This window comes from Daphnia pulicaria, chromosome 1, assembly GCF_021234035.1.
Source record: "Daphnia pulicaria isolate SC F1-1A chromosome 1, SC_F0-13Bv2, whole genome shotgun sequence".
In the NCBI taxonomy this organism is placed as follows: domain Eukaryota; kingdom Metazoa; phylum Arthropoda; class Branchiopoda; order Diplostraca; family Daphniidae; genus Daphnia; species Daphnia pulicaria.
The window spans coordinates 37,793,589-37,864,074 of NC_060913.1; the positions used below are offsets into that span (position 1 = coordinate 37,793,589).

Below are 70,486 nucleotides of genomic sequence, written 5' to 3' on the forward strand. Positions count from 1 at the left end.
AGCGCGAACGCCACCGTATACGTCGTCGATGACGCGGAGATAGGTGCATCAATGGTCCTGGGGATGGATACCATAATTGCACTGCACGGTACCCTCTTCTTTGGGGGCGACGAACAGATGAATTCACTCTTCGACGCGCCAAACGGGAAAAGATTACCGCCCCCAAGACCGGTGTTAGCAACTGGCCTGTCCATTTCACTCGTCTCCCAAGCCTGGGCATCCGAGAATAAAGTGGCGATATTACAGGTAGGAACCCAGTACTATCGGGACCACATTACCAACACAACATTCCCGGTATATGGAATGGTGACCATACCGTCCGGAAACAACGCATGCAGAGCATTCGTCACCAACATTAAAGCTAGCATGACGCTGGGATTGAATTATTTAAAAACAGCAGACTTCAAATTAACGTTGGATGGGTGGACCATATCATGGCCACAAACTATGGTAGTCCACCCATACCGTCAGCCGGCACGATCAATAGCTGGCCCAACGTGTCCAAAGTGCGGCCTAAACGGCCATGTCAAATCCCAATGCACGGGGGTCCAAGACTAAAAAAAAGGGGGGGAGGAGAGAAGCAATCGTCACCATCAGGCACCACCCGCCGTTATAATGGCCATCTCTAGATCTTTCGTACCTTCGTTTTTCTTTCGTAATTTTCCCAAGTCTGTTCCTTTCCATGTCCCTACTACACAATCTTCAAGTGTTTCAATTTTCCATCTTGTTTTACATTTTATCAATTTACTGCCCATCCCCAAACAACCCTAGCCGTATTCCCCGTACTCCCCCCTCGGTTCTCTTCACACGTTTCCCTAGGTGTCTTCTATTTTCTTTCCCTTCAAACGGTTCCTAATGTTAGGTTTCCCTCTTTCCTCCTCACATAACTAAGCACATTTTCTTTTCCTTCTCGCAGTATATATTTTTTTATTATTATCTTAAACGCTTCCTTTACTAGCGCAGGATGTTTCCATCGTATATATGCATTTTCTCATTCATAATTCTGCTACGTTAAGTCGAATCCGGGAGTCGCCTTCAAAGAAGGCGGCTATGTAATGCCCCGCGGAGCCAACTAGCCTCGCGAGCCAACTTGCCCCTCAAGGGCAACACACCCTGCAGTGCCGGCTTGCCCCACGGAGCCTATTGGCCCCGCCCTTTCAGCGATGGCCACCACCCACCGTCCACGTCACAGCCGTGACGTCACCACCGACAGCACGTCACACCCCGTGACGTCCACGCTCCACGCTGACCCAGCGAAATCCCGGCCCAGCTCCACCGGCTAGCTGGTCCAGCTACACCAGCTCGCTGGTCCAGCCACACCAGCTCGCTGGTCCAGCTCCACCAGCCCGCCGGTCCAGCTCCACCAGGAACACGACCCATTGGAATCACTCTTGCCCTCATTAGCCCCACTATATATGCTGTACCCCCTTTCGCAACTCTCTCTCTCTGTACTCCCGCCCGATCGACCAGACCTGTAATACATCGGCTCTTCATCTTCGCGCTTGTCTACATTTATTCTCTGTAACTGCCAACCGGGCGTTACAGACATCTGATCAAATTTAGTTTAATAAACACCCAATTTTAGTTGGCCGAGTTGCTTCAGATGCGGATGGCACTGGCCGATAAACACAATGAAACCCTGATGTTCTTTCTAGATAAGAATCAACAACAACACCAGATATCTGCCGAAAATGTAATCGTCTTGAAAGAAAAGTAATAAAAATCTTATCTTTTTCAACTTTAAAATTCATTGACTTATTGCTTTATTTTTAGTGAATTCCTGATGCCAGGGATGATTGATACTCATATTCATGCCCCCCAGTATGTCAACGCCGGCTTTGGACTAGACCTTCCACTCCTTGGATGGCTAACCGGCCAGTCAATGTACATTGGCCCCTGCAAAAGTTGGGGAAGTTTCCACCCACCCACCCAACCTAGCAATCATGGGTCATTGGGTCATTGCAATCCTTTCCTTCTGACACAGCATTGCCACTTTCGAAACCCTTTCGAAAGTATAAGTTTTTTTGGATGTAACTCCGATACAGCTGCGTTAAATCACAAAATGAAGCATCCAACGGCTGATGGTGATATTTATTTTTTGCGAGATGTTCCACATCTCTTTAAATGTATCCGGAACCACATTTTTAACCACAAGGAAGTCCAGGTATGCGTTTCATGGAAGGTAGTAATTATAAATTTATAACCAAAATATTACTATTTCTGGCTTCTGGGAAAACAATAAGATACTCTGATCTTTTGAATTTATTTCAACACGACGTAAAAAGAGGAAGCACCGGATTAAGTGTAGTGCCAAAGTTAAGACCAGTGCATCTGTCCCCGAATAGTTTTCAAAAAATGAATGTCAAGCTGGCTGTACAGGTAGTCAATTTTGTTTATTTTTGCATCAATACTTACTAGAATCACGCTAGAATGATCATGTGTATATTACTCATTTGCCTATTCCATGTAATTGTAGGTTCTTTCCAAATCAGTAGCTGATGCTCTTCAGCTATACCGGACACATGAGAACGAGGAATTGTCTGCCCAATTTTCTGGTACAGAACCATTGAAGAATCTTTTTAGACAACTGGATGAATCTTTTGACGTTATGAATGCAAGGTGTCCCATTCATGGAATTACACCGAGAAATTGGAATGAAGAATGTGGACGACGAGCAGTATATATACAACACCTGATAACAAATTATTAGTTCTTTTCTTCATTAATTCTGATTTGCATTATTTCTAGGTACTATCAAATTTATTCAAGTGTCTCGAGGAAACGGAAGAAGCCGCTTTCGGAATATTATCAGAAAATTTATTGGAAGATGAAGTACTGCTGCAAGATACAACAAACGTTGGCCCTCAAGATATGAACATGGCGAAACCCGCTGAAGAAACTGTCATTGATTTAGAATGCTATACGTGGAGTTATGCAGTATGCAATGCGGATAGTGATCCTGTATTGAAGTCTACAGAAGAAAATTCTACGGAAGATGGGCCTATTATTTATGAGCCGTTTCTCTCCAAAGTAACTCTTGACAGTCTCAGGGTTACGATACTAAGCACCATTGACGTTGTTGAACTTCTGTTCCAAGAGAAGTACAAATACGTCCTGACAGGAAAATTTAATCAGGATTGTATTGAGGTACGGAATATGAACAAATTTTTTTTGTTCTTGACAGTCTATTATCAACTGTTGAGACACATAAATTTTACAAGTTCTAACGTTCTCAATTTTTCACTTTTTCTAGCGTTTCTTTGGCATCATTAGTAAGATTTTTGTCAACTCTTGCTTTGTTATGTTTATTCTTTAGGTAAAATTAACATTTCATTGATATTTTAAAGTAATACCTTATTTCTTATCTCTCACTCAGGAATCTTTAGTCTACAACCAACATGGACACAGTTATACTCTGGGTCATTGCAAGACGGTGAAGAGACGGACAGAAATTTAAAATGGTGAAGAAACAATAGCAGTGGAAGACCGTAAGATGTGTTGCTACTCAAGCCCTCATCAGTTAAACAGTCGCTTGCAGTTTTGGTCAAGATGGAATTTGAAAAGACCCTTTGTCAAGAAAAGCATCTGGTCGAGTCTATTGCACCGTCGGGCTGACGGTGCTCGAATGGGGTTTTGCGCTATTGCACCGTCAGGTTGCTAGGGGCGCTCTGACGGCTGACGGTTGGGGGTACCCCTCTCTAGTCTCTACATCTGACGGCTGGAGCTACCCTACCCCTTTCTGACGGCTGGGTGTAGTACGGAGCCTTTCCCCCCTTTCCTGAACCGTCAGGCCGCTAGAGGCGCTGTGACGACCGGGTGTGCCCTCACCCTTTCTGACGGCTAGGTGTACCCTCCCTCTTTCTGACGGCTGGGTGTACCCACCTTTCCAGAACCGTCAGGCCGCTAGAGGCGCTGTGACATTTAATCGGGAATACCTTATTCAAAATGTTTTGTTTTTTTAAATATTTGTATGTTCCAGTTACCTATCCAGAAGTACTTTGCTCAGCGTTAAGTTAATTAATTTTTAGAAATAAATAAAATGCAATTGAATATGTTTACACAATAAGTACTCTCAGCAACATATTTAAATAGCTAATATTTAAAGATTTGGCTGATAGCACATCATACTTTTCCATTTCGCAATCCCTCCTTGATAATTAATTTAAAATTTCTTTCTTTTCTCCAAATTATTACTTTACTTCAAAGTTCAAACACTATATTCTTCCCTTGACCTTACTGAAAGATTTTCATTTCTACACTTCAGCTTTAACTACATTCTGTGCAGACTTGTGCTGAAATTGTACAATACAAATTTAAAAAAAAAACACATTATGAATAAGGTAATAGATCATTAGATCCCCGATTATATGTCACAGCGCCTCTAGCGGCCTGACGGTTCTGGTACGTACACGGTACGGTACACCCAGCCGTCAGAAAAGGGAAGGGTTATTCCAGCCGTCAGAAAGAGGGAGGGTACACCCAGCCGTCAGAAAGGGTGAGGGCACACCCGGCCGTCACAGCGCCTCTAGCGGCCTGACGGTTCAGGAAAGGGGGAAAGGCCGAAAGGGCCCGTACTACACCCAGCCGTCAGAAAGGGGTAGGGTAGCTCCAGCCGTCAGAGCGCCCCTAGCGGCCTGACGGTGCAATAGCGCAAAACCCCATTCGAGCACCGTCAGCCTGACGGTGCAATAGAATTTTCGCTCACACACCTAGCAGTGTCTTCATCTTTTGTGTTGGAATTTACGACCAACTAACTAGGCAGTTGAACAAAAGGACTACTTAGTAGAATAATCAGACACAAGATTGATTGGCAAAATTGATCAAAAACAGGTGAACCCACATCAAGAATAGCAATTAAATAAAACCTGTTTTCGTTCATTTTGTTTTCACACTCCCATTTCCACGAATAAAACACAACTTAACAGTCATGACATATCACGAACAACGCAGGTATAAACATGAAAAAAATAAATAAAAATAAGCTAAATTCCTCACCTTTTATAGTTGATGGTCGGGTGCATTGAAGTCGTTGAGGGTTGATGTTATAGTTATAACCGCCATTAAAATTGGAGGCTGGCAGGGAAGAAACGCTCCACTGTTGGCCCCCCTTCTATACCTGATTTGATGTTGGAGATAAGATCAAATTAGTACTTGGGTAAACGGCTGACACTGGTAATTACAATGCCTTTACTCCACTATTCCGTTGTGGAGGTATGAATTAATGACAGGTTGCACGACATCAGAGTATCAGAGTAACATTTTGGTAATAAAAATCACCGAACGTGATGGAAACTCCCGGAAACTCGTCGAAATCGTCCACGTGACATTCTTTGGAATCGGGCTGACTCTGACATCCTGTGGCACTTGAGCAATGTACGTAACTGGAACTAAATAAGACTCGGTGCACCCCGGTTAAATCAGCTTGACTTTGACGTATGCAGTGCTGGCAACCTTTGCCGATGACTTCTCGAACCAAACTAGATTGAAATACCCCAAAGACTACTTCCAGAATTTATTTAAATTTTTGAAAGAAAGACTGCCAATGGAAGGGGAGAGACGGGGGAACAAACGATATTTTGGTGACCCTACCTCTTTATTGACAACACACAAAGAAGGGAGCGAAACACGAAATTTAAATGAGAAAACCATACCTTTCCCCCTGAAACACCTATAAATATAATAAAAGGATACCATTTTGAATTATCTTTACTTTCGCATTCGGAATCAGTTCTAAGAAAATGTTCCATGCGGTTGAACTCCAACGTGAACAATCGATCTATAGGCCAAGTCAACCAAATTTAATTAAATAAATCTTGGCAGCAATCAACTTTGGCACATAGTTCTAGTACAAATTACAAAATATAATATTTTACCTCCAATTTTCTCGTACTATAAGTTGAAATTGCCAAACCAAGTTTTCGTACAGCAGGGATAACTAATCATGAAAGTTGAGAAAACGGAAAAGATTTTTAAGGGAGAAATACACACCTAAAAAACAATTGGTCATTTTAGCTAACAAAGAGGGGGTTTACCGGATTTATCGAGTCGTCAAGTATTAAATCGGAAAGATGGACCTTGTGTATATTGGGATCAGTACGGACGACCTAATATAAGACGCGGTTATTATAGACACCACATTTACTGGGTGGCCTTGATAGGAATTGGATTTTTTTTTTAAATAAATTGGGCGCACCTCGGATTCCGAGTATAGCCCAGTGTATTGCACGCCGATGGAGATATACAGTATTTACAAGTGAATAAAAGCGAATAAAAACAGACAAAAAATAGCCGAGGGGAAACTGGGCCTACCGCCAGCTCTAGTGCGGGCCTCGAGGGGGGACCCTGTGTCGCCATTTGATGAGACCTGCCCGGCTTGGTTGAACCTGCTGGCCGCCAGCCGGCGACCGCCGGTGTAGCTACTGACAGACACAGGAGCCCTCTTGGCAGTTCCTAGAGTGCGGCCTATGTGACAAGTTGGTGGGAGGGGGGGGGGGCATGGGCGAAGAGAAAGAAAATAAAACGAAACGGAAAGAGAAAAAGCGTTTCCATGTGGGAAACGTAGATAGCGTTGGGGGCCAGCGGAGATCGTTTGCAGAGGTTGTGAGAAATAATGATTGACGCGACTGGGAGAAATTTGGACAGTCAAATAGAAAATGAGAGATGGATTCGAAAGAATGGCCGCACGCACAGGCAGGGGAGGCAGAGAAGCCGAAGCGATGCTGATGGGAGTTGAGAGCGCAGTGACCTGACAGTAGCTGAAACGTCACTGCATTGGAGCGATGGCGCAGGAGCAAGGCAGCGGAGGTGACTTCTGGGAAAAACAGTCGAGTAGTAGCGCCATTGGGAGAGGAGGTCCACTCCTTGTTCCATACTTCAGTCAGGAAGGCAGAAAAAGCCTTAGCAGCGAGGGATTTTGATGGTAACGCCTCAGCGTTGGGATCACCCCTAGTGGGTCGGTCTGCCCAAAGCCTAGCTAAGACGCAGCCAGGAGAGGACGAGTGGCATGCAAGAAGGAGCAGACAAGACTGACCGAGGGCCTGTATAGCAGAGAATACAAGTGCCTCAGCCTCAGACAGAGAAGACGTTGGCTGAAATAACGTTGGAGTGTCCTTGCCCTCTAAGCAGATTTCAAAATAATTAAAAGCATGCCGCCGATGGGAGATGATTTCCACGGCTTTGGAGAGTGCAAAGCATATTGCGAGTCTATAAGAGGTTAAGGTAGGCAACCAGGAGTTGCACACGTCTAAAACATTAAGAGAGTTGGAGGCAACCACACAGAAACTAGCGACAGTCCCCTTGCAAGATATATGGATAGTTAGTCTCAATACCCTACGATCAGTAGGAAGAAGCGGGACGACAACTCCTGGAATGGAAGATGTAAGGACACCCGGCCCACGGAGGCAGCTCCGGCGAGTATAAAGAGTTAACAGGTGGAATTCTCTGGGCGGAGATAAGTATCGGAACGCGCTCAGACAGAATCTTCAACGAGGAGGGAGAGAAACCACCAGTCAGGTTCATGGATAGGTATCTTAGGCTGGCAAGTTTGAGGAGATGCAGATCAAGCGGGAGCAGATTGGCCAAAACTAAAAGGGCATCAGTGGGAGCTGTTTTGAAGGACCGAGTGATAAGACGAGCGGCATAGCGCTGGAAGGACCGTAGTGTTTTCTTTCCAGCCTGAGTTTTGAGAATGGAGAGCCACACTGAGCACCCATAAGAGAGGATCGGCTCGACATTAGAGAGGTAAAGAGACCTGAGGCGCATACAATCAAAGCCAAAGAACTGTCGCAGACAGGAATTCACCATGAGAAGGGCCCTTTTGGCCAAAACGCATTTAGCATTTAGATGATCTTTCCATTTTAGATTTGCGTCAACAATGAGGCCAAGAAAGTGGACAGACAGAGAAGGGAAAATCACGATGTTGTTGATGCAGATATTTAGGTTGTTCAGTGCGATACGTTTGCGAGAGAATACGACAAAGACAGATTTGAGGGCATTCAGATATAGTTTCCGAGAACGGAGCCAACTGACCACCGTGTCACACGCAATCTGCAGATTACGAGTAGCAATTTCTGGGTCTTTGTGGGGTGTTACAATGGTAATGTCGTCTGCATAGGCAATGAATATTACTAGAAAATCAAACTCTAGTCTGAGCAGGTCGTCGACGAGTATATTCCACAAGAAGGGGGATAGCTCCCCTCCTTGCGGACATCCGAGAAAGACTGGTTTGGTGAAAGTAGAGTCATGGACCGAGATAGCAGCAACTCTGTTGGAGAGGAAGTTCTGAACAATTTTTAGGAGATAGCCGGGGCAAGAGCGTTTCACTAGGGAGGCAATGATTGCAGAGTGCCAAGCAGAGTCAAAAGCACTCTTGATGTCAAGAAACGCAGCAGCACACACCTTACGCTCTACAAAAGCAGACTCGATAACGGACGTGAGTGAGTGGGCGGCGGACTCAGTCGACCTGCCTTCACGGAAACCGTGCTGGTAGTCACTAAACCAATTCAGAGAGCGGCTGTACCAAATAAGGCAACCCAGAATAACTTTTTCAAGGAGTTTGGCAAGATTCGAGACTAGGCTGATAGGCCTGAAGCTGTTGAGAGTCGAGTAATCAGGCTTGTTTGGTTTCCCAATGACTACGACCTTAGAGAGTTTCCAGTTGTTGGGAAAGAAGGAGAGCAAAAGGCAAGCATTGATGATCTTGAAGAGAAGCGGCTTAATCACAGGAAGGCTAAAAAGAAGGAGGTCAGCAGAGATACCGTCATAGCCAGGAGCAGACTTTTTGTTAAGTGTTTTAGAAGCTGAATCGAATTCCCAGTCAGATACAGGAGGAACCGCCGAGTCAGAGAGATTTAGAGCAGAATTAGCAGAATCAAGAATAGCAGAGTGGTCAATGTCCGATGGTGGCTCGACAGGAAAGAAGTGTTCGGCGCACGCTTTGGTGATGATAGAGGGATCAGTTGTTGTGGCTCCATTGACAATAAGCTCAGAGAGTACTGGGATGGATTTTGATTTCCCAGAGAAAGAGGCAAGAACCTTGAACGTATCGCTGGACGACGCCCGTGCGCGAAAGTCAGCCCATGCTTTGCTTTTGGCTAGCCGCAGGGCACGTTGATAGTTAGCCTTGGAACGGCGGTACTGACTCTCATCACTAGATAGCTTCGATCGCGACCAAGCTTTGTAAAAGGACCGTGCTTTGGAACGGAGAGCACAAAGCTCATGAGACCACCAGGGAATGGTCTTAGAGGGAGGGACTGGAGGATTTTTTACTTTGGCACGTCTAGCACAGTTGACCATGGTCGAAGAGAGACGTTCAATTTGGCGGTCAATGGAGTCAGGTGACGACAGAGAGAGAGAATGAGGCTCCCATTTGTTGAGAGTTAGGGCAAGGCAGTTCAGATATGATCGTTGGTTAATGTGAAAGAGGGAAGGGGCCTTATTACGGGGCTGGACTTTTGAGCAAAGGAGTAATTCCACTAATCACAACCTCAAAATAGATATATGGGTGATCAGAAAGGGAGGGCATGGCTAGATAGGACCAGCGGTGGATATTGACACGATCACCAGCAAGAGTGACATCGATAAAAGAGGTCCCCCTAGGAACAAAATAAAGGTCAGCGCGAGGTTTGTTAACAATATTTAGATTATGATGAAGAATAAGCGCTTCCAGATCAGAGCCCCGGGAATCGGTACCATTGCTGTTCCACAATAAGTTTTTCGCGTTAGAGTCTACACAAATAATGGAAAGAGGAGAGGCGGATTTGTCGAGAATTTGGGAGGCACTTTGGCAAAAATTAGGGAGGGGTGGCCGTAGGTACGCAGAGCAGAAGCTTAGTGAACCCGAGCAAGTGGGAAAGGAGATGCAGGTGGAAATGTTGGGTGGCAGGGAGGGGGAGAGAGAGGCGTTTTTGGATAGAGAGTCTCGTAACAGGATGGCTGAGCCGTACGCGTGATCGGCAGAGAGTTGGTGGAACGGCGAGAAGCCGGGTGGAATATTAGCAAGAACCGGAGGGGACACAGAATATGGGTAAGGTTCCTGGACAAGAGCAACATCAATATTTAAGTCAAAAACAACTTGGGCTAGGGCAGAGGAGGCAGTTTTGGAGTGTCATAGGTTAATTTGGAGACATCTCAAGATGCTAGGGACGGCCGGACGCGTGGAAGAGAGGTCTCTAACCATGCTTGTCTAGGAAGGCTCTGTACCGGGCCACCGCTTTGACCTGTTCAGCACAATCTTTGTTACCGGCCTGGTGACAGCCAGAACAATTCACACATTTCCAGGCGTTAGGTTCGGCAACGCACTCCAGGGTGCGATGGTCACCTGAACATTTCCCACAAACGACAGGTTTGGAGCAAAGTTGCTGAGTATGACCGTATTGCTGGCACTTGAAACAACGTCTCACTTCGCGATCTAGATCCACAGGGACAACACGAAAGGCCCTACCCAAGATGGAAGCTTTCCCAAGGAAAAGAATGTCATCCCTAGCCTGTTTAGAGCGGAGGAAGAGTTTGACGTGTCCCTCCGTAGTGTTAGGTTTAGTGTAGACTACCTTGACCGAGTGAATTGAGCCCCTCAAACTTTTGTTACGGTGTTCAAGTTCATTCTTTAGGGACTCGGGATCAGACACATTGACAAAGAGAGCAACCACAGGGAACAGCACGTTTAGTTTCGAAGCGGGAGCAAATTGAGTTTGGAAGTCGGGTTTGCCATTTAGGATGGTGGCAGCTTTGGCAACATCAATGTCGCTGTCAAGCGTAACGTAAACCTTATTATTTTTATATCTGACGTGGGAAGGAATAAGACCGCTATTAGGAGTGTCTAAGAGCTTCTCGACAGCATGAATATCGAGGACGTTGGGTGTAGCACCAGGGACGCAATTAGCAACCAAAACTGAGTTAGTAGGCTGGCCACGAGCTACAGACGCATAGGAAGGCCCTGAACAGCGCGGAGGGGGGGGGAGAAGCGGAGAGATTGAGTTTTAAAATAGAGTCAGCAAAGGACACCTTGATTTTGACTATTTCCTCCTCAAGATCCAAAATACGGGTTTCTTTAGTGACCAAAGGGGCGGAGAAGGTCTGCACCTTGTCTTCGAGAGATTCAACAGAAGAAGTAGGGAAGTCGGTTAGGAAACCGACAGCTGTAAAGAGGCGAGTGGCAAGTTCCTCTTTGGTTAGATCGTCGATGGCACTAGCCGAGTTTTCCTCAATAAACAGTTGAAGGTCGGTTTTCCCTTTTTTGCTTAACGCGGGGACGTCACTGCCAGGTGATAAGGCGAGAGAACGTTTAGAACTACGAGACGGACCGGTGGATTGACTGAGTTTGGGTTTATTGGCATTACACGCAGCGGAGCAGCAGCGGTGGCTATTGTGTCTAGCAGCAAAACGTTTGTCGCAACTTAGACATTTCCGAAAGATATTATTCGGCTGGCCACCAGGGGCCTCGCCGTCGCTAACCATGCCCCACCCAGTAGGAGAGAGGTTGAGTAGAACCAGGACTCAAGTAGGGAGTGAAGAAAGAAAGAAATGCAGGATATCCTCTTCGATACTGGGAGGAATGCAAAGACGAACAAGGCGTCAGAAGGAAGCTACGACTACCCCCGGTTCCTTCCCCCCTCACACAGAGCATGAGAAGAGTGACCAGCGTCCAAGGCCCCCTAAGGTCTCCACCAAAAGGTTTCCAGCAGTCCCGCAGAAGCCCACGACACGAAGACGGACTGAACACTGGTCGAACCACTCGCTAAGGGAGGGCGAGAGAGATCACCAGGGACAAGCTCAGATGAGCAAGACACGAGGGGTACAAGCCTTTTTCGGTTGATGCTTATAACCAGACCGGACGGGGTGGGATCTATACCACACTCTTCCTGCGTTAAAAAATTTGAAAAAATACTCCGCAACTTACAGCTAACAGGGTATGGTCACTGTTTTATAACTAATCCAAACAATAGAAGTGAGTGAGAGAGCCTATATTTGGAATGAAACAAAAAAAAAATAAATAAATAAATGAATAAATAAATAAATAAATAAATAAATAAAAGAAAGAACAGAATAAGACACTATAGTATGACGCAAGAAGGGCAGCAGAAAGGAGCGAGAGATAAAGTAGTGAAAAATAGAGAGAAGTCAGACCATTGACAGCTCAGTTTGACAGATGATGGGGGAAGGGAAACAGGGTCCAGGTATAGGGTGAAAATGGCAAAGAGGAATGCAATATGAAAAATATATAATACATAGACAAAAATGTATTCTACAGAGCCCTGATATACTCGCAAAAGAGATTCATCAAGGACTTCCGAGGAAAACAAACCAAAAAATATAAAAATATCCAAATTAAGTGGGAGCACAAAAGCACAACAACGCTAGCTAAGCAGACGACGGTATGAATGATTGATGTTATGAATGAGATTATGAATGATTGGATGTAATATGAACGTTAAGAGCGTGACAGAAGAACGGCTCATGGGAACCCACAGACATGTCTATCTATGACTAAAACCGGTTTGCCCGTCTAGGTATTTGAAAGGCGAACGTGGGATTTCAAGCAAGTTCGACACTAGTGCGGGGGTTAAAACATTCATTCCTTTTACCAAGGGATTTATCGAATAAAGAACAAAAGAGTTTTCATTTTTCAAACTCAAACATTGAACTAATGTTGAACATTACGATTTCATCTCACCGTGTCAAATGAAGAAATGGTGTTACAGCACTGGGGACAGATGCAGTCATTGTTGGGAGGGCCAGACTAAATCGTGTGCGCATAGCCGTGTGCGTGTGCAGACTAAATCGTGTATTTTCACCGTGTATCTTCTATGCCCCGCCCCGAATGGGAGGGGCTTAGAACCGTGTGGGATACACCATTTGTGCTATTTCGTGTAGGAAATATTGTCTGTTGTCGTTATTAGTAATAAGGTTTATGTTAAGTTTGAATTAGTTATTTTTTCATGAATTGTATTACCAAAATTAATTGGTGAATAAAACATAATTCCCAAATCTTTCAGGTGTCAAATTTTTATGACAGTTATAACCATTATAACATAGCCCAATTTATGCCAGTTGTAGCCTACTCAACTTCAAACTGTTCCCAAATGTGAATGTTAAATTCCAATTCTGGAACGGTCTGGATTATGGTTTAGGCTAGGATATTTGTAGTTGGCCAATATCTTAAACCGTTCCCAACTGTTAGTGTTAAATTCCAATTCTGGAACGGTCCAGGTTCTGTTCTAGGCTATGGTACTAGTTGAAGTAAACTTAAACCGTTCCCAACTGTTAATATTAAATTATAATTCTGGAACGGTCCAGGTTTTGTTTTAGGCTATGGTTGTTGTATTAAACCCTAACCTATTCTTATATCTAATATCTTAAACCGTTCCCAACTGTTAGTGTAAAATTCCAATTCTGGAACGGTCCAGGTTATGTTCCAAAAATGAGGTATTGTAACTGGTCCTAGTTGTTGAATATTAGCTAAATTGAGACTCGCGTTTTGTTCACTGTGATTACGTTTCTCTGTATTTTAGTTTGTAGCACAAGTAAGTTCGTGATTCGAACGTATTCAAGTAGCAGACTGAGTTACACCCACAGAGAGAACACTCGATGAGAAAGAAGAGAGGGTAGGGAGGGAGTTGCAAGATTTACACAATTTAGGATTGACAACATAAATTCAACATCCCCACTCAAACCAAAATTGGGTGAACTGATATCTTCCTTCTTAAGTCCTGGAAAGCTGGACCAGCAAGCGCCTTCGTTAAGAGATCCGCAAGGCTGCATTTTCGTGTTGCACTCCAACATCTCGAATCGGCGAAGAATCCGATTGGTGTATTGCTCCTGAGAGAGATGACACGGCGGGTGCGATCCCTGTCAATTTTTAGGCCAATAAAGAAGTCTGCATCTCGTGCTGTGATGTCTAGATGTGTTGATAGTTGACTGATAAGTTCCAATAATTTGGTTTTGTCTGGTCCGCAGAGTAGTCCGTCATCCACCCCGATTGCTAAGATGACAATGCCATCCTCCTCACTTCGACGATAAACACACCGATCAGCCAAATCGTTCCTTATTTGGCGGCGACCTTCAGGTAGTAGTTGAAGCTGCTAAGTCTCGTTTAATCGTAGCGATTCCATCACCTCCTCCATCGCTGAAATCCATTTGGCAGATTCTGGGCATGAGATCGCCTCCTGGTACGTCTGTGGTTCAAAAATGTCATCAGGGGCAACGTTCATAACAGTGTGGCTCAGAAAGTTTGGATCTTCAATAAGCCGATTCGGCTTCTTCCGAATGCGAGACGGTCTTTGAGGTGAGTCCACACTGGGCTCGAGATGGTGATCTCCAAGAAGCGGCTTTTCTGGCTGTTCAAATCCATGGAAGGGTTCCACAATGATGTCAGAGTCACTTGCAGGTTGACCATACTGATCGTTGGACACGGTGGCACGTCCGTTGGATGCCTCGTAGGCATCCCCACCCACTCCAATTACAGAGACAGTTTCTAGGTCAGTGCGAGGGACAGCTACGGGAAGTAGTGAAGGTGCTTGAATACTTTCATTGAAGATGACATCTCTTGGGATTTTAATTTTTCCAGATGATGAACAGTTGGCGAAATGCATCACATAGAGCTTTTTCTGCATCCTTGAGCCAGTGGCGACTATTTTTCCGTTTTTTCTTAGCTCCATGCCGTTTTTGTCGAACGTAGCTGTGGCTCCACGCTCCGTTGTGGCTCCAATCGAGAACAGGTTGGCTCCTAGATCTGGGACAAACAAGACGTTACGTAACAAACCATCATGCCATTCGCCATTTACTTTGGTCTTGATGATGACATTTCCAACTCCAGTTGCGTATAATGCTTCGTTGTTCTTTTCCACGCTTTTAATTGCTCGGTCACCACGATTGATGGGAGTTTTTGACTGAAAGATGGATTTCTGATCACTCATATCCTCACTGGAACCCGAATCTGCATACCAGCATTCGTTGTTGAGTTGAAGATCTGCTGTGAAGGCATAATCATATTCAAAAACAGGTGCAGTTGTTTTCTCTTTTCTAGGTTGAGCCAGCATTGCTTCTTCACTTCCAGCATCTTGTCTTCCTTTGAGATAGGCCTCTTTTATCCAACAATCTTCTTCACGATGAGATGCTCTACGGTTAAGATTTCGGCAGTGACCACAGACAGGTTTAGGACGACCATGTGAAGAAAAATCTCTTGATTTTGACTCGGAAAAAACGACTTTATTCTTCTTTTCGCCAGCAAGGAATGCTCCATCTGAAGAGTCGATACTCATATCAGTTAGCTTAAGCATATTTTCTTCAACTTGAAGTCTGGACGTTAGTAGAGAAAGTGTTTTGATGGCATCATCAGTACTGTTCCATGCAGACATGAAGGACCTATAGTTGCGATTGCCAGTTAGTGGAAGAGTAGATGTGATCTTGGCCATGATTTGATCGTTTGAGATTGGTGAATTCACATCACTTAGTTGTAATGCAAGAGATTCAACTGCTGAAACATGAGACATTATGTCGTGGGTAGGGTCATATTGATATGCCATAAACTTGCCCATTAGTAGATGTTTGTTTTCAACAGAAGCCAGCTCATATTGATTTAACAGACGAATCCACATCGAATTTGAAGTCTTACAATTCATAATGGTTCTCATTACCTTCTCTTCCAGAGTAGCAACAATGTAGTTTTGTGCAGCAGTGTCTTTCTTGTCCCATTCATTAATCTGAGTATTTCTGGCGATGACTGCAGCGTTGTTTGAATTATCAGCAAGGAGAACAATGGCCGCGGGTTTTTGTTCATCACCTTCAACAATCTTGAGTAGGGCATGATTCTTCAGTACAAGTTTAAGTTGAAACTTGTAGAAGCTAAATTGGTCTCCCTTGAATTTCGTAATGTGCGACACATCTTTTGCTGAGAAAGTTCCAGCGGCCATCTTGGCTCTGTTTTAGAAACAACGTGAGTACTTTTTGCCTATTTTGCAGTTATTACAGTAAGTAGGTAGCAATTGCGAACCTGGGCCCATAACCTGTTGAATATTAGCTAAATTGAGACTCGCGTTTTGTTCACTGTGATTACGTTTCTCTGTATTTTAGTTTGTAGCACAAGTAAGTTCGTGATTCGAACGTATTCAAGTAGCAGACTGAGTTACACCCACAGAGAGAACACTCGATGAGAAAGAAGAGAGGGTAGGGAGGGAGTTGCCAGATTTACACAATTTAGGATTGACAACATAAATTCAACACTAGTTTGCATAGCCCAACATGAAACCATTCTAGAACAGAGTTTTGAGAACCAACAAGCTTAAATATCATTTGAAAATTGTTTAAGTTGGATTCCTAGTTGAATGTCTAGTTTGTGAACAGAAGTATTGTATTATAAATTTAAATAAATTTGTTTGATAACAGAAATAGGGTGTTGTTTCTAATTCGGGACACTTTTTGGCTATTGCCGTTTTGCATGCTTTAGTATAGGCCGAACACCTTCCTAAGTCGGGACACCGATATAAAGTATGGGACAAAGAAACCAAATGCGGGACAGTCGCCAGCGCCATCTAGCTTTGGTTTTGTAGTAACAATCACATTTTGACAGTAATGAAAATAGGAATCAACACACACAATTGGTCTAATGGATAGCATGTTGAGCTACCATATCATTGTGCACCAAGATCCGGGTTCGAGTCCCTTCATATCAATTCTTAACATTATGTATAGGGATAATCGTTATCCAAAAATTTTAACAGTTAGCATCCCTCCTATTCCAAATTGCACCACTATTGTAAATACTATTATACATAACTCATAAGAGTTCATTTTCGACAGTGTCTCATGGCTCAGTGGATTGAGTGGCAGATAACAAAAATTGAGTGGCAGATAACAAAATAGATTATTGGCAGATAACAAAATAGATTATCGTTTTTTGATCATGTTTCAAATCCCAGGAACGGCATTTTGAAAATTATTTAGAAAATTGCCTAAGGGCTGTCCCGAATTTATAACACAGTAAGGATACCCGTAAAATTAATTCGACGCCAGATTTAGTTCCAGGCGTCATGTTTTTGGGAGGGTTGCCAGGCTTGTGTGTTTTTCCGTTTTGGCACTATATTTTTCCGTTTCGGCACTATGTTTTTCCGTTTCGGCACTATTGTATATATTGTATTTATTATTAGATTTATTTATTGGATTGGCTAAAAATAAAATTTTGTCAAAATTTTAACACCACATTTTGAAACTCTTTTCCTTTTCCTATTCTGCGTATAGTCTAGTACTACGGGTACGGCACGCAAAAAATTTAAAACTTTTCTGGATTCGAACTCTGGACCCCAAATTGGAGTGCTGATGCTTCATACCACTCAACTAACTAGACATTTCAATCTGATCAAGTTGGTTAGACTAGGGATGACTTGGGATGTTAGTTTTCGGATTCCGTTCCAGTTTTACTTTCCGTTTCGGCATCGTCGCAAAATTTGTATTCCACCAGGTGTCGTGTAAATTATCTTGAGTTTCTCTAATTTTTCGCACTTTGTTCTTGTACGTCGTGCTCGTGCTCTTGTGTCACAGTCGATTTTGACAAAGTGCAAAGTGCAATGGAAAGACCAGCCAGAGTTAGAAAGCAGCCAAGTCGGCTTGCCGATTTTGAGCTTGGCGAGGATTCAGGGAAGTTAGTACGTGAGGGAAATTGACATGTAGGAAAACAATAAGGCCGCAGCGCCTCTGTCGGGGGTAGTCGACCAGCCATCAGGAACGAGTTGGGTTGCTCCAGCCGCCAGGAAGAGGGAGGGTACCCCAGCCGTCATCCGTCAGAGCGCCCCTAGCGGCCTGACGGTGCAACAGCGCGGATAGCAAATTGACATGAATAAATCGAGTGATTTAATCACATGATTATTGTCCAAAAACTTCCATACGGGTGGCACAGAATTGGTGCCAAAACGGTGAAATTTGGTGCTGAAACAAACAATAGTTTTTCATGTTCGAGGACGTGTGGTTTGCATGGGGTACCGAAACGGTTGAAGTTGGTGCCGAAACGATCGAAATTGGTGCCGAAACGGTCAAATTGGTGCCGAAATGGACAATATTTTTTCATAATCGAGGAAGTGTGGTTTGCATGGGGTGCCGAAAACGACGAAATCAAAGTGCCGAAAAAAAGTGCCGAAACTGGTGGACACCCCTAGCTGGTTGCCGAATCCTAGGCAGTGAATTCGCTTTTGTTTGCTTAACCTTCCAACTGTCAGTGCAGTGAGTGCTCAGCAGTGTAAAAAAAAAGAAAAAAAGTTTGAATCTTCCCTAACAAGACAAGTTTTGATGATATGATATTGATATTTTGATGATATTTGATTTGATTTTTATTGTTCTTGTTCGATTTCGTCTTTATTGTTCTTACTAGAGACCTGAACCCGTTCAAATCCGGGGAATTTTTGTCTAGCGTAAAGTCGGACTCTTTTGCTATTCGCTTTTCGGTAGCTTAATCATATGCCCGTAATAGATTTTATCGTGGAAAATCTGCCCAGTACCTTACTTGAAGATTTCGTCATCAAGGCGATGCTATAGACATCTGGTGGTGATGCTGGTTGTTGCGTCATCACGGCGACGACATCTGGTGTTGGGCATGTTTGGGCATGTTCCATTTTGGGGGAGGAGCCTGTGTTGACACATTGTTGACACATGAATAAGCCCCTCCCCAAAAAGCTTGTTCTTTTATTATATATGGATTATATGGTGGTGATTTGCGACTGACCAATCACAGCGATCGCATTGCGACATGATTAAGCTCCTCCCCCAAATGTCCGTGACAGACACAGGCTCCTCCCCCAAAATGTTCGTGATAGACACAGGCTCCTCCCCCAAAAGCTTTTGGGGGAAGAGCCTGTGTTGACACATTGTTGACACAGACACAGGCTCCTCCCCCAAAAGCTTGTTCTTTTATTATATATAGACGAGTTACCTGAGCCCCGTTCAAATCCGGGGAACTTTTGTCTAGCGTAAATTCGAACTTTTTTGCTATTCGCTTTCCTAGCTGTAGCATGATCTGCCCGTAATAGATTTTATCGTGGGAAATCTGCCCAGTACTTGAAGATTTCGTAATAACGGCGATGCTATAGACATCTGGTGGTGATGCTAATTGTTGCGTCATCAAAAATTGCGTCATCACGGCGACGACATCTGGTGGTGATTTGTTTGGGCATATTTGGGCATGTTCCATTTTGGGGGAGGAGCCTGTGTTGACACATTGTTGACACAGACACAGGCTCCTCCCCCAAAAATGTCCGTGACATGAATAAGCTCCTCCCCCAAAAGCTTGCTGTTTTATTATATATAGATTATTGCCTCTTTTTGTTTACTGTTTTTAATAAATGATGATCTTGATTTTAATAAATTTTTTTATCAAGTAAAATTTCTATTCCCCTTTTTTTTAACAGTTAGTCATCAACCAAGAAGTTGAGGAACATTTTAAAAATGTTTGATCATACTCATTTTGAAGCTCTGGGTCATCTCTCTCTTCTTCCCTTGTCCTCTCCACAGTCATCAAGATCTTTTGGCGGTCGTGAAGAGTTACCACCGATCTTCCACTTCCATTTACCTCCGAAAGTCTTTTAAGTGTAATTTTTCAAAAGTTACAAATCTTAATTTCCTCAATTACTTCATTGAGATTCGAACCTCGAACCACATGAGTGGCAGCCCGGGTTGCTAACTATTAGACCGACATTTACATAAGGTCTAAGGGAAAGCGTGGTCCGGTTGGTGTGTACACCAAACAATGTAACGAAAGACGAAGTAAAGCTATGGTAATATCGCTAGCGACGCTACCATCGGTATCGATTTCGGAACCGGTCGTAAAACACTTAGGTTATATGCCTGAATTAAGATTTTTTCAGCGGTGGTTTAATCTAACTGCTATAAGAGCACATCCATTTCTTTATAGTTTATATGTAACTAATAATTTTTCCAATTCCATGTTACTATAGTAATAAATGTTGCTATAACTTAATCTAAACATGAAGTGCGACGTGGGGTGGCGGGGCGAAGCCTCCGCCACACCTAAGTCGCACCACTCATAATATTAACAGATTATTAGTCAATTAGTTATAAGAATCAATTATGAAAGAGAATAAAAGGAAACATAATTTTCCAAACGTTATAGTATGTATTAATCTACCATAACCTTTATTTTCTGTCTCTTTAACGTTTAAAAAAATTACCGAAGGATATTACCGAAGGAATCTTGTTTCCTAAAAAAGAAAATATATAGTAAAATAAACGAAAAGAACTATGTTAAGAAACTTACCAACGATGCAACAAGTCTCTACTCGATATTTGTCTACTGCAAAGGCCTGATGGGCTAGTTGCGCCAATTCAGGCTGGTTAATTTGATCGTTAAGGACGTTAGTAAACATCCATGGCGTCAAGGCAATAAGGGTCTTCCTCCCGAATTTCACTGAATTTTGTAGCAGCTTGAATTCCATTTAGGAATGAAAAATATGAAAAATCAGAACAATTGATAAGTATGACTTAAATGTTTTGCTTGTTTCACAACCTCTTAAACTGTAGTAAATTTTAGCAATTTGACTTTAGATGTATCGACTATGTTCAAAATCCGTGTACCAGAGCAGCGGATCCTTGTGTCGGCTGCGGGGGATCTCGACAAAATCGACAAGGACCTCAAATCCGCCCCGCTTTTCCAGGAAGAGCTTCAGGGCTGCGATCCAGTTATAATCGCTGGCCGTCGAGTCGTGGGCCAGCAGAACTGTTTTGCGTTGGGTCGGCTCTTTCTTCATCCCTTTACAACCGGAAATGTAAAACGCGTGAGATTGCTGCTGGGCAGAACAGTAAATCCATTATTTTTAACTGTCGTATTTACCCGATAGTATCAGCTGGATTTTCTTGCGGTATCCCATGCTCACGCACAAGGCCACAATTACCAAAACGCCAAGGACTGGCAGAAAGAAAATGTAATTCCCATGGAAATCTGCCAACGAAAACCAGCAAAAGAAAAAGATGCGGGGAATTATAAAAACTTTGGGCAAACCAAAAAGTTCAATGACAACATTATAACTGACATTGAATGATGAAAAAGGACGATAAGGCTTGGTAACACGACTTGGACAGGATGTAGCAATTAGGATCTTCGATTTTAATGGTGAAATTACCAGAGATTGACAGTTTGCCCAGAGAAACTGTCAACAAGTCCTTGAACCTGGAATTTCAGCAATTGGAAAAGTTAGTAGGCTACAGGTGATGGTCTGTTGATTGGATACCTGCTGATAAACGTTAAAGAGTTGCTCAGATCCACCAGATGTTGTAATGTAATGTGGCAATTGTTTTGGTGCCACTTGCAGACAACAATTAGATAGTATTGTTCGTTTGGAGCCCAGATGTCTCCTGGAAGGTGATGACAATATTCGGGCTGTGATGCAGGTGAACATACAAAAAGCCATGCCCATTCCAGACATCTTTCTCTGTATGGGAAACAAAAGAATATGTTAAAAAATAAGCTGAAGACTAGGAAAAGATTTAAGTTTTCCCAGTAGGGAGTTGGAATAAATACAGTCCATATTTGGGACCGTCGAGGAATTCCAGCTGAAATGGTTGACATTCAAGTTGTCGACTGTGAAACACACAGTCGTACCACAAAGAATCAAAGGGTTGAGCTGTGTTGGAACTCATTGTAAAATTGATGCAGAAAGCAAAGTTGTTGATGGAAGTCTCGTGGAACCTTATCTTGACTTTGCTGGACAAAACATTGGACAAGGTGAGGATGAGAGCTGTGCGGTACAATAGCAAGGAGGGATAAGGGATGTGCCTGTAGATTTCCAGGTGAACACCACACCCGTTTTGCTGTCAGATATCTTCACGATTCCACTTCTGCCCACCACAGAGGAGAGGATGAGTGTTGTTGGCCGCTTCCACTGTGCATACTTGAGAGTTCTGGTCCGCTGAGCTGCTGCTCAGTTGATGGAGGCAAGATTGTGACGGAATACGAGAGCAGAGATTCGATGAATTTGTTCTAGCAAATAGCTCACTTTCGACGCGAATTTCACTGATTTTTTTCTACCTTGTAGAGTTGACGTAAACATTGTGTTTGGAAGAGCACAATGAATAATGCAGGCCGGCGCGTGCTACTTTTTCTGACATGGTAACTATGGTAGTTTACCGCACAGCAAGGGAAAGAACTACCACCAATTTTATATCAAACCCGAGCTGTACAAATGTCTGACTATAAACAGTAAAGAACTACCTGAAATTCAAGCCGCGAATAGAATTAATTAAACGTGATGAAGTGAAAGGAGAATAAAGGGAGCAAAACTCATTTTATTGAGATTTAAGAACACAAATGAAGTTATTACAATTTCTCATAAAATACAGCGAAAATGGGGAAAGGAAATTGGTAGATTCCAGAACAAGAGGGGGGGATACAAATTTGCGTCCAATGGTCAGCCGGAATAGGCTCCAAAGGGAACGTCTTCAAAATCTGGCCTAGTGACGGTTGGCACCGTCTCCACCACCGACTCCGGCACCGCCTCCGCCAACGCCTCCGCCAATGCCTTCGCCTCCGCCAACGCCTCCAATGGCTCCTCCATTCGGCGCAGGGTTTGCAGCATCGTGGTCTGCAACCCCAAACGACTGCCACGGAGCGACTTTCACGGGGCGACTTTCCCTGTTGAGGACCAGGGGTTCCGTCTGAAATGAAAATTAAATTATAAATAAAAAAATAAACAATAAATAAATAATAAATAAAAAATTACATTAAGTACCATGCGGACAGCTTCCAGTTCCTCTTGAACTTGCTTTATTTGTTGGTTTTTACGGCCAGTATCTCCTCAAATTCCGCCGTCAGTTCGCGGATCAATTCCGCATCTTCGTTGGTAAGATTCGACAACTCCACTCCATTCGTTCTCTTGGGACTTGGTTCCATTACTTGCAAGTGGAATCGCGACGTTGCCGGGAACGGGAAGATAACGATGGGGTTTCTTGAGTCTTGACTTCTTCAATGGCGGGGGCAGGCAATCTTGTGAGAGCGGCTTTAACTGTTTGCGCCTTGACTCCAGTTAACTTAAGAGCGATCTCGATCTGCTGGGTACGTTCGAGAGAATGAGGATGACAAGATGGGGTACTGCTTTTATACGCCGCAGCGTCCAAGGGTTAGGGAAGCTCCTCCTCTCTGAGAGGGCCAGGATTGGCTACCAGAAATTGGCTACCAGAATTGGTAGCCAATTCTGGTAGCCAATTCCGGCAGCCAAATCTGGTAGCCAATTCCAGTAGTCAATTCTGGCCCTCTCAGAGAGGAGGAGCTTCCCTATTGCTTCTGGTAGCCAATCCAGAAATACGGATAGACGGGCCGGCCGTAGAAGAGGGGGGAGATGCCGGAATTGGCTACCAGATTTGGCTGCCGGAATTGGCTACCAGAATTGGCTACCAATTCTGGTAGCCAATTTCTGGTAGCCAATCCTGGCCCTCTCAGAGAGGAGGAGCTTCCCTAACCCTTGGACGCTGCGGCGTATAAAAGCAGTACCCCATCTTGTCATCCTCATTCTCTCGAACGTACCCAGCAGATCGAGATCGCTCTTAAGTTAACTGGAGTCAAGGCGCAAACAGTTAAAGCCGCTCTCACAAGATTGCCTGCCCCGGCCATTGAAGAAGTCAAGACTCAAGAAACCCCATCGTTATCTTCCCGTTCCCGGCAACGTCGCGATTCCACTTGCAAGTAATGGAACCAAGTCCCAAGAGAACGAATGGAATGGAGTTGTCGAATCTTACCAACGAAGATGCGGAATTGATCCGCGAACTGACGGCGGAATTTGAGGAGATACTGGCCGTAAAAAACCAACAAATAAAGCAAGTTCAAGAGGAACTGGAAGCTGTCCGCATGGTACTTAATGTAAGTTTTTATTTATTATTTATTTATTGTTTATTTTTTTATTTATAATTTAATTTTCATTTCAGACGGAACCCCTGGTCCTCAACAGGGAAAGTCGCCCCGTGAAAGTCGCTCCGTGGCAGTCGTTTGGGGTTGCAGACCACGATGCTGCAAACCCTGCGCCGAATGGAGGAGCCATTGGAGGCGTTGGCGGAGGCGAAGGCATTGGCGGAGGCGTTGGCGGAGGCGAAGGCGTTGGTGGAGGCGGTGCCGGAGTCGGTGGTGGAGACGGTGCCAACCGCCACTAGGCCAGATTTTGAAGACGTTCCCTTTGGAGCCTATTCCGGCTGACCATTGGACGCAAATTTGTATCCCCCCCTCTTGTTCTGGAATCTAACGATTTCCTTTCCCCATTTTCGCTGTATTTTATGAGAAATTGTAATAACTTCATTTGTGTTCTTAAATCTCAATAAAATGAGTTTTGCTCCCCTTATTCTCCTTTCACTTCATCACGTTTAATTAAGGCAGCCAAATCTGGTAGCCAATTCCGGTAGTCAATTCTGGCCCTCTCAGAGAGGAGGAGCTTCCCTATTGCTTCTGGTAGCCAATTCTGGTAGCCAATCCAGAAATACGGATAGACGGGCCGGCCGTAGAAGAGGGGGGAGATGCCGGAATTTGCTGCCGGAATTGGCTACCAGAATTGGCTACTGTACAGTATAAATATAAACCCAATTTTTGTCCAAATTTTCTTACTACACGTTCTATTTTCCGCCACACCCGCAGTGAGCGCTGTGACTTATAGCAAAAGGCTTTTCCAAGAATTAAACAAAACAGAATGCCACAGCGCTCACTGCGGGTGTGGCGGAAAATAGAACGTGTAGTAAGAAAATTTGGACAAAAATTGGGTTTATATTTCATGGAATAACTTGAAATGTAAAACTAGTTCCCGGGAATCATTTGTTGGGGTGGTAAAGGATAAACCGCCGATTAAAATGAGACCTTAACGGATGAGGAGCGAACTCTAGTTTACTATCGGCAACGATTTTCGTTTTCATGATTTTCCAATAAGAGCCGTGTAAAACACGGACTCGTTTTTAAGGGGGAAACAAAGGAGGTGACCAGCTAAAAGTGGCTGTAAATTTTAAACTTTTTAAGTTAGGTGAACAAAATTTACCCTGAATGTAAATGAGGAAATAAATAACAAAGTTCATTTTTCAAAATCAATATTTTATTTTATTTTAACACCTTTAATCGAATCTCAAAAACACGCATATTTTAAACATTTAAAAAAGTACACTAAATATTTATATTTTTCGGGAGCTTTTTAACAGGGAATACAAAAAGGGATAGAAACAAAGTTCATGAAAAAAAAACAACTTTTGACAATTTGTTTGGGGTTAAAACCTAGCTCGACCGGACTAGTTTGCCTGCAGAGGCTCACTGGAAGGTAAGCTGGAGAGGCCAACTTATGAAGATTTACTGAAGGACCCATTATTGAAGCATACCCTAGTGGCACTTTTCCTCCCTTGGACGTCCATGGCACGTCTGTACATCCCAGCCATATCTACATCCAAATTGAAAATTTCTGATGGAGACAAGACAGCCATAGGATGTCTAGCAATGATAGCCTAAAGATGTCCTTTTTTTGTCCTTGTTACCTCCAGGAGACATCCGTGAGGTCATCGTTTTTATTATAATTTTTTAATTATAATTTTATTTTTTTTTTATTTATTTTTTTTTTTATTTTTTTTTTTTTTCATCCGAACATCATTATCAACGCCCAGCGTGTCACAGCGAGTCTCGTTAACACACAGAGGTCGCAAACACTAAGCAGCCTATAGGTTTTCATATAATAAATTTCTATCAGTCTATGGTCTAGTGGTTAGAGTACTCGACTGGTAATCTTAAGGACGATGGTTCAAACCCAGAGTCAGTCAAAAGTATTTCATCAAAAATAAAATAAGATACGTATGATGAAAGACTATGGTGATGATTTGAGTACATCTCTAATAGTGTACCATGTGTATAAGCATATGTGTACATGAAAATCTTTAATCTTTGCGTGATTATCGTAATATGATATCCATAGGACATCCTATGGATGACCACAGGATGTACTTTAGATCAGCCACAGATAACCTCGAGACTTGGCATGGAATGGTAATTAAGATGTCCAAAACCCATCCAAAGTACATCATTTGGGCTCAAACTAAGACCATGGGTGGATATCCACAGGCCATCGTGTGCCACTAGGGTAGTGGCATTTACCAAGATACTTGTCCAGAGCTGTGCATTAAAACTCAAATCTGGGCAGACAATCAACCCAACACATTGCCCATTACTACGTTGTATAAATCATTCACTACAAGATGGAAGTAATTACATTTATTCGTGATAATTTGTGATGTTTGCATCATAGTTTCTTTCTATTCCATTCAAGTTGGAATGAGTGGATCAATCTGCCCATGAAATACTGTGACCTGCCTAGAAACTCTCAGCTTTGTTTGACTATTTATGAATGTTGTGGGCCAGGGAAATATGTCCTTGTTGGTGGAACTACACTGCCTCTATTTGGAAAACTCGGCGTTTACAAACAAGTAGCTTTTTACAGTTAATTTTCAACGGAATGAAACTAAATGTTTTTCTCCTTTATCAGGGTCTTCATGACTTGAGGATATGGCGGAACCGAGTTGCTGACGGCAATCTACCCAGCAAAACCCCGGCTAAAGTAAAGGATTCTGGGAACGAAGTGATGGAAAGTTTGACGAAATCGACCAAACGTCACCATACTGGTCGTATACCGCAGTCGGATTGGTTGGATAGATTAACGTTCCACGAAATTGAACTCATTAACGAGCGTGAATAGAGGACGTCCAATTCCATGTATCTCATGGTAGAATTCCCCCGATTAGAGTATCATGGTGTCGAGGTAAAATGTGTAAACGTATTCGAATTTGACTCGCTAAACTGACTCGCCATTTCTTTTGTGTGTAGTACACCGTAGTCTATTGCGAGAAAGGTGGTGACGATATGATCACGCAACTGACTCAATCCGAGTACGCCGTGTTGAACGATGACGAAATTCTCCTGGAAAATGTGATAGAGGGGAAACACTATAAATTGACCCGATCCATCCGCAGTGGCTTAACCGATCGCGATTTGAAGCCCGATGCTGGAACGCGTGATCAATCACACGCCATCGTCGATTCACCACTGACCAAAACGCTGGCTTCAGAAGAGCAGGATCTAGTGTGGCGTTTCCGGTTCCACCTGTCCAACCAGAAGAAGGTATTATCAATCAACTCTTGTCACACCGAACAATTCAAATCAATGAACGTTTTTTCTTTTTATTTCAAGGCGTTGACCAAGTTCTTGAAATGTGTCAAATGGACCTCAATGTCTGAAGCCCGTCAAGCCGTGGATCTAATGAATCGTTGGGCCCCAATCGACCCGGAAGATGCCCTGGAATTGCTGGGACCAAATTTCACGTATTCAACGGTGCGAAAGTACGCCGTCTCTCGGCTGTCGCATGCTCCCGATGAGGTATCAAAGGGTCAGTCCGTCATCCGTGGGGTCAAATCTCTAATCTCTTTCTCTCCCATGTTTGAAAGTGATATCAACTCACAAATAAACAGGATTTGCAGTTGTATCTGCTCCAGTTGGTACAGTCGCTCTATTACGAGGATTTCGACGAGATGTGCGCTGGTCTTGATCCCCGCTCGCTGATTCTTTCTGTCCGCAGTTTCAACTCGGCTGATAGCTTCCCGTCACCCGAAAAAGCTGGCCATGATCTCTCCATTGACGAAAGGTTGTTTATTCATGTCGCTATTTGGAAATTTTCTGAAAAAATTATTTGATTATTGACTTTATACGCAGATAGATTCAACTCTGAAATGGAGAGTCCAGTTCTTAAATCGTCTTTTCTGCTTTCGGCCGAGACGCCCACGCCAGTGCGATTCATTAATTCTGAATCGGGAGAGTATTCGGTCGATTTGCCCACATTTCTGATCCAACGAGCCTGTGCCAATTCTGCCTTAGTCAACTATTTTTACTGGTCTGTAATTTGACCACCATTTTCCCAATTCTCTATTGTTGAATCTCTTTTTTTGTTGTTGTTGTTAGGTCTATCTAATGATCGAATGCGAGGATCCGGAACCGAACGTCTAGCATGACGCCCGAGTCCGTGAATGTACTTGGTGGTCATGAAAAAATTGTTACGGGTAAAAAATACTCTACAATGCACAATAAAAAAAAAGGTCCAGTAGCTAGCAACTTTCTGTTGTGGTTTAGGCTTTGGCAAAAGGTGGAAAAGAGTGGCACCGTCGCCGGGCCATATTGAATCGACAGCAGCAGTTCCTTGACCGACTCGTGTCCCTAATGAAAGCCGTGGCTAGAGAGAGCGGCAACCGGAAAAAGTATTACTATGCTGCTGCTGCTGCTGCTCCATTTGCCCAATTCCCATTTTTTTAAAAATTGTTTATATCTATCCAATCGATAGGAAAATGGAACGACTTCGGACTCTATTAGCCGATCGGGACTATTTCAAAGGAGGGACATTTTTAGAGTTTGAACCACTGCCGTTCCTGCTAGACCCTGAGCTTTTGATCAAAGGCATCGTAGCGGAAAAGTAAAGTTGGATCAATATTTTATATGATTCACCGTTTTGATCGATCTCTGTGTGATGCATTTGGTAGAGCTACGTTATTCAAATCCCAATTGATGCCGGCCTGTCTGACGTTTTCGACGGTGAGCGGCCAAGAGTACGTGGCCATATTCAAGCACGGTGACGACTTGCGTCAGGACCAGCTCATTTTGCAGATGATCTCGTTGATGGATCGACTCCTCCGACGGGAGAATCTTGATCTCAAACTCACACCTTATCGTGTCCTGGCCACCTCATCCCGACACGGTCCGACTTGTGTCAAATTTCTTATTTTCTTCTTCAGTTAAAATGATGTCAAAGTTTTTATTTATCCAGGATTCGTCCAGTACATTGACAGTGTCTCTGTCAGAGAAGTCAGTGATACGGAAATATACCTTTTTATATTAACGTAGGCTACCCGTCGATCCTCTTTTTAGCTGGCTATTGTGTCATCACGTACCTTCTCGGCGTCGGCGATCGCCATCTTGATAATTTGATGCTGACCAAGTTGGGCAAGCTGTTCCACATGTTCGATTTCGGCTACATCCTCGGACGCGATCCCAAGCATTTGCCGCCTCCCATGAAGCTCAGCAAAGAGATGGTGGAAGCCATGGGCGGAGTTCATTCAGGGCACTACACTCAGTTCAGAAAACTTTGCTACACCACTTTCCTCCATCTGAGAAGGTTCAACCTTTTATAATTGAATTAATAATGGGGTTTGTTTTTCTATTCATTCATTTTTTAACGATTATGCAGACATGCCAATTTGATTTTGAATCTCTTTGCTATGATGGTAAGTCTTCCCGTTGTGTATAAAATGAGGTGTGTGTGTTGGTGATTTATATTCATATCGCCTTAGGTGGACGCCAGCGTGCCCGACATGTCCCTGGAGCCGGACAAGACTGTGCGCAAAGTGCAGGACATATTCCGTTTGGATTTGAACGACGAGGAGGTGTTGCGTTACATCCAGAACCTAATTGGCGTTTTGGCTGCCGCTGTCATGGCCGCTCTAGTCGAACAGCTGCACAAGATCGCCCAGTACTGGCGCAAGTGATACGCCTCTCTTCTCCTTTTTGTGTGTGGGAAAAATTTCTCCTTTTTTGGTTGTTTATTTACAGAAGAAAACAGAGAAGAGATGGCGTTGTCTGCTGTGAAATAATAAAAATTATTATCAAATACATCCTCCCCTCTTTTTTTCCCCCCCAATAGAAATATACAGGCGCTTCATCATATGTACTAACACATACAGTAGCTCGGCTCTCCGTGTATGTACTGCTAAGTGACATCCGGTTCTTTTTCACGATTGGAGGAGAAAGATGTGCCGGAGCTATATCGACATTTGATCCCGGCCGTGTGCTGTTGTTGCTCCTCCTTGCCGTTGCGAATTTAAACATGTTCGTTGGGGCTTGGAAAGATGCGAAATGCGAAACGACGTCACGGAGGGCCCAGCAGTCCAGGTGAACACCCGAGCGCTGTGAAATGATGTGTTATGGGAAGAGATTGAAAATAACGACCCTCCCTATAGCTAGAGAGTAGTAGTAGCTATAGTCATTTAATCGATATCTTTTGCCCATCTTTTCTCTTGAGTGGACTTGTTATCTCCACGGTTGATGATCCGTGAGGATTGCCGAAATTTTTTTTTAATTGCCAAACCATTGGCCATTTGTCAATGAATTTATCAACAAGTCATCGCTGGATCGACCGGTTTCTTTCTTTTCTTTTTTGGGTTTTCTTCTTTTCAAAACACAAATAAATAAAACAAAAATTTTGGCTCTAGTATTTAGGAGCCTCCCTGTAGCAAACTGAAATGTAGCACAGCAAATTCCTTTTTTTCAAAATAGTTTGGTGGCCCTTAAAAGGGCCGTTTGTTTAAAAGACGAGAGGGACGAAAGAAAAATTTAAGCCTTGGCAGGTTTGTCGGTCTTCTTGGGCAAGAGAACGGACTGGATGTTGGGCAAAACATCACCCTGAGCAGTTGTAGCACTGGAGAGAAGTTTGTTCAACTCTTCGTCGTTGCGGATGGCCAATAATTGCAAGTGACGAGGGATGATACGGGTTTTCTTGTAGTCACGGGCGGCGTTACCGGCCAACTCGAGGACTCCAGCGGCCGAGTACTCCATGACGGCGGCCGAGTAAACTGGGGCGCGCCGGCACCGACGAGTTCAGCGTACGAGCCCTTGCGGAGCATTCGATGGATACGACCGACGGGGAATTGAAGTCCGGCCCTGCTGGAACGCTACTTTGCCTCATTTGCCACGGCCAGACAAGTTGAGATTGAGAGTACGTTAACGCGGTTCTTTAAATCAAGAAACGAGTGATGCCTGTAAAAACTAAAAACTATAAAGAAAAATTGGGGTTTATATAGGGGCTTGATGTCGGATTCAAAATACACACAATTTTGGTAGCCAAACAGTAAATTTTTACTTACCCCGCCTTTCTTTCGCTCTCCCCTGATTGTGTCACTAGCTCCGCCCCCATGTGAACATCTTTTACGTACGCAAGTCTCTGGAGACGTTGAAGCTTCGTTTTTCCATTGGCTGGGGGGGACCTCACTACCTGATGGTAGCCAGCTTCAATATAAAAACGAAATTTGAAGTGACGCTCGTTACTTTCTCAGATCAGATTTATCCAAGTCCTAGAATGCCCCCTAAAGTAAGCGGAAAAACTGCGAAGAAGGCCGGCAAGGCCCAGAAGAATATTGCTAAGGAGACAAGAAGAAGAAGCGCAAGAGGAAGGAGAGCTACGCCATTTACATCTTCAAAGTGTTGAAGCAGGTCCACCCCGAGCCCCGACACTGGCATCTCCTCCAAAGCCATGACCATCATGAACAGCTTCGTCAACGACATTTTCGAGCGCATCGCTGGAGAGTCGTCCCGTCTTGCCCACTACAACAAGCGTTCGACCATCACTAGCCGCGAAATCCAGACGGCCGTCCGTCTGCTCTTGCCCGGTGAGTTGGCCAAGCCCGCCGTGTCTGAAGGCACCAAGGCAGTGACCAAGTACACCAGCACCAAGTAAATTGTCTCCGGTCTTCTCTTTCAAAACGGCCCTTTTCAGGGCCACCAAACGTTTATAGAAAAGAATTATACTTAACTGCCACACAGCTTCTTACTTAAGTGATAAGTTCTACTTTACGGTAGACAAATGCAAGCGCATGATCAGGAAATAAATATATATAAAAGGGAAGTATAAACATAATCTCAGACTTTTACTTACTACACCGACAAGTACTATTTCATATTTTGCAAGGGAGATCGTTTAGATATATAGAAAGGAAACATTCAAATGGGGAGCCTGGGCAGTTTCACAGCAACTGGCTGAGAATTCCATAGACGGCACAATTTGCTTCAATTGCTTTGTCACCCATCAGAAATTGTTTGGTACCTTTTCGGGAAATTGAAAGAACTTTTAAGAAAGAAAAACAACAAGAAAATAAAAATTTACCAAGGAAATTGGAAATGGCTCGCAAGTCCTTAACGCTCATTTCAATGACTTCGGCTTCAGTGTGCAGACCCATTCCTATTCCTTGCCCTTGAGCTTGGCCTTTCAATTTCTTGACAACTAAAGGCAACATATCAGGCTGAGACTTTTAGGAAGGTTGCATTGAACCTGTGTTAAACAAGTTATTACTGAAATACTGAAGCTAAATCAGTGTTGTTTGAACTGGAACTTGCCAGAGGGTCCTTCGTTTGGTGTACACCCAGCGCCACAGAAGCAAACCCCTAAAGAAAACTTGATTTCAATCATCTCGAGTAAAACTCATAACACTACACATGAACTTACTAATAGAGATGCTCCTCAGCCATAATGTGGAATGACCACACTATGGCTTGCTCTTTGGGTGACAAGTGAGAACTGCAATCTTTGTGGAACTTTCTGGCCAACAGCTCCATGCACAGCTGTGAGTCAGCAATCTTGTCACCATTAAGTGTGATCCATGGAGTTTTACCTTTGAGACCCATTGGTTCCTCAAATTTATTCTATCGTGCCACAATTCAAGTCAATATATTAAATATTTAAGAGAAAGATCAACTATTTCACCTCATAAGGAATGCCAGTCATTCTCAGGTATGTCTCCAACTTCAGGGGGCTACGGAGAAACATTGGGCGTGAATTTTCCCCGTTCAAACTGATGAAGGATAACCATATTCTTCTCCACAGAAGCCCATTTCTTCCTGTAAAAATAATAAAACTGCAAATGTCCGTCGACCGTCGAGTTTTAGAAGGTTTTCAATGTGATAAAATAGATGGCTCACCTGCGTTGGGCTTTCTTGTAAGAGACGTAGATTTGTCCAACAAGATACAGTCCAGAAATTCCAGTGCCAAGAATGAGTAAATGTTTGCTGCGATTTAATGACAACGAATTTTGGAATAAAGACAGACATTCGATAGCAGCGTGCTTCATTTTTGTGCGTTCTGTGGCACTTTACACAGCTGTTTTTCACAAACGAAAATCGATTATAAACAATAGGCCATCTAGTGAGCGTAGTTGAGTTACGTAGAACTTTGAAATTTGAAATCTTGGGTTAACCTCGAAGAGTTTAACTGAAAATAACTAGAATATATTTGACACAATTCATAAATCACTAAAGAAAAAATTTTGAACTAAAGTATGCATTTTTATTGGGATTATCAAGAAATGATCTACAATCTATTCACTTTATTCAGATAATGTTTGCATCTTCAGTGAGGATTGAGGAACTGTTGAGAAAATTAAAAGACCAAGAGCTCCCGACGTAAATCAACAATTACCACATTTCATTTTAGCAATCTTCGGAATATGTCTTTCCAGATATCGACATATACAAGAAGGGTCCGAGATAGGGCCCTCTTTCCTTGTATCCAGTTCCCGTAGTCCCTTCCGCGAAACTGAGCGTAAGCAGCTGCCATAGCTCTGAGTTTATCCGGAATTCTCTCATTACAACTCTTGTCCCAGTAGTTGATCAACGATTGATCAACAGCCTCAATCATTTCTGCGTCGATTTCGAACTGGCCGACGTGACACCCGAGCCCATCGATAAGTTGTCGGCAAAGCAGTGGCCGAAAAGGTCGTTCGCTGTTTAACAAAGGAAGAATCGCTCAGGAAGGTGGAACGAATTTCGTCGTTAGCCACAAGTTTTTGTGATTTCGGCCATTTGATCCCTGGCGCAGTAAATTTGATGTATCGATAAACAGCGTTCCTATCCACTTCATGGCCGTTGAACGAAATGATCTTCTTGAAATCTGGAAACTGGTTGAAGTAATTAGCCACATCCGTGTCCTTCAGAAAATGAACTTGACAGCAAGCTGTCAGCTGGACAATCCACTTCCAGGCGACAGGATAGATTTGTAAGACCGAGGAATAGAAATGCTTCCGGGCTACACCTTAAGTTGCTGGAATTTCTTCAAATGCGGACGCATTGAATTCGACAGTGATCTCCGGGGCATTTCCTACAGCTGGAACATTAAATTGCGGTTGATCAGGTGAGTCCGCCCGGATGGAAAGTCCGGGCAATTTGTCTCGATTCTCAATCAGCAGAAGGGCGATCGCCAAGCAAACAAGACCGGTAGCGTCTCTCTTCTGTCTGATGGCGATCAAGTAGCGATCGAGTTGTCGATCCAGAACATCAGGTATAGACGTATCTGGAAGACCGCATTAATATGGCCAGCGTTAAGGAAAGGAATCTTGGAAAAATCGGGAAGGGTATAGTCATCCCGAAATTTTCAGCGTCTGTCTTCCAATCTGATGATGTGTGAGGAACGTCGAGATGGCGTCATGTTTTAGAGAAAAACACAGAAAAAAAGATAAAAAAAAAATCATGTAGAAAATAAAAACGTAATATGATGATTACACAACATGTTGTTCATTGAAACAAGCAAGAAGCAAATCAATTGGATTTACCAGAGAATGAGCGAAGAGCGAGAAAATAGAAGTTTCAGCTGGCGAATGACGAAAAATGTAATTGTCGAAGGTATTACAAGGGCATAACAGGGTGACCTCTCCCTTTCTGCCTTTCTCATCTGAAATCAATAATATTTGTTATTCTTCGAAATAAGATCGTCTCAATAAAGAATTAAACTCTTACAGAAAAATGGGCTGTAATTTGACCCCTGCAAATGAAGATAGAATCCTTGAGGGACACAACAGAAAACAATTCGGAATTCAACTGGAATAGATTTGAGATCACTAAAAGTGCCAACTGCTAAGTGCTCGGCCTCGGATAAATGCAGTAACAAACGAAAACTACTAAACAGACAGACATCCGCAGTGCGTACAAATAATTCACGAAAACTATGTGAAAACAATACAAATAATATTGACATGTGAAAAATTGCTTTTGAGATTTTAAAATCCGTCCAACAATTCACTCAAGGAATACGATGTGGAGAATGGAAATGGAATGATCACGAATCGGTTAAATAGAGTCTAAAGAAAAGTAATAAGAGTAAGGGTCAACAATTCCCCACTGGAAAGTTTCAATTTTAAATCAGCTAATCATCATTCCACCTTGCTGGTGAACGACGCTACGTGCGTGCACTGAAAGTGTCTTTTTATGAATTTAAATATTTTGCACGCATTGCGTAACACCAGACAGCTTTGGAGTTCCCTGTCAGAATTGAGTTGAATCTCAACGTCAATCTCATCAGATATATTCAATTGAGGAAATAGCTGGAAAAGATGTACTATACCTTGCGGAGCAGGCGTAATAACGGTGCACTTACGACTGCTGAAGGACATTCCAAGTAACCGTGAAATAATTCAAATGTTGGTATTTTTCAGTCACAATGGCAGATTGTAATATGAGACACATGGTCGTTTCCAATGTACCCGTCAATCTACAAAAAAGGAAATCAATTCAACCCCACATCATGTCGTTATATCAAATGGATGAAATTGTTGTCTCACTGCCGCAGGATTTGAATTTTGGCCAAGCTTTCAGTCGGACATAGGGTGGTCGAATGATGAACATCGAGAATCATGACATGCAAATGAGCCGAAATGATCATCAGACTGCGATACAGCTCTTCCAATTGAATACCTCCCTATTCATATATTCTATAAGAACAACTCGTCACAAAATGTAAAGAACTGAAAACGAAATCATTTTCACCTTGCGGGAGAAAATGTCTGATAAATTATCTCGTGATAGTGACTCCAACTGGAAGCCTTTGCATTTACGTAGCGCCTTTAAAGTAATATAGGATAGTAAAATGACATTATACATATTAATAGGCTACAATTTACTAGAGGGAAATTCAAGTTAACTAACCGATGGCGAGTAAATGAGGCGGATGAAGAGCATCAAGGCTTGTGAAACAACGAGCTGCAACTCTTGGCGGGATTGCTCCTTATTCATCTTCGTGTCGTTCAACGAACGCTGATTAACCGATGTGTTGCTAATGGAAAGGTTTCTGTAACTGCAAGTGCCCCCTTCCAGCGGCTGGGAGGAGGATTTCCCCGGCTTCATGTGATTCCAATGCAGGAAAAAAGGCTGGTGCTGCTAAAAAAAAATATTTTACCGGTTTTTCCAACCACCGTTGCTGAAAGTGTGGCCAGTGTGGCCCACTCATCTTTCTAAAAAAAAAAAGATACCGAGCTGTCCAAGAAGCCTATCGTGACCAAGAGTAAGCGCTCGATAAAGACAAGAACCGAAGAAGAATATAATATTGGTTTATGCGATTTCCAACTGTGTTCTAAGGTAGTAATTTTTATTAAGCGGTTTACTTTTTATAAATGAAGTAACTTCTTAAACCTTTTTGAAAATAGCCTAATCAAGACTGGGTGGGGTGCGACATCTGCGATAGATGGTTTCATTTTAGGTTATAGTTCTTAATAATATTTATACGTTCATTAATTTTAATAGCAAATTCTCTATTTTTTCCCTATTTCGATGTGTGAAAATAAAGAAGAGTGAATACACTGAAGACCAACCCTATCTTTGCTCTGTTTGTATTAAGTAGGCTCAAGAAGACACCAACATTTGCTCACTTTCTATATTAATTTCCATACGTAGAATTTAGAGATGTCGATGGGAATAAAGAAAAAAAATCCCCGTTTGTTTTATAATTGTAATGATTGTGTTTGTGCAGCATTGTATTATGGCTACTCCTTCTCTCAATTTCCTAAGGAAATAAAGAATTCGGAATAAATCTTTGCGTGTGAATATACTATACTGCACGTCTGTAAACATAGCACAAGGAAAAAATTATGGAATTTACGGTTTTAGTTACGCGCGCCAGACCCTCGCTAATAGTCATCGAAAAATGAAGTTGTCGCGTGTTCATATTTTTTAATCATCTTCCGTGTAGAGAAGCTGCTGGCATATTACACCTTCGCCAAATTGATATTCCAGTAGCTTACTAATTGCACCTAGCCGCATCTATAGCTACTATAAACGAAAACTTTATCGAATGTGATTTGTGAACATGATTTTTTTTTTGAATCTTTCGTGTATTCTAAGATTACAGATTAGTAGATATAGCCGATAGAGCATTCATGGTATTAGGTATTAGTTTCAGACGAGGTTTATTCAGAAACAACTCTTTGTTGATAACGACGGAATTTACGGAAACAGACCGCAAAAGTGTGGTCATAATAACGATAAACAATACGTCAGCGGATTCATCTTGGACCAAAAAGAAAGTTCTCGTGGAATTTACTTTACCTCGAAGCACTGCCTTATTGGCAGATGATCACATTATTATGGTGTTCCGTTTGTTATAAGTTATAACAAAACAAAACATTTGAAAACACAGGTGACGGCCTGACATATATTTTTTTTAATTTCAGCAGACGATGTTGGGCGGTGGCGCTGGTATCGCGTACCGCAAGACGTTGGAGGTTGGGAGTTGGGACTGACGTCCATTATCACCACCAGAGGTTTCAGGTTTGGACTTTGGAGATTGGGCTTTTGGTGTGTTTGGGGCGAACAGTCACTCAGTCAACACTCAACATCAGGCAGCAGCATAATTAAAGCTGATTAAAGACTCATTTAAGAGTCAACAACAAGTTTATAGATTATGGTTCTCCGTGGCAATTGAAGATATAGTGTTTTTTTTGTTTTTTTTCTTATTTAATCGGTTCATGTGAATGTAATGCAAAAAGATGGAAAGTTTTCTAAATATGTGGGACATTTTTTCTGTGCTAATGTTGTAATCAAGAACAATTCTACCATTAAAAAAGGTAAGAAGTTTAACTATTTGTTCTGTTGAGAAAGTAGTGAAAAGGTCTTGCCCATTGCACCCAAAATTTTGGGTGTATTTCTTTTGTAAAACAGCATCTATTTATCACAGCTGAATATACCTACCATTAGTTAGTTGTATTATTGAGACTAAAATAATAAATGTATGTGAAAAAAACCATTCAGAAATTGAAAAAGTTTCAATGTTGAAGCAAAAGATGTACATATACATGTATCGGACAACTTTTCTTATCCAGTCCTTTATGAATTGCTCATTTATATATTTTTTTGTTGATACTAATTTGCAGATGGAGAATACAGATGAATCTATTGTTGGTGGAAATGACCTTTCACTAGGAATGAATCAAATTCTTTGTGAAAATTCATCTACTATTGGCATGGGGCCTGATTATGATCTTCAACAAAGCAATCTTGCTCTTCTTAAAGCGGAGCTTAAGGTTTAAACCACACATTATAATTTTTGTTTTTACATGCTAACAAAATCTTTTATTAGCAGTTAGTGACCCATGATAGAGATTTATTAAAAAAGGAATTAACAAAGATTCAACATCATATCCCTGCTTCTTCTATTTCATCATCTTACAATTTTTCCTCCTCTGGTAATGTTTTGAATTGTTTCCTTGCTACATTTTTTATACATTTTTCATGTTAATTCATAGGGACATTAACTCGCTCTACCTATCCACAACAATTATCTTCAGTACGAGATTATGATGCTCTACAGAGACAATGTGAGGCAGCAATGAGTGAATTGCAATCTCTTAAGAGACAGCATGATAGATGTGAAAAAGCTGTCCAAGAATCTGAGTACTACCGTGGACAACATAGATCAGTTTTGTCAAAGCTAGATTCTACTACCCAGGAGATGCATACACTACGGTCGAAATATGGGGACGTGTTAACTGGAAAGCAGCGTTTAGAACAAGAAGTTCACAGCCTTAGCCAAGCTAGAGAAGAAGATCGGAAAGAGATAAATGATTTAAGAAGGCAGCAACAGGAAGCTGTGATAAAAGGAAATGGGACAAATGAAACACTTAATCAACTTTATGTTAACACATTGCGCAAATGTGAAGCTATTAAAGGTAAATTGGCCTTTTCATGTATTTCAAAATTAATGCCTAAATGTTGTTAAATTCAATTCTTTGGAATTACTAGTTGTGATAATTATCTTTAAGAATGAATAATCTAGTAACAATTTTATTTGCATGTTATAATCATAGATGAGCATGATTCCTTGCGAAAAAGATACGCTGATCTTGTGGCCTCTCATTCAGCTGCTGTAAGCAAATTAGAACTTGCCCAAGAGGAAATGACTCGGTTAAAGAAGCAATATGAAGAATCAATTCAAGAACGCAATGCTGCAGTACGTGAGAGAAATGTTTTGAAGTCGCAGTGCACTCATGCCATTATGCAGTGGGACATTGCAATCCGCGAAAGAAACACCTACATGGACTATTTAACTAAGATTCAACTTCAACATGAAGAAGAGATAAATAAAGGAATGGCTTCCAGAATGAAGAGTAGTAAAGATTTAAAGAGACTAACTGAAGAACGGAATGCTGCAATGGAGGAATATTCGCTTGTCATGCGCGAGAGAGATTCAGTTCATAAAGAAATCGAAAAACTGCAGGATGATTTGCTGCAATCAAACAAGAAGTTAAAGACATTAGAAATCAAGAGCAACGAGATTCACGATGAAAAGAAAATGTTGCTCTATGAAGTAGAGTCGTTGCGGAGAGAAATTAAATCCGCTTTGGAGGATCGTGACAATGCGTTAAAGGTCAGTTTTTCAAATATCTGGTCACCTATTTCTTGCCATATCTATTAATATATATATTGATATTTTTTCGTAGGAGTTGCATCACATGCGAGAAAGATGTGGGGAATACCAAGAACCACAATGGAATGAAAACCTGTTGCTAGATGATCAAGAACGGAAGAATCGCTTTGGAATCGGAAATGGATGTTTGAGTGGTGAACAAATTCGCAAAGATCGCACTGAAACACCCAAAAGTGGAAGAGGAGAACTATATCTAGTTGACAGCGGCGAACAAGAAGTTGAACAACTAAAAAAACAAATTGAAAAAATCCAGACGGAGTTTGCAGAAGCACTCCAAGAAGCTGAAGTATCAAAACAACGCCGGGATTGGGCCTTTGGGGAACGTGATAAAATTGTTCTTGAAAGGGAATCCATACGCACATTATGTGATCGATTGAGGCGAGAAAGAGATCGAGCCGTTTCTGATTTGGCCGAAGCCCTTCGTGATTCCGATGACGTCAAACGTCAGAGGAATGAGACTTCTAAAGAACTGAAAGGTAAATTTGATTCGTAAATTCTTTTAACGGTTTTGCAGTCTCAAATAATGACGTCGTATTATCAATTGTTTCTCCTAGAGCTGAAAGACAAACTTGGGGACCTTCAACTAGAAAAGGAGAAAGAGAAGGAAAAAGAGAGCCGTGCTCCACTTAATCACAGCTATGATTCCGCCTTAGGAACTGATTTCTCGGATGGCGACACCGAAACCGTGGAAATTGAACTTGATTGGTCAAACTGTTTAATGGATTTTGGCTTTTCGTTGGCTGGCGGGAAATGTCGTCCCGTTTACAACAATGACTACGGCCTCTACGTCGTGTCTATTGCGCGGGGAGGCCCAGCTGATGGCAAATTGAAGATAAATGATTGCCTCCTCAAAGTTGGTACGCTGAGCTGCACTGCCGCAGATTCGGATTCAGTTTTGAACTTGCTCCGATCCACCAAAATGCCCGTTTCCCTGACTGTAAAGCGTAGAAGATGCTTATACCAGGGATTGTACTCAGTAAAGTTACCCTTGGGTTGTGGTGTGTCTCACGGATTGACATTGGAAAATGGAATTTACATACGATCCGTTACCCCTGGAAGCATTGCTGCCCGAGAAAGTACACTTAAGGCCGGTGATCGCTTATGCAGTATTAATGGCAGAATTTTGGACTCTATGACTAGTTTTATTGAGGTAATTTTATTTTTATTTTCATTGTCACACTTTCAAATTTAAGAAATATTGTTTGTTTTTTGAACAGGTATGCAGAATTTTAGACGAGAGTTTCAGCCAGAATGATGGTCCTACAATTACAGTTGCACGAGGATCGCTCTCTTCCACCGTGTTTCCTGTTTCATTGCCTTCTCTGGGATCCCCGAGCAGCAACTCAAGTGCCCACAACATAACTGAAGAAGAAGGCCAGGTGGATGTCCAAGGCAAGGGGAACGGTCATTTTTCCATCGCTCGAAGACACCAAGGGAGCAAACATTCGAAGGGGTCTTCATTATCGTCGAATGCTCCCAGTAATGTCTCCAGTGCTGGTTCTATAGCTTCAGCAGGACTTGTTGTCTGGGACATGTTCCGTGAGACACTGGGTCGTACCCGAAGGCCCCATAGCAAAGAAAAAAATAATCATCACACGGATGATGGGAAACGTTCAACTAGCACCACTTCAAATAGTCCGACTGCTAGTGCAACAGACCGTGAGGCAGCTGCCATCGCTATTTTAGAGGACGTTATCGACCATTATAATCCTCTTACCATTACCAGCAATGATGCCTCCTCATGTTCGGGATCACATAAAGTAGGATTGCGATTAATTTCTTTTTTGAAACAGTTTTCAACAGATTTTAAATTACCTTATTCCTATTTCTTTTTTTGTAATCTATAGAAGAAATCGGAAATTGGTTCAGGTTTGGTTACATTGTGCAGGAGAAAGCGTGTTATGGGAAATTCCAAATCTGAATGCAAACGAGATGACACAAGAATGTGCAATGGCGGGACTTGGCCTCGATGTCGTGCCGGTTCTCCATTCATTTCAGGAGAATATTTGGAAGGGGCCAACACTTTATTTCATAGTTACAAATACCCACGAGCCAGGCTGCCGCTTTCAGTTTTTATCGACGCCTCGAAGGCCTCGAAGGATGAGGTGGCAGTTGATGACACAACGGACGATGACAAAGATTCCGGGTGAGCTATGAGACTAATCTTTATGTCGATAGACATTGTTAGAAGGGGCAATAGTGACTGTGTGCTAATATAATTTCTGTTGTCATTGTTTATAGCCAAGCAGCTCCTAACGGAGACTACAGAGCCTACGGAGACCGCGCCAGCATGGAAACAGTGGATCCGCCCTCTGACGGAAGCATAGATCTTTCTGTGCAATCTGGAAATTTGGGCAAGGAAGATTTGGGTAGATACTTGAAGAAAAAAGGAAATACTAGTTGTGGAACAACTTGCAAAAACGACGGCGATGCCGAAATGTGTCGAGGTGGCCAATTGGCTGCCTCTTCAACCACACAGACCCTCACCACAGTTGCGGGTGGTGGTTTGTCGGGCGGTGGCCCCATTCACGTCCATGCTGCCTTACCTACAGCGCTACCCACGCACCTGCGTATACAATCTCAACTCTATCCGACAGCCTTGCATTCTTCCTTAAAATATAAAGTGTCGCCTCATGTTAGCCATATGCATAACCATCCCCACAACTTGTCTCCGCCACGTTACTCCTCGCCGCCTCCGCTGCCTCGCCCGTCAACGGAGAACCCGTACGACTTCCCTTTAGGAGGACCACACAATCTTCTTTCAAACAAATCATATAGTCACGCTCACGCTCAATCACCATCCATAGATTCGGCTTATTCAAGGACGCACAAGCATAGCCACAATCATTCGTCGGTCCCTGTCCCTTTTGGATACGAATCAAATCGAAGTAGCCATACGGAGTACGTGCAATTCCCTTACACCGATGGCCTTGGCACCGTGAAGAAAGAACCAGCCAGAATACGAATTCCGTCCAACCCGAGTGTGACCAGCAGAAACAGCATTGGAAGAATATCGACGAGCAGCGTCGAACGTCTTTCCGAACATGGAAGTCCGATGCCCAATTTTCATGTCGAAATTCTTAGTCCAGGACGACCAGGTACTGGTGTAGGAAGCAGGTCGTCAATTGATGAGTATTCATGGACCACCGGGTCCGGATCAAAATTTAAACCAGCACCTGATGAGCTACGAAGGTACGTCATACGTCTCTGTTGTAATCCTTACATGTTATCTATTGAACCAAATTTTATTTTATCATTTATTTCATTAGGGTATATATTGAAAAATCTTCTGAACCGTTGGGCATTCAAATTTTTTGCCGCAATTCGGGTGGGGTCTTCGTTTCGTCGGTGCATCAGTCGAGTTTAGCTGCCCAGGTTGGATTGCAGGTTGGCGATCAACTTCTAGAAGTCTGTGGTATCAACATGCGTAGCGCTACGTACCAACTTGCAGCATGCGTCCTTCATCAGTGCGGAGATTCGATAACGATGTTGGTCCAGTACAATCCTACGAAATATCAGGAGCTACAAGAAATGAACGGCATGAATTTGATGGGCCCTCCTTCAATGACCAGTTCCAGCAGTGAATGCGATGGCAATGGCGAAGGATCGCACCAGCGATCAAAGTCGCGCTCGGGATCACCGACACCATGCAACTCCCCTCGCCATTCGCGAGACCATAGCAATAACAGTGGTAACGGAAGCAGTTCTAAAGCCGACATTCTCGATCCGGGGGCAGCCACCTTAAGAAATACTTTACAATTTGATCGGTATAATAATTAACATTGTGTCATTCATTTTTAGTGGTTAATTTACATCATTATTTTTTAAATCAAATTTTCAGAATGATCGATCGGGGAAGTGAATCTCGTTCTTCGGTAGTTCGACCTCCTTCGATTCACGGCACTCTTACGCGTCACCATGCGCTGGCCACGTTGAAAAGACCAACTTCAATGACCACCACCAGTCCTGTAGTCGACGACAACAGCAGCAAATGTCGCGACCGAGATCGTGAGCCGCGTCTTGTGTACCTCGAGATGAAGAAAGCTCATAGCCTCGGCATCAGTTTGGTCGGTGGAAACGCCGTGGGAATCTTCATTCACGCCGTTCAGAATGACTCGCCCGCTTTTAAAGTAGGTTGAACTTGGAAGCATTAGTATCTGAGAAATGAAATCATTTGTGCTGTGACTTTTCCTTCAGGCTGGTTTGCGCTGTGGCGATCGAATCCTCGAATTCAACGGCGTCAACCTCCGAGATTCTACTGCTGAGCAAGCGGCATACGAATTGGCGAAACCAACAGAAAAGGTGACACTAATTGTTCAACATGACATGGAGCGATACCGGGAAATCGCCGAACAACCCGGCGATAGTTTCTACGTTCGAGCTCAGTTTGATAAGATGGCGTTTGAGAATCACGAGCAAATGGAACTTGGCTTCCGCCGTGATGATATTCTCCATATTGACAACACCATGTTCAACGGTGTTCCAGGTAAATTCATTTGCTGCATTTTCGTCTTTCAATTGAAAACTTATTTCATTTCACGTCCGTTTTCTCGTATGGTGTACTGTTGTAACTCCTTTGATTAACAACCCTTCTTTTTCTAGGTTTGTGGAGAGCATGGCTTGTTGACAACGAAGGTCGTAAAGTTCGTTGCGGTGTCATTCCGTCCAAGTATAAGATCGAAGAAGAACTACTACAGCGCTCGAGTTTGGCTGATCTCGATCACGAATCGCGACGTTCGTCGACATCAGCTCGGCGCAGTTTTTTCAGAAGGAGGAAGCACACACGCAGCTCATCTCGAGATTCGAAAGAGATTGCAAGTTTTTCGGATGCAAGTTTACAACTGGGATCCTCTGAGGGATTAGGCCTCTCTTCCATCTACGTCCAGGTAATAAAGAGCACGCAGAGTTGTATCTATGTAAATCCATTCCAATAATATTTTTGATTCTGACAAATAGGATACTATTCCTCCTCGCCCTGTTTCGTACGCTCAAGTAGAGCGCTATGATTGCAAAGAAATTCGTCCTGTTATAATAGTTGGTCCGTTGTCGGACTATGTCGTGGACAAGCTGGTCCAAGAATTTCCCCGAAAGTTCGTTCGGGTGATGCCTGAATTGATGCCTTATCCGGAGTCTTATATGGAGAAAAACCTTGATGAAAATATTTTTGTCGAGTATCGACGAAAAGGAACTCACTATGAGTGCATTACAGTATCTGCTGTGCAAGATGTGGGCGAGAAAAACTTGCACGGCGTGTTGGACGTTTCGCTAAATGCTGTATCGCGCCTGCACAACCGACGCTGCTTTCCCATTATAATTCTCTTGAAATTTAAGTCAGTCAAGCATGTTCGCGAGGTTAAAGACACACGTCTGCCTTCCGACAAAACGGCGGCTAAAGCTGCCAAGGAAATGTATGAGCACGTCATCAAAGTAGAAGCTGAGCATCGTCATCTCATTTCTGGTAAATTTATTTTTAGAAATTTTATTGAAAAATTAAGTTTTCGCTGCTTCAGGTTTCAAGTTATTTGATTCTTACATCTTCACTGTCTTCCTCTTTTGATTAACGAATTTTTATTCCTATTTCGCAGCGGTTATACCAGCAGGTGGAAATCTAGCGTGTTTGTGTACGCAAGTATCTGCTGTAGTCGATCAGGTTTGTTATATTAAAATTTACTATTCTTTTTTTTTCTTTATTTTTAAATTTTAATGAAATGTTTTGCTTCCTTGTTAACTTAATTGGATCTACTGTATTCATTTAGGAGCAAACTAAAATTCTTTGGGTGCCTCGTGGATCAATCTGGTGAATTATTTGTACAAATCGCAACTTGTGACTGGCAGCCTTTTCGGTTTTTTACCGATGTTGACATTGTTATACCTCTTCGTCGACCTTATTCTTCCTCTGTACTTTTATGTAAAATTGTAGGGTGTGATTTGTTATACCGGGTTTTTATACTTGGGGCTGTTTTCTTTCCAGCGCATGTACATTGTATCGATTATATATTGGACAATACAAGTCAAGCAATACAACTTGTCAAATAGCTTGGATTTCTTGCATGTGATGAGGCAACACTGTTGACGAATAACATTTCTAAAAAAAAACCTTAACAGGTAAACTAGCGTCAAACTTTATTTTCATCACTTTGTTTTGACGGTTAATCTAAATCAATACGAGACAAGGGCAAAGTTCCACAATGTAGTTTAGAATCACGCATTTTTGCAAGCGCTTGCGAAAAATTTTCCATTGTGATTTCTTCGGCCATTGTTGTGTCATCTGTCGATTTCGTGCTTTTCAAACTGTCGCGCATTCCATAGACAGCAGCAGTTCTGCATAGCTCTCTAAGATCGGATCCTGAAAATCCTTCCGTAAGCCTAGCCAGGGTTTCCAAATCAACATCTATGAATAATTGATATTTAGTACTTGGTTACATTTTTTCCCCAAACATTTTGATAAGACCTGATGCCACACGTTCATCCTTTAAGATCGTGAGCACAACTTGCCGGCGTTGTTCCATACCCTTAAATTGCAATGAAGAAAGAGTTTCATTATTTGTTTCTGCTTATTTAAGTTGATTTAAGAAACTACTAACTGGAAGTCCGATGTAGAAAGATGATGGCATTCGACGCAAAATTGCTTTATCCACGTCCTGAGGTCGGTTGGTTGCGCCCAGCACAACTATCCTCGATGGCAAATAAAAAATGACAATCTTTTGTTATTGTTTAATTTAAACGTCCTACTAACCTACGCTACTTTTTGAACTGTCTGTTGCTAGGCCATCCTGTACATTAATAAGAAAACCGATTACGTTTTTTCAGTGCCATTACGTACACTCGTTTCCACAAGGAAAATTTTCATACCCAATGAGACATGAAAAGAGCCTTCACCATAGCCGTAGCTTCATGATCATGAGTATCCCTTTGGGGTAGTGAGACAATCGAATAGGAGGCTGTAACTTATTTTTACAGCATAATATTTGACTGTAAAATTACCTTGAACGAAGAAGGGAATCAATTTCGTCGATAAATATGATGCAAGGTTGAATTTTCACTGCCAAGGAAAAAACGGCTGTTGCTAATTTCTGACTCTCACCATACCACTTGATAATTAATGAGGTAAATTAATTTAGTAAATGATATTGTGTTTTATGATTCATATCTATCCTATCATAATACTTTGTCAGTTAATGTCGAAGCATCGAGGTTTATGAATCGCATTCCTGCTTCTTTAGCGGTAGCTTTGGCCACCTTTCAATCAAGAACACAAAATTAATTATACACAACCACAAAGAGTTTAAAAGAATAATTAAGTGATTTTTCAAATCTGAGTTATATCCTACCATAGTTTTCCCACAGCCTGGTGGCCCATGCAAGAGTATGCCTGTATTGAAATTTGAATAAACTGTAATATGAAGAAGCATTAAAACCAGTAAGCTAGAACTGTTAACCTTTAGGTGGTTGAAGGAGTTGGCTTGGGAAATGCTTTTTGCTTTTGATTGGCAAAATAAGATTGTCATGAAGTTCCTGTAACACACTGTCTAGCCCAGCAACATCTTTCCAAGATACAGGAATGCTTTCAGGGTCAACCAAATTACTTGCAATTGCAAGTTCATACTCTGTCAGCTATGTAAAATAGAGAATGTTGAGAAAAATGAAATGAAAATATTCAACATTGAACCATTATAAAAGCACTCAATATAGAATTTACAATTATTGCTTGTTTCAATTTTCTTCACCATTACAAACTAATAGGCTACTAAGTGCTTATAGCCTACAGACGAAGAGCAGGAACTTCCTTGTTAGTTTCCCATCCCAACTATCAAAAAATGAAGTATTTTATAAAATTATCAAATCAACTAGGACAGAATTTTTATTTTGCTGTATCGACATTTCTTAAATGAAGGATGATGGTATAAATGAGTGTACCATAGATTGCAAACTTGAATTTTTGACTCACAATACTATTTACCTGTATATTGGTTTTTATTCTCAATTTAGTCATAAGTGCTTGTGCTTGTTGTTTTGCTTTGTTTTTTTTATCCCTGGTTGGATCTAATTGATCAACCATCCATTTCACAGCAACACACGTAAACGCAGTGGCTAATGCAACCCGTAATAGAAGAGTAAGTTTAGTTTCTTCATTCATATTAACTTCAAATGCATAAAACAATAACTACTAATTATTATCTTTTTATACGACTAGGGGCACTGGCCACGATCTTGATTACAGTAATACAACACAGATTGCAATCAGAACAGAATGTCGAACCGGTCGAACGATATCTTAACAGCAGACGAATTCCGGGAAAAAGGTTGCTACTTGCTATGTAATGAGTAATGCCATCTCTGAAATTCAACAAGAGATGGAGCAGAAAATATTTTTTACAGGGTTGAGTCTATTGCCACGACTTTTCCGTCTGCTTTTCGTTACGCGACGGACCCAACAGTCTATTACCGTGAAATCTATTGCCATGCCGGTCCGACAGACCTGTCAGTGTTAAAACCCCCATCTGGCGACGGCTATTGCCCTATGGAGTAGTTGGACATCCTGCGTTGTGCATTCTCCGCAAATGCGAAAATCTCATTTGTGTCCAACTCGGTCTGTGTCGCCTACAGCGTCTTATGGGAAAACCAACTTCTCCTCGGTTAAAAAATTGTTTTCTTATCTATGACTCTGATTTCCCCCCTTTTCTTCCTAACAGTTAATACTTTATTCATTTCTCTATTACCTAATTTTTATTTTTATCCCCAATTCAATCTGGTTAATTTTTAATTAATTTTTGTTTGTGACTGGTTTTTTTTTCGTCTCCTGTAGCAGACGTTTCTAGACAGAATCGACCACGCTACGAACGAAATTCTTCTGCTACAGGAGACAACAAAAAAACCAGTCACAAACAAAAATTAATTAAAAATTAACCAGATGGAATTGGGGATAGAAATAAAAATTAGGTAATAGAGAAATGAATAAAGTATTCACTGTTAGGAAGAAAAGGGGGGAAATCAAAGTTATAGGTAAGAAAACAACTTTTTTAACGGGAAGAAGTTGGTTTTTCCATAATACGCTGTAGGCGACACAGATCAAGTTGGACACAAATGAGATTTTCGAATTTGCGGAGAATGCGCAACGCAGGATGTCCAACTACTCCATTGGTAGCCTTTCTGAATCCAGAACTAACTTTAATAGGGTTGGGTTTAAAACTTTAAATAAGATGCAGAGGGTAAAAAATTACAAATATTTTTAATTTTTATGATCAAAGCTTTTATTTACGAAAAACATATGTAAAATAGTGAGCTACCTGCGTTATTAGCAAGGTACCTGAAGGAATATTTGCGATTTCTTTTCCATAGCAAAAATATTAAAATAGCATGTATCACCACGATATAATAGCACTCTCGCGCTATCCCAGTCTCTTGGAAGAAACGGCGGGTGTTCAGTAAACGGTCCCAAGATTCCCCGCCAGGTTCGCTAGGTTAGTAGGCCCCTCGCCTCTCGGGGGTATAGCAAAAATAGGGGTTTTTCGTTCTTAATCATATAAAATTATCAATTGATTAGATTTAAGCTTTATTCCATTCCCTGTCCTTAAATACCTAATTGATCTAGATTAGGCAATTTTTTATATGTTTATTTATTGATTGAAATTAGCATTTTTTTGAAATTAGCGCCAAAAAAATCAAATCAAATGTATTTTTTATGACTTATTTTTGTTTATTCTATTTAAAATATTAAATATGAATTTTAAATATTACAAATGAATTTGAAAATTCATTAAAATAGAATAAACAAAAATAAGTAATAAAAATATATTTGATTTGATTTTTTTGGCGTAAAATTTCAAAAAAGGCGAATTTCAATCATTTCACTTTTTAAACAAGAAATCCACCACTCAAGCGCACCAAATCCATGGACCCCCCTTTTTTTCCCATTCCGCTATGGGACTTAAAAAACTGAAATAATTCAGGCATATCCAGTTTTCTACTCCGGATTCACCTGTTTTTGCAGAATTTAAATATTACCTGCCGTTCGGGAGATATTTAATGTAGGTCTTTAATATATGTGATGGCCTTGGACAAGACCAGTCAAGAAAAGACCAACCAAGCACCGGGATGACTCTGGATAAGGCATGCTCTCCACAGTGGTTCGTTCGAGTGGTAGAACAGTCAGGTTCATCGAAGTCGAGGTCTGTAATCGTAGGCCAAGATTAGATAGTTTCTGAAAGTAGATGAGAGACAACAACTACACGGTGCCGAGAATGCACCTTACCATCATGACCAGCGTCTTGAAGTCAGCGCGTTGTTGCTCCGGGAACCAGTGAAGATGGCAGAGGAGTATGAGAGAGTCAGAGTTCACCTGTAAAACAGCAGAATAAGTTGCGCTGCCAAGTAATTGTCGCTGGCAAAGGTTACCAATTTTAAGCATGCTATTTCAGCAATTTCCCAACACTGGGACAAATGAAAATTTTTGCTTTAAATCAGTAAAACGAAAAACAAGTAATTGCACAACACGAAAATTTACTTTAATTACAGGTTCGTTTTCTCGCTACCTCTGGCGAGACTCTAACTCGCAATCCCCGGCTTAGGATGCCGGTGCCTTATCCATTAGGCCACAAAGGCTTATTGATGCTGAATCTCCTATTCAAACAATGACGTTATATTGCAACGCTTTTCCCTAGAAGATATAACCATACAGCGATTACCGTCTGTGGACATCGTCTCACTCTTGAACAGCATTTTTAAAATAATCTTAACTACAAACTCTATTTCCAGATTTCCAGTTCTGTAAGTGGACATAGATTTACTATTGCAATAAGTTGCATTTAACAAGGCGTTAGACTCTCACAATGAGGGATACTCTTTCTCACTCTCTCACTTCATTATTTGTGTATGTTCCACGGTCTATATCCGAATGAACTTCCTTTTGGTTCGCACTTTCCCTATATCCAAGGAACATAGAGAAACACTCTGAAAATTCGTGTTGTCTATGCACATTTATGAATTTTGCTTATAACAATCCCATGGTGAATGATTTAAAACGACATTAACTTGATATATAATGATGAAAAACGACCAATATTAACTAAAATCCAATTAACAGCCGCCCGATAAGGGACTTGAACCCTTGACCTCAGGATTAAAAGTCCCGCGCTCTACCGTCTGAGCTAACCGTGCCCATTAATTAATTTTGAAATAGTTTTCCGTTGCGGTTCATTTAAAATTTTACGATTTAAGCAATATAGATCTTTTACTGACGTAAGTACGGACGTTTTTCTATTCTTCGTAAACAAAATGGGTACACATTCTTTCACCATATAGGAAGAGATTTCAATTCTATCGCCTTAACCACTCAGCCCCAACTGCCAGTAATTTACAGACAATCTAGTGATAATAATTATCAAAAGAAATTCAAAATAATACACTTTAAAAGATATCATGATATTTTAAATAAATGACATGAGATTCCTCATATTTTTATGAACTGGGCGTTTCCAAAGACAAAAAATCTAAAATAAATATTTGTCAATAGATCAAAATTTACATACTCTAATTTTAATTAAAAAGATTTCCTTATTCTTTCTTTGTCCAATAGTGCTTAACTCTGAGCTCCTGAGAACCCTCAGCAGGATTTTCCATTTTTTTTTCTTGTGTTTTTTCTTTATAACATTCATCGTCTTTAAAATTATCTTCTTCGTCACCATTTTCTTCATCATTGCTGTTTTTGTTCGGAGAAAGTATTATCCTGTTTATCGAAGAAGCGTGACAATAAATTTATCAAAGTCCATAAGAAATCTGAATTCTATCCTCTTCTATTTATGGGTGATTGTGGTCAAATTAGAGAAAGCGAGCAAGCAAGTTTAAACATAAACCTATATAATAAACTGAATTTTCTTCTTACGATGGTATAATTTCGTAAGAATGCACAACCCTAAAAAGCCATTTAGTGTTTTAAAGTACATAAATAGATGCAATCATAGTTAGCAGGCAAGTCCAAGAGTAGGTATATTACTCCGTGAATTGGTGCATTCCATGGATTAGAACAGCTTTTTAAATTATTTGCAAATGCTCTTTTATTTCTTTCTGTGACTTCTTTTGAAAAGATCCACGTATTCCATTGCTACACAAACATGACAAATTTAAAATTTGTCAATGGCAAAAAAAGTTCCAATAATGCATACTGACATGTTTGTTGCTGGAGGTGGGACATTCAAAATGCAATTCACATTATCTCTTTTCTCTTTACATTCCAATTTTCTATACTTAAAAAATACTATTGTAGTTTCCAACACATCATTTCACCATAAGTCACACGCCTAAACTATGACAAAAAGGTGAAATCTATATTTTTTACTGAAGAATAAACCACAGGAAAAAAACATTGCTGTTGTAAAACATCTATTAAAAAATTGGTAAAAAACTGAATTCGAAATAAAAATTCCAGGAGAAAATGCCCCAAATATCAGAATTATTCGTGGTGATAGGTTCGAGGTCAAGGCCTTGGTCTGGAAGGTTTAATCTCTTATCCCGAATACTACTTCCTATAACATATTCAATATAACATGCTGAATTTCAAAATACGTGGGCCCTGACCATCCATTACCAGCATGTTTGTCCTTAATTTGTGACCAATTTTCAGATTACCTTCATCCAAATCACCCTTTTCGTGATTCGAGAGGGTTGTAGTCAGCATGGTAGAGAGGGGGAGAGCATGGTCGTGCTGATTAGCTGATCGTTTGAGCGGAAGATTGAGCATTCTATTGAAGTATATGACACTCTCAGAGTCACCAAAAGCTTTATTGTGCACATAGCAAGGTATATGTTTAAGCAAGACAGACATTCGTTTATAAAGCACCTACCTTACAATTTGAGAGAACACACACTGACAGATGTAGACCCATTGAAAGCTTAACCTCAAAGGAAAGGAGCGACTCTAGGAAAATCACCTAGCATACCTACATTCAGTGGAGCTAAACAATATCTCATAGATCTAGCTGGAGGCTAGGTGGGAATCCAGGGAGAAGAAGGGTTTGGATTACAAGTCATCTTTATTGCATTGCATTGTATTGTATTGCAACAATTTATATAGCGCACTATCGCAGAATCTAATTCGATCTAATGACGCTGTTTTAGTTTCCAATTTGAAAGGTGTGATTAAACACATCACCGTATGTTTAACGTCATATCCTTGAAAGCAATCAAGGATCCTGTGTTATGCTGTGCTGCCTTTTTCACGGCGCGACTGCTACAGTTTTATGACGGGTTCAGCTGGGGTTCGAAACCAGAGCCTCATTGCCTTTTTCCCAAAGCGTTGACGCTCTAATCCACTACACCCAGCATCCCCTTTAACACGTTCACAGATCAAACAAAAGTTTGAGCGTGGGAGGTGTGCCGCACAAACGTTGTTCCGCTCGTGGCAAGACTGATCACTTGCTTTAGACCTGGCTGGAATTTGCAAAACACTCCGTCTGTTCTTCGCGGCCAACCTTGCGCTCGAGCGTGAGCAGGAAGGCCACTCTCTTATGACGCCTGTAGAAACGGCTTGACTTTTTGGCCTAGCAGACGCAGATGCGGGGGGTCTAGCCGGAAGCAAAGAAGAGATGGGTGCCAAAACGTTTCTTGTTGATTTGTTGGGCACAGACACTACTAAAGGGGCGCGAACGGAAATTGTGAACGGGGCTAACTAGACAGGGAGAGGGACGTTAAAACGAACGAAGCAAGTGTTCTGCTGCTTATAGTCGCTGCAGGTGCACCACTGGTGTCGCTGCAGGAGCAGTTGCTGCTGGGACTTTTCGCTGTTCATGGCAAATGTTGATCGCACTGCGATTCTGGTGGAATTCCCTTCCATCAATGGTGCTGAAGAAATAGGGATCCGGCTGTACATACATGTCTTCAATACACCAGGGATCCATTTTTACCGATGCAAACACGAAACGTTGTTGAACTATCAAAACTGGATAGCTGTTGGGAACAGCGGAGGACTGATGAAGTAGCATTGTATCCCGTCGACGTTTCAAAAGTTTCCCTACTTCTCAACTGTTGATATCCTGATGCTTGATTGCTGCTGGAACAAACGGCAGACTTCCCCGCAAATTACGAGACTGGAGCAGCACGGATGGAGACGGAAGGCCACCGCAAATGGTAGTGGAGTGAATAGCTTGGACCGCGGCTTGAAGAGAGCGGCCAATCTCAATGGCTTTTACAAATTAATTCTTGGCGGTCTTAACCGCACGCTAAACGAAACTGTTGGACTCGGGGTAAAACGTGCTCTACGTGACATGGGTAAACTGCTGTTGGCGGTAAAACACGCAAAATTCTCTGCCAAACTGCAGTCCAGAATTTCCGTCTGACGGTACTGTTGAGCCGGATTATTGTGCGGTTTCAAAGTTCTGCTTGTTAAGAATATACAAGGTTATTCGAGTCACATGAGGCATCCGTATTAACTAATACAGGGTACAAAGTTCCAATGTGTGGAACATACATAAGTGACACATTATAACAATGAGAAAACTCACCAGAATCGAATAAGCACAATACGGGTGTGTGCAGTTTCCAAATAGTTTATTTGGAACAGAAAAAGAAAATGAGAGTTTTAAATTGACACGAGACTGTAGCGTCGTTACCAGTTGACAGACAGAGAGAGAGGGAAAGGGGGTGCTAAACAGCAACCACAAGTAAGGAACCTTCACTAGAATATAGGCCGGTGGGTAATGGCAGATCCATCTAGCGGTGTGAGTTTGCACCCAAAAACAACACTCCCTCTCAAACACACAATCGGTAATAGGATGGATAGATAAACAAACAAAAATAATAATAATGACAAAGGACAGTGAACTAAAAATTTGTTTGAAGTTTTCTTTTCTTCCCCCTTCTCCTTTTTTTGATTTGTCTTGTAAAGGTGTTGGCACCAAAAGATGTTTCGGACTTCTTCTCGAAATCCTAAAAGAAAAAAAAGGTAAATTATTCTGGGACGCATACAATGCCCATCAAATCTCGCAAGACAGAGAAACGGGGATTCGGAAGTGGCTTGGTTAAAGGGTCTGCCAGCTGATCATCCGTCGAAATGTGCAAGACATCGATATCGCCTGCCTTCTGCCGCTCGCGAACAAAGTAATTCCGGACTTCAATATGCTTGGTCCTCTGATGCAGTATCGGATTTTTGATTAAGTCGATAGTTGATCTGTTGTCGCACATCAAAGGGATTGGGCCGATCCATTTCGGCGAGATTTCTGACATAAGCCGTCCAAGCCAGACGCACTCTTTGCTGGCCTCGCATGTAGCCACAAGCTCCGCTTCCGTCGTAGATAACACCACGCAGGATTGACGGCGACTTTTCCAAGCTACGGGTCCTCCATGTAGAAGAACAAAAAATCCGGATGTCGAACGGCGAGAGACTGGATCACCAGCGTAGTCGGAGTCGGAGAAGCCTTGGAGTCCATCGGTCTTTGGGCCATATCGAATTCCGTGTTGAAGGGTCCCTTTCAAATAGGCAAAAATTCTGAGGGCCGCCAACCAATGCTCTCTTCCCGGGTCTTCACAAAATTGAGAAATCTGCCCGACGGCAAAAGCAATATCTGGTCGTGATGCGATGGAGAGGTACAGGAGACTTCCCACAGCTTCCCTGAACGGTACTTCTTCTGTATGGACTTCATCGCCCTTTTTACTCAGACGATTTCCAGGTTCAGCAGGCAGCTTTCTAGGATTGCAATCAGACATGTGGAAGCGGTGAAGAATCCGTTTGATGTAGTCAGGTTGCGATACGTACAATGTCCTTGCTTGACGATCTCTTGTGATGGAGAGACCAACAAAATGATTAGCTGGGGTACAATGCATGTCAAAATACTTATTCAGATCTTCGATGACGGATTTGACTACATTGGCGTTGTTGCTGCAGACAAGACCATCGTCTACCCAGATGACGACTGCCAGGAATTCCCCTTGAAGATGGCGCAGATAGAGACAAGGATCGGAAATGCTTGGGAGAAGGCCAAATTTCTTAAGGAAAGTGTCGAACGTCTGGTTCCAAACTCGAGAAGCCTGTTTCAGGCCGTAAAGGCATTTGTGCAGGTGACATACAGAATCCTCCTGTCCAGATAAGATGAAGCCTTCCGGCTGTACCAGGTAGATTTCTTCATCCAGTTGGCCATAGAGGAAGGCAGTCTTCACGTCTAGTTGTGACATCTCCAGATCGTTGGCGGCGACAAAAGACAGGATCACTCGAAGGGTGTCGTACTTGACGACGGGTGAGAACGTCTCTTCATAGTCAATTCCATGACGTTGGGAAAAACCTTTTGCCACTAGCCGGGCCTTGTAGCGTGGTGGTGATCCTTTAACACCAGGTTTAATCGTGAATACCCAACGGGATCCAATGGGCGTACGACCAGGAGGTAGCTGTGAGATGGACCAAGTTTTGTTAACCATAAGTGAATTATACTCGTCCTCTATCGCGGCTTTCCATAAATGAGCATTGGGGCAAGCCATGGCGTCAGAGTAGCTGGTGGGCACGTACAGATCTTGAATCTCAGTTGTTGATTGCATAGATTGCCAGTGACGTCTGGGCTCACGAATGCGCAAAGGGTAGGGGGATACCCGCGTTATCCCTGAAGATATTGATGCGCTGTCGTCAATGATGGCTGGATCTGGATCGTATGACGGAACTAGAGTTGGGGCAACCACCCGTGTTGGCACATCTGATGAGGGGGGAGTGTGTGATGTTTCAGGTTGGGTATTTACATCGGATTCCCCTTCAGCCTGAGGCATTACACCTCCTTCTTCGTTGTTGTTAAAGGGCTGGATTTCTCTTGATGGTCTAAATAATACTTCAAAAGGATTAGCTTCTTCATGATTGGTTGGAATATCTGGGACGTCATGGAGTTGTTCATCAAAGATGACGTCTCGGCTTATCTTGATTCTTCTGCTGACTGGATCCCAGAATCTGTAGGCCTTTTGGGTGGGAGAATACCCAACAAAATAACATTTGAGGCTTTTGGAATCCAACTTCCTTCTCTCAGCTTTCGGGATATGGATGTAGGATATGGTCCCAAAGATCCGCAGGTGCGACACGTCCGGTTTCTCATGATGCCACATTTGGAATGGAGTTATAGGTGAAATGCTGTTGCTGACACGGTTCAACGTGTATACTGCATTGGCCACTGCTTCTCCCCAAAGCTCAAGGGGCAGATGTTTTGCATGTAGGAGGCACCGACAGGCTTCGACGACAGTCCGATTGGCCCTTTCAGACACACCATTTTGTTCCGGCGTGTGTGGGGCGGAGGTTTCAAGACGGATTCCTTTGCTGGAGAGCCAACTCTTGAATATGTGGCTGGTGAACTCTCCTCCATTGTCGGACCTAAGAGTGTGGATCAGCCGGCCAGTTTCGCTGCGTAGCATGCCCAAGTACTCCTTGAAGGTATCAGCTACTTCAGATTTCTTCTTCAGAAAGTAGACACAGCGCCATCCGCTGTAGTCGTCGGTGAAGAGTACGAAGAATCGTGATCCACCTGGTGTTACTACATGCATCGGGCCACATACGTCGGAGTGGATCAGCTGGCCGACTTCATTGGCCCTTGACCGACCGACTGGAAAAGGAGATCGCTGCATCTTTCCGCTCACACATCCGAGACATGGTTGTGTTGTTGTAGTGTCGTCAGTGCGGAGATTGAGGCCATTTACCACACCATTCCGGAACATCTTGGAGATTGTCTTGTGGCTGGTGTGTGCCAGACGCTGATGCCAGACTGCTATTGATGGGGGTGATGGTATCGCCAGGCAAGCTGAATCCTTAATTGAGTTGGCAGCAGAAAGTCTTGGGTGAATTGCCAGATGATATAGGCTCTCTCCTATGCGCTCGCCAACCATGATGACAGCTTGACCCTTTTCAAAGGTAACTCGTGTTTCTATAAAATGAACTGATAGGCCAACATTAGTTACTGCTGCGATCGATATCAAGTTTGTGCCTAAACCAGGTACGTATAGGACTTTTTCAATCGTGGCCGTCTGCTCCGCTCCATTGACCGTAACAAAGAAATCGATGTCTCCATAGCCGCATACGTGAAGATTGGATGAGCCAATCCCCTTTACACTCCAGCTGCCGGGTGATATTGCAGTGAATGTGGTAAAGAAAGCTTGCTGGTCGGTCATGTGCTGCGGCGCACCAGAGTCGGCGAACCAATCATCTAAGCAGCGACTGATGAAACACGTAGATGACAGATAGGCATTATCTGTGTTAGGTGCTTTCGTCTTCTCTTTCGTTTCGGGGGAGATATTCGCCATTGCTGCAGTAGAGTCTTCTTTTTCTTTGTTTCTTGCATCCGCTTCGTCTCGTTGTTTCTTACGACACACCTCGATGGTGTGTCCCGGGGTGTTGTTGCATCGATGGTAGGTGCAGACCTTTGCAGTGTACGGTTGATGTCTATTGTTGTTGTTGAATCGGCCGCCTCTTCTGAAACCTCGACCACGAAACGTGGGTGTAGAGTTTGGGTTGTTTGAGCGACTGTGAGATGGGAAGTTATGAGCAAAGAAAGCTGTGTCGTTCGCGTCTGGTTGACCTTTACTCCAACGCTTCGCCATCGTTTCCTCTTTAAGAAGGCGAGATGTCAGGAGTGCAATCGTCTTCTCTGTTGCAGGAACACTATCCCAGGCCGTGGTGAAGCTTCGATAACTTGGTGGCAGCGTGCAGATTATTTTCGTCATGATTTGGATTTCAGAAACGGGGGCTTCAACGTCTTGTAGCTGGGAAGCCATGGTCTCGATCTCAGTAATGTGTGTCATGATATCATGATCGGGTTGGAATTGGTATTCAAAAAACTTCTGCTGCAACACATGTTGATTCTCAACTGCATTTCTGAGGTGTTGTGCCGAAATGCGCATCCACATCTCGTGGGCAGTATTGCAGTTGACCAATGCTCGTTGTTGTTGAGTCTCAATTGTAGCAACTAGATAGTTTCTGGCCAAGATGTCTCTTTCTTGCCAACGAGCTCTTACTTCAGCATTTGTGACTACACGATCTGCATTGAGGGTCTGTGGAACAATATAAATAATTATCATCTGTGAGAGTGTACAAAGATAAACATTTTGTACAACGTACCTCAGCAGGAAGTCTTTCTTGTCCATTTACAATCTTAACCAACTGGTGTTGTTCGAGTAACAACCAGCAGCCAAACTTCCATAGAGGAAAGTTTTGTCCGTTAAATTTTGCTATGTGGCTTACTTCTCTCAGTGTCGACATCTTGTGAAATTTCAGAGGTTAGAACGTTCTGGGCCCATAACCTGTTAAGAATATACAAGGTTATTCGAGTCACATGAGGCATCCGTATTAACTAATACAGGGTACAAAGTTCCAATGTGTGGAACATACATAAGTGACACATTATAACAATGAGAAAACTCACCAGAATCGAATAAGCACAATACGGGTGTGTGCAGTTTCCAAATAGTTTATTTGGAACAGAAAAAGAAAATGAGAGTTTTAAATTGACACGAGACTGTAGCGTCGTTACCAGTTGACAGACAGAGAGAGAGGGAAAGGGGGTGCTAAACAGCAACCACAAGTAAGGAACCTTCACTAGAATATAGGCCGGTGGGTAATGGCAGATCCATCTAGCGGTGTGAGTTTGCACCCAAAAACAACACTGCTTAAGGTGTCCGTAAGGTACAACTCTTTACCTGGCTTGTAACACAACTGATAGCTGTACACTTGGAGCTGGAGTCGCATTCGCTGAATTCGAGGAGTGCATGGGTCAATGGGCTTGTCAACCTGACCAACGAGGGGCTTGTGGTCAGTTTAAACTAAAACTTGACTCCCGTGCACATAATGATGGAAATTCTGCATTCCAAACTGTATCGCTAGCTGCTCCTTTTCACGTTGTGCATACGTGCGCTGGGTCTCGGTAAATTTTTCGAACGCAAACTCAACTGGCTGGCCATCTTGCAGCAAGACTGCCTCAAAGCCAAAAAAAGACGCATCCACTGACACAGTCAATGGAGCAGCCGGATCAAAAAGCTTTAGGGAGGGAGCCTTGATGGGCTAACATTTTTCGTGCTTAATGCGTCCCAGACCTACTCAACATCACGTTTGAGCAGATCTCGCAACGGTTTGGTTGTAGACGACAAATGCTGACAAAACTTCGATAAATAATTGAACACACCCAACAGTCGCTGGAGATCTTCCTTCGAATTAGGCTTTTGAAATGCACGAATGGCATCAATTTTATCGGGATCCGGATTCAATTGTTGGTGGGTGATAATGTGTCCGATCCAGGACACTTACGGCATTCAACTTAAAATTGACTTGCACTTATCTTTCAAACACTTCATTCAACCGTTCATCATGATCTTCTTGTGTTTCACCCCAAACGAAGAAATCTTCAAAGTAGATCTCGCTACTACTAAGGTCTCCAAACCACTGCAACACCAATTGCTGATAATCTTCCAGCGCTGGGAAAATACCGAGCGGGAAAAAAAGATAACAATTCTGACAAAATGGAGTAGTGAAGGTCGTAAAAAAACTGGATACTTCCGAGAGAGGAACTTGCAGAAAGCCGACGTCGCGTCGATCATGGAAAACAACTTCCCCTTTCCGATTCAGGCAAACAACTCTTGTGCCGTAGGCACCGGATAGTTTTGGCGCTTTATCACTTTATTTAGATCCAACGGGTCTAGACAGTTACGTAAGTTACCACCCGTTTTTTTAAAGCCAGCATTGGGTTCACCCATGCTCAGTATCTTTGCATATCAAATTTAGCTTTTCCGTGTCGTCCAACTTCTTTTTCACTGAATCACGATTCTTGGACCGGTATCCGGTGGGGAGGACGCACAACAGGCACATAATTGTCTTTCAGTTTGATTTCCTACTCAATGGGCAATTTTGCGATGCTGGGTAAGCTGGGCGACGACGAGTAAACAAAGAGTTCATGGACATGTTTCTTTGTCACGTGAAAATTCACAACAACTGGGCAGCCCCAGTATAGGGACAATATTTGACTTCCTTGATCACGATTACGCGAACCTTAAACCGTTTGAAGTTGGGAAGATACCTAAACATCGACCCAGTACATGCAAGGGCTGACCATTGTAGGTGCGAAATCTAGGACGAGGCAAAAGCTTCTTTTTGTGTCCGAATTTGTTGTACCAAGACAACGAAATGACGTCAAGGATACTCAAGTTTCTACTTTGAAATGCAACGAATAACCAGAAATGAGCAAGTCAACACTCCACTGTGAGTGCTGTTGACACTCAACGAATTGATCACATACTCTTCGATACTGGCGACGTTTTCAGAGTTACGATGATTAAACTTGTCACACTTAGAACACTGCTTACAAAAAGCCGAGCACCTTCCTTTCATCTGTTTAGTGATCCACGACGATGTTTCACAAGCACGTAAAATGACAATGGCTTTTGCCAGAGTAAGCTGGGGATCAAACAACAACTTTTCGCGCGCTGTGTTGTCGGCCACGACAATAAAGATTTGGTTATGCGGGATAGAGTCACGTTGCACGTCGTATTCACAAGTAGCCATCAGTGACTGAAGTTCAAAAGAAGAAGGTTTCACATGACTCACCATCACGCTGATGTCGAGTTAAAAACTTGTAACGTTAGAAAGTTTGAATCTTTCTTGGCTGAAAATGAACATCGTACTTAGCTCAAACTGGCGCAATCACGCATTGCCAGCCGTTGCCCAAGTGAATGTTTTGTAAATGCGTAAGCCATCATGACCAAGCAACGTGATCAGCACACCGACCTGAACGTGTTCATCGTCCTTGTTTTTCTTTGTGACCCTTAGATACTACTCGAATTGTTTTTTCCAGAGAACCCATTTTGAAGACAGATCGCCATAGAAAGGAGAAGGATGTCGGTGGATGAAGGTGGATGACTCGCAATGTTGAATAATCGATTCAGTTTACTTCTGACACCATGTTATGTACTAGCCGGTCTGTGAGTGACTGAAGCTCAGCCTCCCTGTACTAGACAACTGCTCATTACCACTAGCTAGGGGCTCCGCCCAAATCAAGATACAACAGTATCTGGTAATTTATTACTGTAGTTGGATTATGTGTTTGTCTCTTCAACTTCTTTCTAACCCTTTAAAAATTGTGTAATAGGCACGTTCCGATACAAACACTATAGTTATTAGAGCTACAACACTACATGGGAATAAGGTAAATTCAGTTCGTATTTGTGTTTCTTTGCTTTTAATCTTTTTGCTTAGAATGTGAATGTTTGAAATTCATGTACGCTGTGATTTTAAATCGAAAAAGGGGCATTTCTAGGAATCCTGGAAGCTCTGACTAAAATTCTACCCTGCCGATTCATTACCGAGAACAGAGAAAATGGAATAAGGATCCATCTTCTGGAAAATCCTGAAATACCAAGGTAAGAAATAAATTCTGGGAACTGTGTAAATTTTTGAATTAGAAATGTTTCAACTGCCTAGGATACATGATGGGAGATATTTTTTTTTACTGTTTTTAAGATATCAGTGAACGTCAACGGATTTTTTTGTTACAAATCGTTTTCGAACAAATATGGGATTGAATAGCATATGCAAGAGCATCATCATACCTTCATCATACCTAAAGCTTCTCATTGCTTGAGAAAGAAGAGGTTGATGAGATTGAAGGGAGAAATACTTTGATTTAAGAAGAAAAGGGAAACTTAGAAAAGGTAAAAGTAAGAGAACAAGAAGAAGAACTACATTGTATCAGCGGTGCCAAAGTTAAGTATTTTAAATCAAATTAAATACAAAAAAGTAGTTTATTTGAGAATGGAAAATACGTTGTTGTAGACAGAGCTTCAACGAATGAAGAAAGAAAAGGCAAATTGTCGTCGAATTTGTTGCAAGAATATCTAGTCTATCGAGACCACTTTTATGGCAGGCTTGTTTTTTAAACTTAAATGTATTTATCTAAAATTTAGCATGCATAAAAAAATATTGTCGAGCAGAGAGGGCTGCTGTGCCATGTTAAAATTGACTACCCATATCAATCAATTAGGCTCGGCTCGGTATATGTACACCAAGAAGGCATACTCAAACCCTACTACACACCAAGACCAAACCAACTACACTATTAATTGAAAAAAAATTGGTATTCTATTTCGTGTACCCATGACCAATACCTACGCCCAATGAGCCATCACTTCCAATGAACCCTTTTACCCCAACTTCTGGTCCAGTATAAACAAAATATTTTCCCTGTGATGCCTTTATATGGATTAGTTCTTATTCAGTAAATTGGCTATTAAAATTGCATTTATAAAATGTATGTATTTTTATGTTTTGGATGGAAGAGTTGTACCTCCAGTGGTACAGTATCCTGCAGAAAAATCCGAAAGCTTTCGTCACTTTCTTTTATTTTTAATTTAATATTTCGGCATTTTTCCTTAATATTAATAACTTTGAACTTTGTTAAATAAGTAATTCTACACACAATATAAAATTTTAAAATTTAAAAAAAAAAATTTTAATTGAATTGGGATTTTTGAGAAAAAAAAATCGCATTCGGATTTCTGTGCAGGATACTTACATTTCTTGTCGTTTACAGAGGGTATCCGCCATGGACAGCATTTCCGCTACACTTTGGTCAGCCAAGTCATTCTGTTGATGTCAGCTGCGAAGAGCTGGAGGCAAAAGAAGAATTGAAGTTGTAGACTGTGGAAGCAACACAACCTCAAAGAACGGAAAGTGAAAATTTGTTTTCGAAAAACCCCTCCGTTGTAATGAACTGAATCTTTATGTTTATATTGCATAAATTTGATGTAATAAATGATCTTTTTTGACTCAATTAAGTGCACTGCCTGACCTCCAACGCCGGCCTCAACACCCTCAACTGTCTGGAGATGTGGAAATCGTAGTTGTTTTTAGAAATGCGGAATTTCTTGCTCATCCTCTGAATACCTCGATGAGACGTCTTGTCACGTACGCCAAGAGATATTACTTACAAAAAAACAAAAAAATAATATTTCAAAATGTAAAATACGTTGTGAAAGAAAGGGATTGAACCAAAAAAACAAAGAAAAGAAATTTTAAATTAGATTTTTTTTATGACGCGCCGTTTGGCTCACTAGCCCTGGCTGACTTTGAAATATCGTGGCGCCACCTAGTGAGCGTAAGTGTAACTACCTGTAAAGGGGATGCTCCTACACCAGCCACCGTGTAGTGTAGTGGATGGCGTAGTGTAGTGTGGTATAGTAGTGAAACCGTTTTTTTTCTGACTCCTAATATAGTGTAGTGTATGGCGTAGTGTAGTGTAGCATAGTGTAGTGAAACCGTTTTTTTTTTAATTTTCTGACTCCTGATATAGTGTAGTGTATGGTGTAGTGTAGTATAGTATAGTATAGGGAAAACGGATCTTTCTACAAATTTGTCCTTCCCCTTATATAGTGTAGTGTAGTGTAGCGTAGTAAAGTTACATAGGAACTTCAGCTCTCTTACCTGATATATAGTGAAGTCTAGTTTTATTAAGCATAGCAGGCAGCCTAGGGTGTTCCGTTTTACAGAAATTTTCGAATTTTGATGACGCTCTTCTATTTTGGGGTGTTCATAGCAATAACAAAAATTGTTAAAAAAAATGGCGACGATCAAATAAAAATTAGACCCCTCAGCGGGAAAAAAACGTGAAAAAGCGTGAAAAAACGCATTTTAAATTCTATATCTCATTATACAGATACAATTTTTATAGTGCTCATCAATAATATTAATTAACACTATATTTTCTACTCATATAAAAATTTTTATGAAGATTAAGCTACATTTAGACATCTCAGAAGTTATTATTGTAAAAGAAATTGTATTATTTTCGTTCAGTGATACAACAATTCAAAGGTTTTTCAAACTAGATTTATTGAACGATGTGAAGTGTGTTCTGTGATCTTCCTGGAATAAATACTCTTGGTCAGTTACTTTTACCACCGTATCTTTAAAGTCTTAAATCAATTTTATCGCCCTCTCAGCGTAGTCATTTACAACTTCAAATGAACGCACAATCTTTTCAATTTTTTTATACCCAGCAATATTTTTCCAAGAATCCACTGGTGTATACATCCAATCAAAGCATTCGTCACCTAAATTCAGCAAAGAGAATAACAACCAGCTACGAGGCCCGAGGAAAGTTGTCAATGGATTTGGGTAATCGATAATCGTTCCGACGCTATTTATTTTGGGAAATTTCGGTTTCCCGGGGGCGTACGATTTAGGACGAGGGATCGTTAGCAGCTTTTCAACCAAACGCTGCCTTAGAGCAGAATCAAGTTCGCTGTCAAAAATAGATAGTACCTGTGCTTCTTCAGTTAAGTACCATAAATGATTATGCACAGACTTTATCGCAACGGTAGCAGCTGCCAGATTTTCTTGTTTGTACAGTTGCATTAAAGACAAGTATTTCAAATCCACTGCTGGTGAGATTGTGGACAGCCTGGATTTTAAAAACGCTTCGCTGTGAAAAAGCGCAATGAATATTGACATCTCCTTTACAGCTTTTGATTCCTCGTGGCTCATTTCAAATTGATAAGAAAGAAGTTGCATTTTGAGAAAGCATATCGAATAAGCCATAAAACGGGCATGGTGGTGCGCACATATTATTCAGAATACAAGTAAAGAATATGATGGATTAGACCGTTTCCGTTGAAATAATGAAAGTAGCGAACCTGGTTTTCTGAATCGAAAGTCAGGGACAGTTCCGCCCAAAAATAAAACTGTAAGTTGAACTAATTCACGATAGTCCTCGCGAGGAAATGTTTTGGACGCAAGACATCCCGTTGCCCATTCAAGTACTTGATTCCCAACGTTTATCAGATCATCATTTACCTCCCAATCAAAGAGCACCAGATTCTGAAGGATAAAAAAAAAAGTTGTTCAATACTTATTCATTTTCATTCACTTATTGTAAGGAGGAACCGAGGATTAAACTGTCAGATAGGAAGAAATATACATAACCAGGGTTGCCCGGTTGCCGGTTGCGCAGTTCACAAAAATAACTTCTGAGATGTCTAAATGTAGTTTAATCTTCATCAAATTTTTTTATATAAGTAGAAAATATATTGTTAATTTATATTATTGATGAGCACTATTAAAATTGTATCGGTCAAATGAGGTATAGAATTTAAAATGCGTTTTTTCACGCTTTTTCACGTTTTTTTCCCGCTGAGGGGTCTAATTTTTATATCATCGTCGCCATTTTTTTTTTTTTTATTGCTATGAACACCCCAAAAAAGAAGAAGGTCATCAAAATTCGAAAATTTCTTTAAAACGGAACACCCTAAGGCAGTCGTTAACTATTAACTTATCAGTCGATACTGTACAGAACTATGATTAATTTCTGATCAAATTTTTGCTATTCGATTTTTCTTCGCTGTAAGTCCGTAATGTATCAAATAGTTGGCTAGGCTACAGTGTAAAGATTTTTCAGTTTATCAAAAAGCTGGACTTCGAAGTCTGTTGCGAGGCCGTGGCTAGTAGACGTATCGCACCAATTAATTTTGTTAAGTTTATATCTTTGAACCGTTCATTTTCCACTGCAGTATTTCATCAGTAATACAAAGAAAAGCTTCATTATTTTGAAGAACTCATTAATTTATGAGTTTTGGCGACTTTCACTTTGGGAATTGTGTATTTCAAATAAGTTGAGACAGTTCAAAATAACATGTTGTTACTACAAACAACTGAACAAAAAACAAAGCATATTCTTATGACTTCCAGCCTTCCATCATCCATATCATTCCAGCTTACATGTCTTTCTCTTACTATTGAATTTCACTCAGATAGCAGTGCGAGTTGCAATCTCGATTTGAATTAGAGACCAACCAGGTAAATTTGTCCACACCTTCTTTGTAAGATCTGTAAAGTGAAAATATAGTTGATTAATTATCCAATTACTTTTTTTGTATTCTTTGTTACTTACTTATGATATGTTCAAGGTCTAAGGACTTCATTGTCTTCCTAACATTATCTCCTCGTGTAGCATTTTGGCTTGTCATTTTGGTTGTTGCACGATATTCATAAGAAAAGCCAGCCTCTATGTTGTCATACACAAATTGTTTGATGGTGTAAACCCGTTGGATCACTGGCTCTTTGTTAGGGTTTTCTGTCTTCCGAAGAGCTAATTTCTTGTCTACGCTGGTTATTTCATCAAATGCTTTTTCCTTGTGGGACGTTAAGACATCTTTATCTAAGTGGAAATCACTCAAATCGGTATCCGTATCCTGCATCACCAGTACAAATAATTAGGTTTAAATTGAATGATGCAAACTAAAGGTGGATTCCGGTACTTACATTCTCGGTTTCTTTGTCAGATGAGCTATCTTCTTCAACACTTTCCGTTACTTTTGAAGAATTTCCACCTTTCTTCTTTTCACCGTCTGTTTCCTTTTAAAAACAAAAACATTGCCAGGTTACACGGCTGTTCTTGATCTTGATCGTGGAATTGTGAAAAAATGGGAAAGATTTGAAAATTAAAACACACTTACGTTCTTTTTTTTCTTCTCTTCACTGACCTGTTTCTGTTCTTTTTCCAGCAGTTGTTCTTTCAACACCTTAATCTCTTCATTCATTTTCTCTACCCGCTTCTTTTCAGCTATGAATTCTTCTTCTTTAGCTTTCAGCAACATAACTTCATCTTCCAAAACCTTTGTTTTCATTTTTTCTTCCTGTAACTTTTTTCCACAGCTTTCTTGCTAGTCTGTTTAAAGTTTTTTTTTTCAACCACGCTCTCCTTCATTTCCGAAAGTCGCTTAACAGCTTTTCTTGTGTTCACCATTTTGATGCTGACAATAAATAGCCTAACGTCCACTTCAGGTGGAGAATCGAGTCGAAGTGAAGCGATGCGAATTACTGGCTACTGGAGGTTGAACATTCGAGAACAAATGAAGTGGAAGTGTATGTAAAGAGGAAGGGGAAGCAAACCACTGCAGAGTCAAAGCACTGTGGGAATTTTGGGATTTGTTTCACTTTTTTCCGTCCTTTTATCTTAGTTGGATATATATCTTATCCTTCCTAAGGAATATATATCTTATCTTCAATCTTCAATATATATCTTAATATATCTTAATATATATCTTATCTTCCTAAGGATACAGCGAGCTAAAATTCTTCCTTCGAACAAAAATTAAGGACCAAACCTTCTGAAACTGACTCGTAATGAGTATGTCTGCGCTGATGCCTGACCATTCAGATAGCAAATACACACAGCAAAATGATACCAGGACGCTTGAACGCTCACCATGAAATTCATGAAAGGCCACATGCAGTTTACAATTCTTTTCAAACATATTGTAGAAGTGAATCTGAATCACATTCAAATCAAGATTTTAAAAGAAATAAACAATATTTTCAAACATAAGGCATGCCGACCTGCTAAACTTAGAAGCTAGGTATGTTGGCCAGCTCGTGCAAAAATGCGCATTGCACTTTATTGCATTTCTGTGAGAAAAGTCAAAATCTTTCTATATATCCAAACTAGCTAGCAAAATTGATAGGCTAATAAGTACTCGTCAACATTGCTTCTTTATTGTTGAATGTAAACACTGAACAATTATTCCAAGGAAATTGCATTGGTGACAGCAGTTTGTTTTATCGTTCTTTATAACTTGGCTGAGGCAGGTATTACGCCACATTTTTCTAACACAAATTTAATTGTTTAGGGGTCGTTGTTTGCCCCATCCCTCTTCTTCGTGTAAACTTCTGTGCTGGTGTTTGGATCAAACGGTTTTTGGTAGTTGATGTCACCTTCCCTGAAGAATAATCAAAGTTAGTTCACGGGCATTTTTAATAATGATCTGTCTTGCAAAACTTACTGGTCGTGATTCTCCATATGCCCTGGGAACTCACAACCTAAAATGGGAGTGTCACAGACTTGGCAGAGTATGTGTGGCATTCAATCAGTCGCTCGCTTAAGCCCCAAATCGTTCTTAATTGGCACTCGCTGTCATTCCAACGGTTAACTCCAGGCTTTTATCGCGAGAAACTACATCAAAATACGCATAGGCTCCACTAGATTTCAAGGGAGGGAAGTTGCTGAATCACATAGCAATATTTGACAAAATACCATTAATTATTAACGAGCTATGAATTCGATACCTGTACATCAATCGCTGCATGTCTTCTCCAGTGGCCTTCTTGGGAATAGAAATATCCTTAAGACCGATGCCACAATATTTCAGAGGCTCCCATTCTCTTCTAGCTGGTACATGCTTTTGTCTTGCAATGGGAAGACAAAACAACTTTTCTTCTCAAGAGTATCCATTTTCCCTAAAAAATTTAACTTTAGTTATTTTTCCGAAGGAAATCAACTCACTTCATGAATTACACATTACCTTCGCCAATTCGGTTCTTCTTGAAACCATAAGGGGCTAGCAAAGCAGCAGCTTCATTTTTAACCTTCTTTTTATCGTGTCTTTCTTTGTCTTGAAGTAAGTAAGACAAGCCGGGCGAACTGGATCGGGACCGCGAATGGTTCGAATTTTGCTTCTTTTTTTGGCTACTTTTTCGTGATTTAGAAGATGAACGCAGGGGCGTGAATTGACTACTGCTAGATGAAGAAGAACTTTTATCTCTTTTTCAGTGAGGCCTGGCTTGTTTTCTTGTTTCAGTGCCTCCTTTGTTGGCTGTACTACCGCTTCTACCCGACTTGCAACGTGAAGATTTGACTTTTATGGGAGATGAAATCGACGAACAAAAGAGCTCGGAACTAGAGGACTCAGAAGAAGTAACATGCCTCTTACGGCGTCTTTCACGTTCCGGTTTCATCGATTCTTGGTCTTTCGATTCTACTTTTCCTTTCTTCTGGGGTGTTCCCGGAGTCGTTTCCTTACATTTGCGAGTTCGTCGTTTTTGTTTTTCTTCGTCATCTTCTTTAGCCTTTTTTTATTTCATCTTTTTGTCTTCACTTAACGTATCCTGCTTATTGACGCTTTTTTTAGGATTTTCCAATTTTTCAACCTTTTCCGACTGATCCGACATTCCGCAAATTTCAGCTTAGGAATCTTTGTCCATTTTCCCCTCTTTAACCACAATCTTATTCTTCTTTCCTTCTTTTTTTACACCTTTCACTTCTGCAAGATATTTAACCTCGTCATCACTGCTACTCTGGTCGAAATCCTACATAGAACGTCACAAATTAATAACGAAGACAAATATGATTACTCACAGACGACGACGATGACGACACGTTCTCTGACTTTGATTTCGTCGAGGAGGACTTAGACTTAGAGCTTTTTTTCGACTTTTTTTTCTTTGGCTTGTTGACAATATATTCATAAATTTTAGCCATTTCTTCCTAAAGACTATCTACATCTACTTCTAAAGTAAACGCCACGAAGAAAAAAACATCAATAATAAAAAATAGAAAAAAGTTTGAAACAAAAGGCTTCGAATACACATCTCTTGCCATATGCCTTATACACAAAGTCGGAAACAAATAAAATTATTTCAACGAAAAAAAATTAATTTGTTTTTTCGGCTTTTTGGGTGACATCTACACGAATTTCGTAAGTGATGCTCCGGAAAAATTGAAAATTACTGAGAAACAAACCACTGTCCAGCAGTTCACGTGTTTGAAGACTGGTTACTGAGACGTGCAATACTGCAATTTCAAAATTAGCAATGAGAGCCCACTTGGCCTTTTTGGTCATTTGAAGCGATGTCGTACTGTGAGGATGGGACGGAAGAAAAAGACGTGGGAAATAAGAGGTTGGGAGTTTGATTTTTTATTTTACATTTCACTTACCAGTGAAAGGATTAGCAAGATGGTTGGTTTTCGGAGGACCATCATTCCACAGACAATGCCACGTGAGACTTCGCTGTACCTTGCTAGTACGTAATTTGATGTAATTACCACTTCATATTTTTTAATTATTAAATTTTAACTTAAAAAGAAAAAGATTGGGGATTACAACAAATGGCCTTGCATTTTGGGTTAAGTATGGCTACCATTAAACGAAGATTGCGTAAATATGGTATTAGTTTGAGAGAAGTCGAATTTAGCAAACTTACAGATGCGGAATTAAAACAACATGTGGAAATTCTT

General features: G+C 41.7%; 4 protein-coding genes, 3 long non-coding RNA genes and 1 pseudogene across 13 annotated transcripts in view; 4 read left to right on the plus strand and 4 right to left on the minus strand.

Moving 5' to 3' along the window:
• The window catches only part of LOC124321114, an 18,208-nt gene extending 16,585 nt beyond the window's left edge, over nt 1-1,623 (plus strand). For both annotated transcript variants that reach the window (XR_006914146.1, XR_006914147.1), the window contains exon 3: nt 1,586-1,623. This is a non-coding gene — a long non-coding RNA (uncharacterized LOC124321114). The remainder of the gene's footprint in view (nt 1-1,585) is intronic.
• Nucleotides 1,624-5,755: 4,132 nt separating this feature from the next.
• Nucleotides 5,756-12,736, minus strand: LOC124320062. Of its 3 annotated transcripts, none has more exons than XR_006913814.1 (3): nt 12,671-12,736; nt 5,874-5,935; nt 5,756-5,776 (listed from the first exon to the last, which is right to left on the minus strand). It is a non-coding gene; the product is annotated as an uncharacterized LOC124320062 (long non-coding RNA). The 3 variants fall into 3 exon arrangements; XR_006913816.1 differs by having other exon boundaries at nt 5,874-6,104; XR_006913817.1 differs by lacking the exon at nt 5,756-5,776 and adding an exon at nt 6,033-6,104 and having other exon boundaries at nt 5,786-5,935.
• Nucleotides 12,737-23,520: 10,784 nt separating this feature from the next.
• LOC124338473 (keratin, type II cytoskeletal I-like) lies at nt 23,521-24,239 on the plus strand. The gene is made up of 2 exons (XM_046792558.1): nt 23,521-23,845; nt 23,911-24,239. The coding sequence occupies exons 1-2, from the start codon at nt 23,675-23,677 to the stop codon at nt 24,130-24,132; spliced, it is 393 nt and encodes a 130-aa protein (XP_046648514.1). The 5' UTR covers nt 23,521-23,674; the 3' UTR covers nt 24,133-24,239.
• Nucleotides 24,240-25,993: 1,754 nt separating this feature from the next.
• On the plus strand, nt 25,994-29,646 carry LOC124323961 (annotated as a pseudogene).
• A 2,007-nt stretch (nt 29,647-31,653) lies between these two features.
• Nucleotides 31,654-32,884, minus strand: LOC124321119. Of its 3 annotated transcripts, none has more exons than XR_006914151.1 (5): nt 32,723-32,884; nt 32,508-32,641; nt 32,250-32,415; nt 31,911-32,188; nt 31,654-31,850 (listed from the first exon to the last, which is right to left on the minus strand). XR_006914151.1 is itself a non-coding variant. In XM_046784024.1 (5 exons), coding segments are annotated over exons 1-4 (498 nt in total). In that variant the 5' UTR covers nt 32,872-32,884; the 3' UTR covers nt 31,654-31,850; nt 31,911-32,187. The 3 variants fall into 3 exon arrangements, 2 of the variants coding, with proteins under 2 accessions (XP_046639980.1, XP_046639979.1); XM_046784024.1 differs by having other exon boundaries at nt 32,250-32,446; nt 32,508-32,658; XM_046784023.1 differs by having other exon boundaries at nt 31,911-32,198; nt 32,250-32,446; nt 32,508-32,658.
• A 196-nt stretch (nt 32,885-33,080) lies between these two features.
• On the minus strand, nt 33,081-34,585 carry LOC124321165. Its single transcript, XR_006914167.1, has 3 exons — nt 34,532-34,585; nt 34,348-34,466; nt 33,081-34,188 (listed from the first exon to the last, which is right to left on the minus strand). It is a non-coding gene; the product is annotated as an uncharacterized LOC124321165 (long non-coding RNA).
• A 2,761-nt stretch (nt 34,586-37,346) lies between these two features.
• LOC124312605 (disks large homolog 5-like) lies at nt 37,347-45,528 on the plus strand. Of its 2 annotated transcripts, none has more exons than XM_046777084.1 (17): nt 37,347-37,629; nt 37,936-38,085; nt 38,142-38,247; nt 38,308-38,730; nt 38,869-39,428; nt 39,502-39,964; nt 40,043-40,638; nt 40,706-41,248; nt 41,336-41,634; nt 41,730-42,680; nt 42,758-43,255; nt 43,330-43,618; nt 43,686-43,974; nt 44,091-44,374; nt 44,445-44,946; nt 45,074-45,138; nt 45,245-45,528. In XM_046777084.1, the coding sequence occupies exons 2-17, from the start codon at nt 37,936-37,938 to the stop codon at nt 45,287-45,289; spliced, it is 6,063 nt and encodes a 2,020-aa protein (XP_046633040.1). In that variant the 5' UTR covers nt 37,347-37,629; the 3' UTR covers nt 45,290-45,528. The 2 variants fall into 2 exon arrangements, with proteins under 2 accessions (XP_046633040.1, XP_046633048.1); XM_046777092.1 differs by having other exon boundaries at nt 37,348-37,629; nt 38,145-38,247.
• Nucleotides 45,529-45,586: 58 nt separating this feature from the next.
• On the minus strand, nt 45,587-47,890 carry LOC124312619 (outer mitochondrial transmembrane helix translocase-like). Its single transcript, XM_046777101.1, has 10 exons — nt 47,449-47,890; nt 46,928-47,102; nt 46,820-46,860; nt 46,656-46,727; nt 46,473-46,579; nt 46,341-46,398; nt 46,225-46,261; nt 46,073-46,158; nt 45,940-46,000; nt 45,587-45,879 (listed from the first exon to the last, which is right to left on the minus strand). Exons 1-10 carry the CDS (start codon nt 47,623-47,625, stop codon nt 45,638-45,640), a joined length of 1,056 nt encoding a protein of 351 aa, XP_046633057.1. The 5' UTR covers nt 47,626-47,890; the 3' UTR covers nt 45,587-45,637.
• Between the last annotated feature and the right edge of the window lie 22,596 nt (nt 47,891-70,486).

Coding starts and splice junctions, on each gene's coding strand:
- LOC124338473 (XM_046792558.1), top strand. CDS start 23,675: ATGGAACCAAGTCCCAAGAGAACGAATGGAATGGAGTTGTCGAATCTT. Junction 23,846..23,910: donor CTGTCCGCATGGTACTTAAT/GTAAGTTTTTAT, acceptor TTTTCATTTCAG/ACGGAACCCCTGGTCCTCAA.
- LOC124321119 (XM_046784023.1), bottom strand. CDS start 32,871: ATGAAGCACGCTGCTATCGAATGTCTGTCTTTATTCCAAAATTCGTTG. Junction 32,659..32,722: donor TACAAGAAAGCCCAACGCAG/GTGAGCCATCTA, acceptor GGACATTTGCAG/TTTTATTATTTTTACAGGAA. Junction 32,447..32,507: donor TGACTGGCATTCCTTATGAG/GTGAAATAGTTG, acceptor GTGGCACGATAG/AATAAATTTGAGGAACCAAT.
- LOC124312605 (XM_046777084.1), top strand. CDS start 37,936: ATGGAGAATACAGATGAATCTATTGTTGGTGGAAATGACCTTTCACTA. Junction 42,681..42,757: donor GCACCTGATGAGCTACGAAG/GTACGTCATACG, acceptor TTATTTCATTAG/GGTATATATTGAAAAATCTT. Junction 43,975..44,090: donor CATGTTCAACGGTGTTCCAG/GTAAATTCATTT, acceptor TTCTTTTTCTAG/GTTTGTGGAGAGCATGGCTT.
- LOC124312619 (XM_046777101.1), bottom strand. CDS start 47,625: ATGAATGAAGAAACTAAACTTACTCTTCTATTACGGGTTGCATTAGCC. Junction 46,728..46,819: donor CAGGCTGTGGGAAAACTATG/GTAGGATATAAC, acceptor CTTGATTGAAAG/GTGGCCAAAGCTACCGCTAA. Junction 46,580..46,655: donor CTTCGACATTAACTGACAAA/GTATTATGATAG, acceptor TTAATTATCAAG/TGGTATGGTGAGAGTCAGAA.